Source organism: Anomaloglossus baeobatrachus, chromosome 1 (genome assembly GCF_048569485.1).
Source record: "Anomaloglossus baeobatrachus isolate aAnoBae1 chromosome 1, aAnoBae1.hap1, whole genome shotgun sequence".
NCBI classification, from domain to species: Eukaryota; Metazoa; Chordata; class Amphibia; order Anura; family Aromobatidae; genus Anomaloglossus; species Anomaloglossus baeobatrachus.
In genome coordinates this window covers 621749271-621821359 of record NC_134353.1, presented here as the reverse complement: position 1 = coordinate 621821359, position 72089 = coordinate 621749271, and positions in this window count along the sequence as shown.

Sequence of the window (72089 nt, the reverse complement as noted above, 5' to 3'; positions counted from 1 at the left end):
TGATTTTTCCTTCTTGTCCTGAAGAAGGAGACTGGATCTCTGAAACGCGTAGACCCATGAAATAAAGGAAGTTTATTAATAATCAACAGTATTTCATTTGGCAGCAGCCAACATTAAGCCTGTTTCTTCTCTTTAGCACTGAAGTTTGACCCACGTGAGGCTGCGGCAGCCGCCATTATCTTAAGCCTTAACAGGCGTTGTGACTATCACAACCCTAATAGGTGAGTGTAATATCGTGTACACTGCACTTTAATACCAGATCCGTATTTGCGCTCTTTTGTCCTCAGCTTTAAACTGTTTTTTTTAAGCAGAAGATGCTTCAGGAAACGCCAGAGTTTATTTTGCCTTAAGGTTATTTGCTGCATCTCTTTTGGTCATTTTTCTGAGACAGCTTTGCTGCTGTTATTTTTTTACATGTATTATATAAACAAGTGTACCGGAAGAATAGCAACTTGAAGAATGATCAGTTTATTTATTTTAACAGGTTTTTTTCTTTGGAAACTGGAAGCCATTAAAAAAGAAGATCCAAAGATTGTCATGTGCACAGCAAGTCATTTGAACATTGCAATAAGTATGCAAAAAATGGTGTGTGCACATGCCCTATCTTTTTTCTTTTATCTTTTATTTGAATTCCGGGCCTACAGACATTTCTGGCCAAATATTCAATTCACTGGGCCCTAAAGCTGGGTTTACACATAGCAACAGCGACAACAACGTCGCTGTTACGTCACCATTTTCTGTGACGCAACAGCGACCTAGTAAGTCGCTTTTATGATCGCTGCTTAGCTGTGAAACACAGCAGACGCAGCAGCGATCATAACGACACGCGTCACTGTGGAAGCCATGCTGCACTTGGTAACTAAGGTAAATATCGGGTAACCATTACCCGATATTTACCTTGGTTACCAGCGCACACTCAGCGCTGGCTCCCTGCTCTTCTAGCCAGGGTACACATCGGGTTAATTACCCGATGTGTACTCTGGCTCCAGCTACCTGAGCAGGGAGCCAATGCTAAGCGGTGTGCTCTCACGCTGCCAGTGCCGGCTCCCTGCTCACGTAGCTGGAGTACACATCGGGTAATTAACCCGACGTGTACTCTGGCTAGGGGTGCAGGGAGCAGGGAGCCAGCACTGGCAGCGTGAGAGCGGCGGTGCTAGTAACTAATGTAAATATTGGGTAACCAAGGAAAGGGCTTCTTGGTTACCCAATGTTTACCTTGGTTACAGCTTACCGCAGGCTGCCAGACACCGACTCCTGCTCCCTGCTCGCTTCAGTTCGTCGCTCTCTCACTGTCACACACAGCGATGTGTGCTTCACAGCGGGAGAGCGACGAGCAAAAAATGAAGCAGGACATTCAGCAACGAGCAGCGCCCTCACAGCAGGGGCCAGCTCGTTGCTGGATGTCACACACAGCGACAGCGACGGGACGTCGCTGTGCCACGTCACAGAAAATGGTGACGTAGCAGCGACGTCGTTGTCGCCATCGCTGTGTGTGACACCACCTTAAGTCATGATGTGGGGCACAATGCATGTCACATAATTGCATTACACAGCATGAGGTCACGTGACATCTGGAATGAGAATAGAGCATAGAAATTAAAAGAGAAAATGCGCTGAAGAGAAGTGAATTTAATTTTCATGCTTGACTGATGGATCCTTTGCCTAAAATCAAATAGTATATAGGTTGTCAGTCGTGCAGGAGGAGGTGGTGCTGGACGGGGAATAGAGCTGGAGTGGCAGATGCTTCATATCTTCCTTAACTCTTCAGCCTTGAGTTGCTAATTTTTGAGTAAAGGAGGAACAAACTGGCTATGTAATGTTTTAGCTGGACTTGCCTTAAAAAGAGCTTCATGTCTTTAGACCATATCAAAAAGTTTTAAAGTCTCTGCTCATACTTTGACTTATGAGAAAATACAATAAAACAACTTGATTAGTCAATGAATCAGCACATATTTAGTTAAAAAACTAGATTGGCATTTAAGGGTGGGCATTCACTTTAAGGAATTGCACTTTTAAGTGACATATTAGCAATTAGTTTGTACTTTTTATCATTATTTTGCAGGTATTCGTATTATAAGACAATGACATATTTTGTTCATATAAAATAATTAAAATTCATGGCGACTACAATAAGCAGCAAGTAATCTGTGTCCTTAGGGAAACTTTTTTTATTGGCAGTTCTTGTGGGGAGCTAAATATGATTGAATATTTGAACGGACTGCTTTGCCACAGTATTGTTTTTATTAAAAATGAAACAGAAGACCTTTTCGCAAAGTCAATTTTTGCTGTCATGAGCACATCAATTAAAGTTAAAGTTGAGCACAGCATTAACCTAATCCAATGTACCTTCCTGCAGTAACTTTTACCAAAATACAATTTCTAATCACTACATTTGCATATTCTGCATTCTGTGTTTGACTGACATTTTTCTTTTAGGAAATATATCCCTAATGGCTCCACTTGTCAACACACAGACAATCAATTAGCCATGTGAAAATAATTGGTTTTGGGGAATAAAATGTGACCTGAGCTCTTCAAAACAAACTACCTGTCATTTTATAAAGAGTGTAATGTATATTTCAGTATTCTATTCAGGTGTAAAACCACATCACTTTGTAATCATCCTATACATTTTAGATATTTTATTTTATATCTATGCATATGAGATACATCTAAGTCAAGTGTGCTGTGCACTTCTCTGCTGACATTCCTTAGCAACTGGATACTTGACGGTACTCTTATCATATTTAAAGATGATCCTTCTCAAAGCTTTATCCTGAATGAAATGGGCTTTTTTCTTAGTATCATTAATCTATGTGATACACTGTATAGCTGTGATAAACAATCTGGTAGCATTGAGCAGATCAGTTTTAACTATTGACTCAAAACCGACAAACTCAAAGGTCTGATTTCTTCTGAGTTTTCTACCCAAAAGGAGTACTTAAAGGGAACTTGTCATGTAAAAAAAGCTATTAACTTGCAGATATGAGGATTGTCTGCAGGCTTTTAGCATTCTGATGCCATGCGGCATCCACACTAAGAATGCTACTAGTATTCTGATGCCATGCGGCCTTTACACTTTGGCTATGTGCGCAAGTTGCGTTTTTTTCTGCGGAAACGCTGCGTTTTGAACTGCAGCGCTTTCAGTGCCATATTGCATGCGTTCAGCTTCCCCAGCAAAGTCTATGAGAAAGCTGAAAAATCAATGCACATGCTGCGTTTGTAAATGCAGCGTTTTGCATGTCCAAAATCGCTGCGGGGAAAAAAGCAGCATGTACCTTCTTTTGTGCGTTGTAGCTGCGTTCTCCACCCATTGAAATCAATGATGTGGGTCAAAACGCAACCAAAATGCACTTGGACTGCATTTTTGTTGCGTTCCGCACACTTTTTTGACAAGCAAAACACAGGTCTTTTTAGTCTCGCTCTGTCAATGTCGGTCAATCTCTGTCCGGTGTATGTCGGTGAATCTCCCTCTGTCTGTCGGTCGGTCTCTTTCTCTGTCAGTTGGTCGCTCTGTCTGTCTCTCTCTCTGTCTGTCTCTCTCTCTCTGTCTGTCCCTCTCTCTGTCTGTCGGTCAGTCTCTCCCCCTCTCTCATACTCACCGATCACCGACGCGGCGCTGCACGGCTGTCACACTGCTCCGGCGGCTTTCCTCTTTTGAAAATGGTGGCCGGTCATTATTCAATCTGGTATTCCCTACTTTCCCTGCCCACCGGCGCCTATGATTGGTTGCAGTCAGGCATGTCCCCACGCTGAGTGACAGCTGTCTCACTGCAACCAATCACAGCCGCAGGTGGACGGGTCCATATCGTGCAGTAAAATAACTAAATAAATAATTAAAAAAAACAACGTGCGGTCCCTCCCAAATTTGATACTAGCCAGGGTAAAGCCACATGGCTGGAGGCTGGTATTCTCAGGATGGGGAGCCTCACGTTATGGGGAGCCCCCCAGCCTAACAATATCAGCCAGCAGCTGCCCAGAATTGCCGCATCCTTTAGATGCCACAGTTCCGGGACTCTACCCGGCTCATCCCGAATTTCCCTGGTGCAGTGGCAATCAGGGCAAAAAGGAGATAATGGCAGCAGCCCATAGCTGCCACTAAGTTCTAGGTTAATCCTGGCAGGTGTCTCCCCGAGATACCTTCCATGATTAACCTGTAAGTTAAAGAAAATAAACACACACATCCAAAAAATCCTTTATTTGGAATAAAAGACAAAAAAAATACCCTCTTTCACCACTTTATTAATCCTCAAAAACCCCTCCAGGTCTGACGTAATCCACATGAGGTCTCACAAAACTTTCAGCTCTGCTACATGAAGCTGACAAGAGCGGTCACAGACCAGACCGCTCTCTGTCAGCTCCACGCAGCAACAGAAGTGAGCCGCGCGATCAGCGATGAAGTCACAGGTGAGTTGCGGTCTCGGGTGGAGGACTCCAGCTGGCCGCGGGTAACCTGAGTTATGGCAGCACTAATCGCGCTGCTCACTTCAGTCACTCAGGGGATTAGCGGTCACCGGTGAGTCCTTCACGGGTGACCGCTAATCAGGACGCCACACACAGACAGAGCCGTGGTATGACAATGAAGTTTATTTTCATTGCGCAACTCTGTCTGTGTGTGCTGTCAGTCGGCATGAAGCAGAGCTGAATTGCCGGGGGAACGCACTGTCAAAAATGCATCCAAAACGCATGCAAAATGCATGGAAAAAGCATCCAAAATGCATGCGTTGTGGATGCATTTTTTTTACAAACGCAGTGTCCAGTCTGCCAGAGGGTGTGTTCTTTTCTGCACTGCAGAGAACGCAATGTGCGCACATACTCTTATTCCGCTGCCGGGAGTAAGTTCATTTTATTCCTCCTGGTAGCCTCAACCTGTCAGTCATAGGGATGTGGCCAGCACAGCTTTTATCATTGCTTAGTGCATAATAAGTGGCAGCTGTAACCACGCCCCAAAACTGACTGACAGCAGGCTCAGCATTACATCAGTTACATCAGTACAGAGCCATCTGTCAGGTCTTGCTGGGGGCACTGTTAAAGTTGCTGTTCACTATACCCAGAGCGCTAGCTGTACCCCTATGATTGAAAGCCTGAAGCTGTCAGAGGAATTAAGTTAATTTCCTCTCATTAGAAGGGCTCTCAGTGCAGTGGATGCACAGCTTCAGAGTGTTATTAACCCCTACATGTCGTGTGACATACATTGACATACATGTACATCATATGTCATGTATTTGCTTTTGATTAGGGTTCTCACACCAAGGCTGCACCTTTCCACCTACATGATGACTTTAACAGTCACAGGCTGTTAATCTGATAAATTTTGCTGTGAATCTATGACAGCGGCATTTAAAATCCCTATTAATCATCTGTGTCAGAGGAGATTATGATTTCTGAAGCACTGCTCGGTATAGCACAGGTGATCATATGATAGCAGCTTCAAGTCCAATATGAGAACTATTAAATACAGTAAATAGTGGGAAAAAAGTTCTTAGAAATATGAACATAATAAAAAAACAAAGAATCAATTAATCTACCTTTTGTCACATTAATGCATGACAAAATTCTATATATATATATATATATATATACACACATATACATATTTGGTATAGCGTGGTTCATAAAAATCCGATCTATCAAAATAATAAGGAATTATTCTGATTGGTAAATGGCGTAACGAGAAAAATAATCAAAGCAACAAAATTACTTTTTATTTGCTGATGCAACATTGCAATAAAATTCGGTAAGAGGCAATGATGAAATGGTAATTTTATGTTTTACCACAGAAGTAGAAATCACTATTTAAATGAAGAAGTGTCAATTTTTTGGTGGGCCCACAGAAGTAAAATCACTATTTAGATAATGAAATGGCAATTTTTAGCTGGACCACATAATTAGCAATCACTATTTAGATACTGAAATGTCGATTTTGGCCAGGCCGCAGGATTACAGATTTAGCTATCAGAATTTAGATGCTGAAATTTAAATTGCTAGCAAGACCACAGAATTAGCAATCAGGATCATCTCAGTTCACTGCAGTGATTCTCACATACCACAGTATGTGATCCTGCAGTGACTGCTCTCCCTGCCAATGAGGAACTACCTGTTCTTCATTGGCTAGGACAGTAAGTCTTGGAACGCCATGGGACCCCCTTTGGATTATGTCGGCGTGTTAATTAGGGTTTTTGCAGGGAAATAAATTGGACAATGAGGGTGTCTTTTATCTTTATCTCTTTAATCATTTTCTTTTTTTATGTCGTTCGGGTTTGCTTTGGGGAATGTCGTGGAACATCGCTGGGATTACGGCAGACTTTTTTTTAAATAATCTTTTAATAAATTAGTGAATGAGAGCTGTAGTTCGATGGTGCTTGTTCAAATATTGTTTTTTTTTTCATATTTCTACTAGATTAGTAATAAGAGTGTCTTCTAAACTCCCACCCATTAATAATACAAAGGCTTGATGCCAGCTGGTAATTCAAAGTTTGCATCAACCTCATATATTACTATGTTTGCCACTGCACCAGGGTAATGGGAAGACCCCAGGACAGCGCCAGATTTGGAGCATCTAATAGATGTGTCACCTCTGGGGCGACTGTAGGCTGCTATTTTTAGGCTGGCAAGGGCCAGAATACCAGCCCCCAGTTGTCTGCTGTACCTTGGCTGGTTTTGAAAAATGGGGCAACTCCACACTGTTTTTTTAAATTATTTGTTCAAATAATTTTAAGAAATCAGAGAGGGAGAGGGATTCCCTCTATTTTTCAAAACTAGCTAAGGGACAGTTGACAGCTGAGTATTGCAGCCTGCAACTGCTGTTGTACCTGTGCTGGTTATGAAAATTGGGGGGAAGCCCACATCATTTTTATTCCATCATTAATTCTGCTAAATAGCTGTACAAGTTATCTATCTATCTATCTCTATACATCTATCTATATTATGTATGCTATCTATTCCATCTATTCTATCAATCTATTTATTAATCTATCATCTATCTATAGTTTTTCTAGCTTTCCACATCTTTGACAACCCATTTATTACAGTAATATCCATTTTTTTCTGGTATGTGTCACGCGGATGCCATTTGTGTGATGTCTGTATTTGACCTGTGCTAGCAGAGAAAAACTGGCTTGTCTCCATGTAACTCACCCCGACATGCAGATGCTTCACATGAACATAGGGGTGGAGTGAAAACATTGAGGTGTGAAGATCTCTATTGACTTTAATTTGTATGCGTGTGAATGTAGGTGGAAAAACAGACACTACACAGACCAGAGACATGGCGGTTTGAGGGAGGCCTAAGGATGAGTCCAGGAGCAACAATCCTAATTGCATAGCATTGGATGGGATATTTGGAAAGTTGATGAATTACCAATGGTGCACTTTCCAAAAATTTTTGGTAATTGTGAAGATTAATTTTTATTTAGCTATAGAACATAATAAGCCATTGATGAGCTTTAGTCAAAGTCCCTTTTGATATTAATTTCAAATAAAACAATCCATTGCTTTCAGTTTATTCTTCATATTGGTTTTCACCAGACCTGATTAGATTACCTAAGTTTACAATAAATAATGACTGTACATATCATAGACTGTTTGTACTTTGCACAGTGTTTATGGCCAATCTTTCTATAACTGTTGAATTTTGTTTATTGCTTTTGTTATGCTTTAAAATATTGTATTATTTTATTTGCAAAAAAAAGTTATTCAATATGAAATAATGAAAATAAAACTCCTGACAGTATACAAAAATAAATATTCTGCTTAAAAAAAAGTTTTTTTTCAAAATAGGGAAGAAAAGACAGTTTTGAATTTAACATTACAACATACAGAAATAGGTAAAAAGATTTGCTAAAAAAAAAAAAAAATTACCCCATCAGCACTCCGAGGAGGTAAGAAGGCATGGTTCTTTGACTTTTCATTCTCATCCTTAATGAAAATGTACTTGTGTCTCTGGGTTGCTCTCATCAGTAAAGATAACACCTAATTCTTCCTTTGTCCAGCCTGTTCCATCTGCTTATAACATTGTCTACTACCTCCTGCAAGTAGACTGTCAAGTTTCTCAAAGACCTTCATCCATCAATGTCCTTAATCTAACAGACTTTACAAGCACTTAGAGGCAGATGAAAATATTCTCTGCAGGTGCTGCCAGGAGTTTATCATCATGGCAAAAGAAACACTTTATACAGCAAAGTCCCCTGCAGGAGGGAAGACTGCTAATATGTTTAGTGCTGTGATGTGCTAAAAGTAAAGAATAAAATGGTGAATAAAGTATCAAAGCTGCTTGCAGTGGATTCACAAATTACATAGAAAATCAATAAATGATTATTGATTGATATAAAGCCAATCATCAAGCAAAAAAGAAGGAATCTCCATAATATGTGATTGATATATGGCATTTCTACTCATATTACCAAAGCTAGAATTACAGTCTTAATTTTTTTAGGTTTATTTAGCTGTATAAGGACATATGGCTTTTTAAATCGGCTTTTTGTAGTCAGATAATTTATTTTTTTACATGTTTTCCTTAGTTTTGAAACATGTACAAGATAATATGTCTTGAAGAGGGAAGAGAGGGGATCACAAAAAGGAAATTTGCCAATGTCTCCCATCTTTAATAATAACTAATGATAAAGGTATAGGTGGAGAAATAGTCTAAGCGGATATTCTAACTTGTTTGAATTAAAAGAACATATATGAAATTTTTTCATGACCTCTTAGTCTTAGATTAACGCCAAGTGCCCCATTGATTAAAATTGGCTAAAGAGTCCTTTAAAATTTAGTGTCTTTGTAACTCTTCAATCAATTTAAATTCAATATTTTTTTACATTTCTGCACTTGTTATATGGTGTCTAATGTTTGAATCTGCGGGTGGTAGGAGTAGTTAATAAAACCAATCAGACTTAAATGTTAAAAATGTGAAATGTCTTTCTCCTAGATCAGCAAAAAATGCCACTTTTAATGACTACTGAAGTCCATGCATTTTTCAATTCCTTTATGACATCAGTACTTTGTAGAGCATCCTTAGCTTTCATGACCTTCTGCAATCATGATTCATTGCCATATACCAGCTTCTGACAGCATTCCTAAAGAATCGTAGCCCGTTCCACATGATAGCATAGATTGCAATTGGAAGTATGGATGACAAGTTCTAACATGAAGGAACACTGGTTACATTTTCTGGACTTTGCAGAAAGAAGTTATAAGCAGCAGTCACTATATTTCCAAGGATGAATTCCCCCTAAGGCCAACCTAGACCATGGCGTAGGGTGCCGCAGTCAGGAGACCCTAGGCCATGGCCTAGGTTGGCCTTAGGGCGAATTCATCCTTAGAAATATGGTGACTGCTGCTTATAACTATATATGAAATAACCAAAATATTTACATATCTTTCAGTATTATTTAGAAAAGGCCATATAAAATGCTGTTTTTTTTAAATTTACAACCAATAAATAAATTGAGCGCTACATTTAAGTTGTCCATCTCTACAGCTTGCTCTGTCTTGCTCAGTCATAGAGGGCAGAGCTACTTACTACAATTTTGTGCATTGCTGCCTCCTCTGCAGATATTCTTCATCCTGGGTTAGAGACAATGTGGGAGTGAGAGATGTGAAGGCAATGCTAGCTTTCTGCTTTTATCTCCGCCACCACCATAGCTTCTAACTGTGAGAGAAGATGTTGTAAGAGTGTGGAGTTAGTTGCAGCAAAGGACACCAGCCCTGGGGGAGGCAGCATAGATTTATGTGATATGGACTAGGGCATAGAAATGTTTAAACACAGCTGACACAGGGTACTTCTCCCATATCACACAATCAACAGAGCGAGAGATGGCTGTACAATCCAAAGAGCATTTATTCCAAGCAAATCAAACGGTCCATAACATAATCCACAAAACAGAGGGTAAAATTAGTGAAAAAACACGAATATAGTCCAGAAATTGATAAATAAATGTCCATGTCTCTCTGAGAAGCCACAGCTTCCCTCAGAGGTTCAATATTCTTCCTTCTCTCTTCAAGTTCCCAACAGACTGATTAATTGTTCAGGTAAGCAGAGAGTTTGAGTGGATCTCACGCCCCCTCCCCCGACTTAGGAACAAAAGCCTGGCAGGGGAGGAATTAAACCTGCAAATGGGACAATGTACACACAAGGCACACAGTATGGACATTGAACCACACCCAAACATTAACCAACACAAAAAGGTACACAATCCACACCATCACAACCTCTCCCTCCTTTTGAATAAGTGAGTATGCCATGAGGTCTACACAGACCTCTGGCCACCTCACTTAAGTCCATGTTGCTCAGCTGTGAATAGTCTATGGTTCTTCTTGCTGGGACAGTTCATCAGCATTCTGGTCTTGACTTCCACGCTTGTATTGGATGGAGAAGTGTCGCGGGCGGGGAGGAGGGTGTCAGCACACCGCGCTCACCCCTTCTGCTCGGGTCCGGCAGCTGCTCCTGGTGGCTCGAGCTGTGGGCCGGATCCCGGGGTCTCTCGAGCGACACTCCTCGCCCGTGAGTGAAAGGGGGTGTTTGTTGGGTGTGGGGATTATTATAGTTCGTGACGCCACCCACGGTTGTGGTGATTGCACCACCGCTGCTCAGTAGGGAGGTCCCGGGGATGGTGATGCGGAGCAGCCAGGTGTTGTGTTGCCCCTCCGTGGGTAGGGGTTGGTGATCCCGGGGCCCAGTGATGAGATGTAAGGTGTAGGGCCTGGTGGGCGCAGGGACGCGGGGGCAGCGCTGTGCCTTGCGGCACTGTGGTACTCACTCAGCCTGAGACGTGGACACAGTTTGTACGGTAAACCAAACGGCTGGTAGGACGGTCCCACAGACGGCTGCACCTGCACTCCCGGTAGGTGACGGTGATGTCCCTCTTCCTTGCACCTTTGTTTGACTTGTGGTATCGGTGGATTCCCTCCGGTTACCCGCTCCCCGGCTGCAATCTGGGCCGGAGGAGGTCTACACTTTGCCCGCAGGCGCTGGCCCTGAGAAACTGGTGCCGTGGCGGTGGCGGTGTCTCTCCGGTTCAGGTTGGGCTGTTGCCTTCAATCGGGACTTGGTTGTTGGGGGATCTGCGTCCCCGTCACTGACGGATTCGGCAAATTTGGCGACTCCTAGCCTTGCCGGGGTCCGAGAGGCCCCTGCCCTGGTGCTGACTGTCCTTCGGAACACTGCTCCAGACCACCGGGCACACAGCCAACGGGGTCCTTCCAGGAACTTCCAAACGGTCCCCCTCCAGACAGTCACCGCCGTCGCTGACCTTGCTGATCTGGCCCTGCACAAAGCTGGACCCTTCAGGCTTCTTTCTCTTCTGTCACTTCACTCGCTTTCCTCCTTTACTACTTTCACTTTCACTTTCTTAACTCCTCTACTTAGCTCCTCACTCCTGCTCCTCCCTGAGCTATCTCTGTTCTTTACTCAAGCTCGTCCCTGAGCTGACTGCCTGGTTTTCCCGCCTCCAGAGTTGTGAGCTCCTCGGTGGGCGGAGCCAACCGCCTGGCCCACCCCCTGGTGTGCATCATCAGACTCCTGGAGGAAGGCAACAAGGATTTGTGGTTTAGCTGTGATGTGCCTACCTGGAGTGTGGGGTGTGGTGGTGTTGTGACCTGTGTCCCCTGGCTTGCCCAGGGCGACACATTCCCCCTTAGCAAAATGCAGACCGTCCGCGGGCTGCCGTCCTACACCGGTTTTATTTTTCTGTAAAAGGGGGTAACAGGGTTAAGAAAAACATAACTAACATTTTTAATCAAAACTCTTCCCAAGACGGGAGGCACATTTACTTAAACGTTGCAACGGTATACGGTCACGGTTTCCGCTCTCTCCCACCCAAGCAACCTGGCCCTGATGCTGCCCCTAAAACCCAGGCAGCACCCCTTGACCCACAGTCCAGCACAAGTTACCCGAGCGGGATCTGTCCTTCCCCTCCAGAGGGTGGCCACCGGTTCCTTTGGTGGCTGGGCCCTAGCCTGCTCTGCTCAGGGCCCTCCCTCCAACCTGCCTCTCCGGAGGCGGTATTGCGGAAACGGTAACGGTAACCAACATATTTACAAGCCACTTAACGTTTGTGGTGCCCTGCAAGTTCACGGGCTTGTCCATGGTTAGTTCCCATGCAAATAAACTTTAAACGGTCCCCACGGGGACAACGGTGCCGGCTCCTGCCGGTTCAATCACAAGGCAAATCAGATGAAAAACTCAGTAATTTTCATTTTCCTTATCATTCTTTTGCAAACTCTCAAACAAACAACAACTTCAGTGGTGGTCCCAACGGGGAAGGTGCAGCGGGCATCCGCTGCCCTTGAGGCGGCTACCACCGCAGGGTGTCGGCCCACTCTGAGACCAAGCGGTACATGGGATTTTCCTCCCACTGGCAGTTCAACCCCGCACCGCTGACAGCCGTTAGGAATGGCGGCGGAGGCGGCATACTTGGGACCTCTTCCTCCATCAACGACATCCCCTTCGAACCTCCAGCCGCGGTGCTGATGTCTGTCTCCCACTCAATCAGGGCCGGCTCTGGGGTTTGGGTGGACTGATCGCGACGCGGCACGGCCGCAGCGGCCCCTTGCTCACGGGCCCCTACTACGGCAACCATCCTTTGCATCTCTGCTTTCCAATCCATCAACTGCTGCAGGCTCTGCGCCCTCACCTTCACGCAGAATCGGCCCAACTCCCGCTCCAGCCACGCAGCGGTCCCGGCGGGGAGCTCACCCGGGCCGCAGTCCTCAAACGCTACTCCGCCTCGTTTCCCCCAGAGCTTGGGTACTCCGGTGGCGGGTATTCCCGCACTCCAATTCGAGGACGCTGCCATTTCTCCATTCGTGTCCCCGTCTTTCTTTAGCTGCGTTGTTACATGCAGCCAGCCGCCATCGCGTCCCCCTTAGCTCTTTTCGGCCCCTCCTCTCTCGGGGCGGGGTTTTGGCCTTCGCGCCTCTACTGCTCGAGAAGACGCTCGAGCAGGAACTTTTCGCGCCAAAGATGGCGGCCTCTGAAATTTTCCTGCCGGATACCTCCGGCGGTAACAAGGCGCACCTCTACCAGACGGCAGAGCGGTAAGATCCTGTTCGTGACGCCAAGTTCTCGCGGGTGGGGAGGAGGGTGTCAGCACACCGCGCTCACCCCTTCTGCTCGGGTCCGGCAGCTGCTCCTGGTGGCTCGAGCTGTGGGCCGGATCCCGGGGTCTCTCGAGCGACACTCCTTGCCCGTGAGTGAAAGGGGGTGTTTGTTGGGTGTGGGGATTGTTATAGTTCGTGACGCCACCCACGGTTGTGGTGATTGCACCACCGCTGCTCAGTAGGGGGGTCCCGGGGATGGTGATGCGGAGCAGCCAGGTGTTGTGTTGCCCCTCCGTGGGTAGGGGTTGGTGATCCCGGGGCCCAGTGATGAGATGTAAGGTGTAGGGCCTGGTGGGCGCAGGGACGCGGGAGCAGCGCTGTGCCTTGCGGCACTGTGGTACTCACTCAGCCTGAGACGTGGACACAGTTTGTACGGTAAACCAAACGGCTGGTAGGACGGTCCCACAGACGGCTGCACCTGCACTCCCGGTAGGTGACGGTGATGTCCCTCTTCCTTGCACCTTTGTTTGACTTGTGGTATCGGTGGATTCCCTCCGGTTACCCGCTCCCCGGCTGCAATCTGGGCCGGAGGAGGTCTACACTTTGCCCGCAGGCGCTGGCCCTGAGAAACTGGTGCCGTGGCGGTGGCGGTGTCTCTCCGGTTCAGGTTGGGCTGTTGCCTTCAATCGGGACTTGGTTGTTGGGGGATCTGCGTCCCCGTCACTGACGGATTCGGCAAATTTGGCGACTCCTAGCCTTGCCGGGGTCCGAAAGGCCCCTGCCCTGGTGCTGACTGTCCTTCGGAACACTGCTCCAGACCACCGGGCACACAGCCAACGGGGTCCTTCCAGGAACTTCCAAATGGTCCCCCTCCAGACAGTCACCGCCGTCGCTGACCTTGCTGATCTGGCCCTGCACAAAGCTGAACCCTTCAGGCTTCTTTCTCTTCTGTCACTTCACTCGCTTTCCTCCTTTACTACTTTCACTTTCACTTTCTTAACTCCTCTACTTAGCTCCTCACTCCTGCTCCTCCCTGAGCTATCTCTGTTCTTTACTCAAGCTCGTCCCTGAGCTGACTGTCTGGTTTTCCCGCCTCCAGAGTTGTGAGCTCCTCGGTGGGTGGAGCCAACCGCCTGGCCCACCCCCTGGTGTGCATCATCAGACTCCTGGAGGAAGGCAAGAAGGATTTGTGGTTTAGCTGTGATGTGCCTACCTGGAGTGTGGGGTGTGGCGGTGTTGTGACCTGTGTCCCCTGGCTTGCCCAGGGCGACACAGAAGCTGTAGGGTTGTAAAGACAAGCTCCACCGCAGTAATCGTCCATTGTCCCGAGTTGTCACGGGGTCCTTCTTCCATATCACACGATCAACAGAGCGAGCGATGGCTGTTCAATCCAATAAGCATTTATTCCAAGCAAAACAAAACGGTCCATAACATAATCCACAAAATAGAGGGTAAAATTAGTTCAGTAACACAAATTTAGTCCGGTAAGCAATAAGCCACAGTTTCTCCCAGAGGATCAATCCTTCTTCTTCAAGTTCTCCAAACAGACTCCCAATTCTTCAGGTAAGCAGAGAGTTTAGGTGGATCTCACGCCCCCACCCCCGACTTAGGAACAAAAGCCTGGCAGGGGAGGAGTTAAACCTGTAAATAGGACAATGTACACACAAGGGTCACAGAATGGATAGTGAACCACACCCAAACATTAACTCACACAAAATGGTACACAATCCATAATATTCCACCATCACAACAGCCCTACATATTCCTGATGATACAGGTTGTCAAAATCCCTTGAGTGACTTGAAAAGGCCAGCAGCAAGAATTGGTAACAACTGACCCTGAGGATTCAGTTTACTCAGTAAGGCTCACACTAAACATGGAAGGTTTCTTGCCCGAACTACAAGATGCTTAACCACTGATCTGACAACTAAAAATAATAATAATAATAATCTTTATTTCTATAGCGCCAACATATTCCGCAGCGCTTTACAATTCAGGAGGATCATACAGTTAGGTCCAGAAATATTTGGACAGTGACACAAGTTTTGTTATTTTAGCTGTTTACAAAAACATGTTCAGAAATACAATTATATATATAATATGGGCTGAAAGTGCACACTCCCAGCTGCAATATGAGAGTTTTCACATCCAAATCGGAGAAAGGGTTTAGGAATCATAGCTCTGTAATGCATAGCCTCCTCTTTTTCAAGGGACCAAAAGTAATTGGACAAGGGACTCTAAGGGCTGCAATTAACTCTGAAGGCGTCTCCCTCGTTAACCTGTAATCACTGAAGTAGTTAAAAGGTCTGGGGTTGATTACAGGTGTGTGGTTTTGCATTTGGAAGCTGTTGCTGTGACCAGACAACATGCGGTCTAAGGAACTCTCAATTGAGGTGAAGCAGAACATCCTGAGGCTGAAAAAAAATCAATCAGAGAGATAGCAGACATGCTTGGAGTAGCAAAATCAACAGTCGGGTACAATCTGAGAAAAAAGGAATTGACTGGTGAGCTTGGGAACTCAAAAAGGCCTGGGCGTCCACGAGTGACAACAGTGGTGGATGATCGCCGCATACTTTCTTTGGTGAAGAAGAACCCGCTCACAACATCAACTGAAGTCCAGAACACTCTCAGTGAAGTAGGTGTATCTGTCTCTAAGTCAACAGTAAAGAGAAGACTCCATGAAAGTAAATACAAAGGGTTCACATCTAGATGCAAACCATTCATCAATTCTAAAAATAGACAGGCCAGAGTTAAATTTGCTGAAAAACACCTCATGAAGCCAGCTCAGTTCTGGAAAAGTATTCTATGGACAGATGAGACCAAGATCAACCTGTACCAGAATGATGGGAAGAAAAAAGTTTGGAGAAGAAAGGGAACGGCACATGATCCAAAGCACACCACATCCTCTGTAAAACATGGTGGAGGCAACGTGATGGCATGGGCATGCATGGCTTTCAATGGCACTGGGTCACTTGTGTTTATTGATGACATAACAGCAGACAAGAGTAGCCGGATGAATTCTGAAGTGTACCGGGATATACTTTCAGCCCAGATTCAGCCAAATGCCGCAAAGTTGATCGGACGGCGCTTCATAGTACAGATGGACAATGACCCCAAGCATACAGCCAAAGCTACCCAGGAGTTCATGAGTGCAAAAAAGTGGAACATTCTGCAATGGCCAAGTCAATCACCAGATCTTAACCCAATTGAGCATGCATTTCACTTGCTCAAATCCAGACTTAAGACGGAAAGACCCACAAACAAGCAAGACCTGAAGGCTGCGGCTGTAAAGGCCTGGCAAAGCATTAAGAAGGAGGAAACCCAGCGTTTGGTGATGTCCATGGGTTCCAGACTTAAGGCAGTGATTGCCTCCAAAGGATTTGCAACAAAATATTGAAAATAAAAAATTTTTTTTGGGTTTGGTTTATTTGTCCAATTACTTTTGACCTCCTAAAATGTGGAGTGTTTGTAAAGAAATGTGTACAATTCCTACAATTTCTATCAGATTTTTTTGTTCAAACCTTCAAATTAAACGTTACAATCTGCACTTGAATTCTGTTGTAGAGGTTTCATTTCAAATCCAATGGGGTGGCATGCAGAGCCCAACTCGCGAAAATTGTGTCACTGTCCAAATATTTCTGGACCTAACTGTATACAAACAAGTAACAGTTATAGAAATACAATATTTAGAGGAAAAAAAGAAAAAACACAACCCTGCTCGTGAGAGCTTACAATCTACAATGAGATGGGGGGGAGAGGCAACGTTCAAGTGTTTATTTAAAATGACAATCCAGCCATCTCACGGAAATGGGGGATAGATAATAGTTTCCTGGACCAGTGGGCCAGAGCCTTGAGATGCCTTTGGGTGCCATGGAGTTTGATGTGGAGTTATGTTGTGAGAAGTTGTAGAGGGACTATGTGAATCGAATCTGATTAGGGAGTGTGATAGGCCGCCCTAAAAAGATGCGTCTTTAGGGTGCGTCTGAAGCTGAGAAAGTTGGGATTTGTCCTAACTTCTTGGGGTAGAGCGTTCCAGAGGGTTGGTGCAGCTCGGAAGAAGTCTTGGATCCGGGAGTGGGAGGTTTGAATTAGTGTGGATGTTAGTCAAAAGTCGCTTGCAGAGCGTAGAGAACGGGTGGGGTGATAGACAGAGAGGAGGGTGGAGATGTAGGGGGGTGCCGCACTGTGGAGAGCTTTGTGGGTTAGAACAAGCAGTTTGAATTGGATCCTGTGATATATGGGCAGCCAGTGCAATGACTGGCACAGAGCAGAGGCATCCGAGTAGCGGTTAGCCAGATAGGTGACCCTGGCTGCTGCATTAAGGATGGACTGTAGAGGAAAGAGTCTAGTTAGGGGGAGACTAATTAATAGCGAGTTACAGTAGTCAATATGTGTAAAACAATGTAAATAATAGACCTTAGTTTTGGGATTCTATCAGGGCCAGATTAAGGTTGGTAGGGGCCCCTGGGCCGAAATCTGGTGGGGGCCCAATAACGTTAACATTTTTAGCCATAACAGTAGAGCACGAACTGTAGCATTTAGATATAAATACTGCACCTCAGTCACACATTCCCCCTCCTCAGCATACTGAACCCTCACACTGGCCACCATGTTGCCCCTTCTCTATACTGCTTATCCCCCCCACTACCCAGTCTCTATACTATGCCCCTCACACTTTTCTTTCCCAATACTGTCCACTTATAATTTTCTCCCACCATACTACTGCCTCACATTTTCTAATGGTGCCCCCCTGATTGCTGTGCAGGGGCAAATATGCTGCATGCCCCCCAAAGGTACGCCCCTGTACAGTGTACAGGAGAATACATGACTGGTACATGCAGGGCCAGCTCCAGGTTTTTGTAGGCCTGGGCGAAAGAGTCTCAGTGGGTCCCATCCACACATAGACATGCACAGATACAGTACATACACATACAGGCATACGTACACATATACAGTTAGGTCCAGAAATATTTGGACAGTGACAGAGTTGGGCTCTGCATGCCACCACATTGGATTTGAAATGAAACCTCTACAACAGAATTCAAGTGCAGATTGTTATGTTTAATTTGAAGGTTTGAACAAAAATATCTGATAGAAATTGTAGGAATTGTACACTTTTCTTTACAAACACTCCACATTTTAGGAGGTCAAAAGTAATTGGACAAATAAACCAAACCCAAACAAAATATGTTTATTTTCAATATTTTGTTGCGAATCCTTTGGAGGCAATCACTGCCTTAAGTCTGGAACCCATGAACATCACCAAACGCTGGGTTTCCTCCTTCTTAATGCTTTGCCAGGCCTTTACAGCCGCAGCCTTCAGGTCTTGCTTGTTTGTGGGTCTTTCCGTCTTAAGTCTGGATTTGAGCAAGTGAAATGCATGCTCAATTGGGTTAAGATCTGGTGATTGACTTGGCCATTGCAAAATGTTCCACTTTTTAGCACTCATGAACTCCTGTGTAGCTTTGGCTGTATGCTTGGGGTCATTGTCCATCTGTACTATGAAGCACCGTCCGATCAACTTTGCGGCATTTGGCTGAATCTGGGCTGAAAGTATATCCCGGTACACTTCAGAATTCATCCGGCTACTTGTGTCTGCTGTTATGTCACCAATAAACATAAGTGACCCAGTGCCATTGAAAGCCATGCATGCCCATGCCATCACGTTGCCTCCACCATGTTTTACAGAGGATGTGGTGTGCCTTGGATCATGTGCCGTTCCCGTTCTTCTCCAAACTTTTTCTTCCCATCATTCTGGTACAGGTTGATCTTTGTCTCATCTGTCCATAGAATACTTTTCCAGAACTGAGCTGGCTTCATGAGGTATTTTTCAGCAAATTTAACTCTGGCCTGTCTATTTTTAGAATTGATGAATGGTTTGCATCTAGATGTGAACCCTTTGTATTTACTTTCATGGAGTCTTCTCTTTACTGTTGACTTAGAGACAGATACACCTACTTCACTGAGAGTGTTCTGGACTTCAGTTGATGTTGTGAACGGGTTCTTCTTCACCAAAGAAAGTATGCGGCGATCATCCACCACTGTTGTCATCCGTGGACGCCCAGGCCTTTTTGAGTTCCCAAGCTCACCAGTCAATTCCTTTTTTCTCAGAATGTACCCGACTGTTGATTTTGCTACTCCAAGCATGTCTGCTATCTCTCTGATGGATTTTTTCTTTTTTTTCAGCCTCAGGATGTTCTGCTTCACCTCAATTGAGAGTTCCTTAGACCGCATGTTGTCTGGTCACAGCAACAGCTTCCAAATGCAAAACCACACACCTGTAATCAACCCCAGACCTTTTAACTACTTCATTGATTACAGGTTAACGAGGGAGACACCTTCAGAGTTAATTGCAGCCCTTAGAGTCCCTTGTCTAATTACTTTTGGTCCCTTGAAAAAGAGGAGGTTATGCATTACAGAGCTATGATTCCTAAACCCTTTCTCCAATTTGTGGATGTGAAAACTCTCATATTGCAGCTGGGAGTGTGCACTTTCAGTCCATATTATATATATAATTGTATTTCTGAACATGTTTTTGTAAACAGCTAAAATAACAAAACTTGTGTCACTGTCCAAATATTTCTGGCCCTGACTGTATATTTAAAGAGAAATTCACAAAAACACATATAAATAGACATAAATCTAGACACAGTCATATACACTGACATACACAGATACACATCATACATGCACACACAGACACATTTTTATATTTTTATATATATTTTTAATATTGGGAAGCCGGCAACAGCCTCATTCACCTCCCCGCTTGTCTCCATCCAGCTCCTCCTGGGCATGTCTCTGTGCCACGCTGATTGGTGTCCGTCACTAACAGACATGGCCGCACATAGAGCACACTAACAACATTTAATTGCAATTCTGGCCTGTGGAACAGTGGAATATCTGGCGGAGGACAAATCAAGTACATGCTGAAGAGAACTGTCTATTTACAGTGAAGTGTGATGGAGGTTTGGTAATTCTTTAGAGCTGCATTGCTTCCTCTAGATCTGGAAACCTTCAGAATGCGAAGGGCAAGATGAATTCAATGAAGCATCAAAAAATCCTATGAAAAAATATCAGCGCTTCTGTCAGGAAACTGAAGCTTGGACCTTATTCAATTTTCCAACATGACAACATGACAATGATTCTAAACATACTTCAAAGTTCACCAAGATATGATTTAAGAAGTCTTGGAAAAGTTTAGATTGGCCATCAAAAAGCAGGATTCTGGCTACGTAAAATGCTTGCAGCAGGCAATAACATGAAATAAATGCTTTATGGCCCCTTATAAAATAAAAATACCCTATGCTCACCTCCTTCACTGGTGCCGTTCAAGCGATGTCAGCACCAAGGACCCTGAGACTTGTGTGACATTGTTATGCCACATAAGCCCTGCAGCAAATCAGTGGGCATTATTGAGCTGCTGTGTTTTTATTACTTCTGTCAGATGAACCATGAATATCTGATGGATGTGTAAGTGAAGAAGCCTATTAACTGCAGGGTTCATTTGCCATAACAATGTCAAGGAAGCCTCTGGAGACCTGGTGCCAACAGTGATGGAAACCTGTTGATACACAAGGTAAATAGGGGTGTTTTTATTTTACAAAGGAAAACATAATATTTAACTTGTCTGAATAGTGGACAACCTGTTGAAATACAAAAGATGCTTATTAAGAAGAGGTTGGATAATTCTGGAACTGCAGAAGTTTTAAAAGTGGAGTTTTGTCTTGATTTTGGAGAAACCACTTGTTCTGGTAATTATATTCAGATGTTTAAATTGTTCTAAATTAGTTTATTTCAAAAAGTGTAAAGTTTGTATATTTTGCTAATATACCTAATTTTCAATTTGGTTTGCTTGAAACTGAATTGTATCAGCATAAAGTACAACTGGCAACTTGTATGCTCCAGTAATACACTTGTGAATAGAAGCCGAAGCCGAAAGCTGTTGTTCAAGGATATTATGGCGCATGCTATCTTCCATATGTACTGCCCTGGTGTTGGTCGGGCTGCTCGGATCCGGGATCATGATCATGGTGGCTCAAGGGGGGCCCGGACCTGGGTTGGCGGACACTTTGATCCGTAAAAAGGGGGTAATTACAGGGGAGAAGTTCGTGATGCCACCTGTGGGTTGCGGTAATGGGAATACTGCAACTGCTGTAAGGGTTACCGAGGCAGATGGAGTTAAGCAGCCTGATGTTAGTCCCTCCACAGGTAGGGATGGCCTCGGGCTCAGGGGTATTGGTGGTTGTTTGGGAGATCAGGATGCAGGGGGATCAAAGTACTCACTGTGGGTAGTCATGGTGCTGGATGAGGATTGCTGGTGTCGACAGTCCTCCTAGACTATGTCCGTCGCACTTCTTTCCACTGGCAACGGTCCCCAACTCCTCTGGTCCCGGAACACCGTCTGTGACCGAACCATGGTCTAGCTTCCCGGGAGCTCACTCCCCCCAGCTCCTCTCTATTTGAGGGCTCTCACTACTCTCTTGCTTCCTTTCTCCCACCAGCCTGCTTGACCCCTAGGTGGGTGGCCCTTTTCGAGCTAGACCAACCCACTGGTGTGTCTGACAGGTCATGATGTGAGGTGTTGATTGGGATTTGTGGTGCTGATGGTAGTGACACGAATTTCTTAGTAACCTCCAAACCTTGGGGGTAGACCCTGCACCCTGGGTAAGTATGCAGTACCCTGTGGCACCCTGATGTACTCAGGGGCGCCACACATATGGATTCATTTATTTTATGAAATATTTCTGTTAATGAAAATAAAATAAAAGAAAGCAATGTCATAATGCTTAGTTATTTCGTATTTGGTAGTTTGGTAGTTATTTAAATGCTAGAGTTAGCTATAGCTGGAGTTGAAAAAGGTAAATAGTCAACCTATTGGGAAAAATCAATATGAATTAATATTTACATATGAATGGAATGCAATGTTTCTATTATATGATAAATCATAAAAGTACCATAGAATATTATATACAGTATTATAAAAATCACTTTTTCAAATACAATATTAGCATGTAGTAAAGGGGGCTTTACACGCTACGACATCGCTAATGCGAACTCGTTGGGGTCACGGAATTGGTGACGCACATCCGGCCGCATTAGCGATGCCGTTGCGTGTGACACCGATGAGCGATTTTGCATCATTGCAAAAACGTGCAAAATCGCTCATCGATGACATGGGGGTCCATTCTCAAAAATCGTTACTGCAGCAGTAACGATGTTGTTTCTCGTTCCTGCGGCAGCACATATCACTCCGTGTGACACCGCAGGAATGAGGAAGCTCTCCTTACCTGCCTCCCGGCCGCTATGCAGAAGGAAGGAGGTGGGCGGGATGTTACGTCCCGCTCATCTCCGCCCCTCCGCTGCTATTGGGCGGCCGCTCAGTGACGTCGCTGTGACGCCGCACGGACCGCCCCCTTAGAAAGGAGGCGGTTCGCCGGTCACAGCGACGTCGCCGGGCAGGTAAGTATGTGTGACGGGTCTGGGCGATGTTGTGCGGCACGGGCAGTGATTTGCCCGTGTCGCACAACAGATGGGGGCGGGTACCCACGCTAGCGATATCGGGACCGATATCGCAGCGTGTAAAGCCCGCTTAACTGTTAGAGATGGAAGAATCAACACAAGACTTAAATGCCTTGGTAAGGTCAGTAGTCTGTGACCATTAGATGAAAAGCCTACAAATCTCCTTATTTTGCTGCATTCCCAGCTCCTATTTTGATTGGCTGATTAGGCATGACATCATGTACGCATCACGCCCCAATGATGGCATGGTACTAGACTGGCTAATCAAAAAATGAGTCTGGAATGCTTGGAGGCAATGAGATTCTGATGTCCCTGTCCAGTGGTTACAGAGTCCCGCACAGGTTGTACTCTTGGCCAAAGTACTGTAAACTGCTTCTACTATCTCTAACTATATATCATATAAGATACGTATATATAATACAATACCAGACATATGCGTATGATAAACATTAACCTGTTTTATTGTTTTATTATTATGTCCTTATATTTTAAGGAATTTAAAAATAATTGCAATAATATATTGCTATAAAAATGCGTATTATATTAGTATACTAGATGTAGTACCTGGGCGTTGCCCAGGATAGTACCTATCTCTCTGTCTCTCTCCCAGTCTCTGTCTATGTGTCGCTGTCTGTCTGTCTCTCTGTCTGTATTTTTCCTTGTCTGTCTGTGTCTATGTCTCTGTCTGTCTGTTTCTATCTCTCTGTCTGTATTTGTATCAGTCTATCTGTCTCCATCTCTGTGTCTGTTTCTATGTTTCTGTCTGTCTCTTTGCCCGACTGTCTCTTTCCCCGTCTGTCTTTGTCTGTCTCTTTCCAGGTCTGTCTCTTTCCAGGTCTGTCTCTTTCCAGGTCTGTCTCTCTCCCGGTCTGTCTCGTTCTCGGTCTGTCTCCTTCCAGGTCTGTCTCTTTCCCAGTCTGTCTCTTTCCAGGACTGTCTCTTTGCCCGGGCTGTCTCTTTTGTTGGGCTGTCTTTGCCTGGACTGTCTTTGCCCGGGCTGTCTCTTTCCAGGTCTGTCTCTTTCCAGGGCTGTCTCTTTCCAGGGCTGTCTCTTTCCCCGTCTTTTACTTTCCCCGTCTGTCTCTTTCCAGGTCTGTCTCTTTCCAGGTCTGTCTCTTTCCAGGTCTGTCTCTTTGCCCGGCTGTCTCTTTCCAGGGCTGTCTCTTTCCAGGGCTGTCTCTTTGCCCGGCTGTCTCTTTGCCCATCTGTCTCTGTCTGTCTTTTTCCCCGTCTGTCTCTTTCTACGTCTGTCTCTGTCTGTGACTCTGTCTGCTTTTTCTGTCTCTCTCTATCAGTCTCCCCACCGACATCATATTACCTCACACATAAGCTTCTTATACTAACAGTTTATTTTGTTCCTATAGCAACCACTGACAGTTGCTATTAACTTGCAGCTCCCAGCGCCATTCAGTTTAATTGAGGCAGGATTTTAGAGCGTAACTGTAAAGCGCAGGGTTAAATTTTCCCATCAAAACATAGTCTATGACGTTCCCTGAGTCACATGGAGGATCTGTGCAAAATTTCGTGATTGTAAATGCGACGGTGCGGATTCCTTAACTCACACATACATACACACATACATACACACATACATAATACAAAGGACCGGCACTCCAAATCTTCTGAAATATTTTTGAAGTTTATTGCATCATATCATACAGGCATAAATTACACGTTTCGGCTAATAGTGAGCCTTTTTCACATCAGAGATGTGAAAAAGGCTCACTATTAGCCGAAACGCGTAATTTAAACTACAAAAATATTTCAGAAGATTTGGAGTGCCTAATACTCCTTTGTATTAATTATACTGTGGATGCCTTCTTTGGACACGTGCACCTTGAAGGATTGTGTGCCGCCTGGAACTTCTGTTTCTACACAGATACATACATACACTCAGCTTTATATATTAGATTTTGTGAAATTTGAATGGAAAAATCATAAAACATGTTATGATTAGTAGAAGTTTTGGAATATGTTATTATAGAAGCAGATACTTTAATATTCAATCACCCTGGCACTGAAATGTGGCTACAAATTTCTCATGTTTAGTCACACCACCTGGTGCCCTCTGTTTCCCATCCACTGCTTCTTCTGACCAGACTACAGTTTCTTTTGTCTTATTTCTAAAATGGCTTCCCATGTGACATGGGGAATGCAGTGGTAAATCTAAATTATGCCTCTCCTTTCTTTCCTAGCACACAGTACAGGAAAGCCAGAGAAAGCATGTGTTAGACGTATCACTCCACTCCACATGCCAATGTAGAGGCATCTTTAAATAAACAGAAGTAATGAACAATGATTGGTTTAGAGAAGATACAGCGGGTGAAATAAGAATTGAACGCGCCAACAAAAATTCGTAAATATATTTAAAAAGATTTTAATGACATAAAATTCTCAACAAACATCAGCAACAACCCATCCAATCCACACAGGCAAAGAGATAAAACCATACATGACCATAAATTATAAGTAATATTAGTTAGTCAGCCAAGAAACATGCAGTATTTGCCTGCCATACCTGGTATGCCATAGTCTTGTTGTCAGATGGCATCAAGCCCAGGAATTACTGCTATTCACAGTCAACAGAACTGCATTCGTGGATCATGGACTACGATGGACAAGCTTCTTTGGAACATTTTTTATAATAAATTGGTGAACAAGGGATAGTGTTGGGGAGTCTATTCAAATAAACTATTTTTGTGTGTTTCTTTTTTTTTACATACTTGGTTAGTAATGAGGGTGCCTGATAGATGATACATTCAAGTATCCACTTCTATAAAAACATATTCCAAAACTTCTATTACAAATAAAATATTTTATTTCGTAATTGTCCATTCAAAGTTCACAAAATGTACATATAACATGCATTTTTATAACAATATACTATTGCAATTGTTTTGAAATTTCCTAAAATATAAGTGTCACACTGTACAAAGGCTAGTAAGACGCAGTACAGCGTAATCCCCACTAGGTGCCAACAGAGTAGTGAAGGAGAGACAAAGAAACACTGAAACAGAGTAACTTCAGCAATGTTAACAGGCTAATCACCAGGGGGCAAAAGAGTAGTCAAACAGTCAGGGTCTAGCCAGGAAATAGAATCACTGCAAAGGGTGGATCTGTGACACCCCTGGACTATTAGGTCGTCACAGGGTACTGCACAAGCTGCCCTTCCATGTAGTATTCCGCCTCCCTCCTGGTTTTCGGGTCCCTACTTAAGTGGTGTTGCCTCCAACAGCAAATCATATCTTAGATACACCCTGCACCACACCCACCTGACACACCTGTGGACGGCTTGAGTGGAATAGAGTCGCCCACCTGGGGGGGTCAGGGAGGGGAGGTGAGGAGTGTAGAGAGTCGGTCTGTGAGTGGAGAGGGAGTTGGAAGTAGCCCTTGAGCTGAGAGGAACTCTGAGGAAGTCAGGAGTGGTGACTCCTGAAGTAACTGCCTAGGTTGCAGACGGTGGTCTGGGCCTAGAGGAGTCGGACTCCTGGTCGCAGGGGATTGTGGCGAGGTGCCCAGACCTGTCAAGGAGGATGGCTGGCAGCCTAGCCCTATCACCGGTCCGGAACCGAAGGCATGACGGGATACGTGGACCCAAGATCGGAGAGTAGCTTCAGGCAACCCGACAATTCACCTGGAGAGAACGGAGCCTTCACGATCCATTCCCACTCACTCCAGAATCAGTGCATTAGCGCAACGAGGGGGATAGGACTTTCCAATCAAAACGGTCCAAAAAATCCAACCCGGACGAGCTCCCTTGAGCGGCAGCGGTACCCAGATACTTGGTTTATCCAATTGTCAGTGTCTGCCTATGAACTGAGTGAGTACGAGAGTGACCCCTTCATCACCACAGCACTCCCCACACTGAGTCCCGGGGCACCCCCTAACCGTGGAGGGTTCAAACACCTTGCTTTCCCCGCTCCATCATCCTTGAGTACTCCCAACGGCAGCAGCAGCGGTGGTACTTCCAATTACCACACACCACGAATGGCGTCACGAACTATAACTCTCCTGTAAATACCCCCCTTTTCATTTGAGTGGCTGCACGACCCCCAGGTCCGGAGACCCTCGAGCTACAGTGAACCCGGATCCGAGCAGCTCGGCTGCTTCCACGGGGGCGGTACAGATCAATATCAAAGTCAGAAATCAGAACCGAGTCAGAAGCTGGGAGATCAGGTATGCAGAGGGAAACACAAACAACAGACAGGAGAGCGACGTCAGGGACCAGGACAGCCAGGCGAACGGGGAGGGTACAAGTCAGAACACAGTAGCAGGGAGACAGAACAGATCGGGAACACTCACCAGAACTAGTATACAACCTGCAAGGCAGAAATATCACTGGCACTGAGCCATAAGTAGAGAGGCAATATACTGTATAGCGTCCTGGGATCAAGAACGAGGCAACAGAAGTTAACATCAGAATAAGGAGCCAGCACAAATTCTAAACTGTACTTATTAATAAATGGAGATTTTGCCAATTTTGCAATATTTTGCCAAAAATCTCCATTTATTAATAAGTACAGTTTAGAATTTGTGCTGGCTCCTTATTCTGATTTTTTCATAGGCAGGTGGTTAGCCCCCACCAAGCCGTGCACCCTTTTTTGGTCATTCTAGCTGTCTGATTTTTGGCAAGTGGTGACTGTTCACACACAGCCATCAGCCCTGTCCACAGGCTATTTAATTCAAGCAGCACTTGCCTGGGCCTGTCCCGCCCACAGCTGTGATTCCAGTCACAGGTACGGGATTGCAAAGCATCAGTTAGGTGCTGTTTTAAATAGTCCTGCTTTTAATGTGTGAGGCCGCATGGCACCCTTCAGATAAATAAAATATTAGTGTAGGACTGCCCCTTGAGATTTGCCGTGGAGTGGCGGGGTAGCTCAAAATATTGCAATATTTTGCCAAAAATCTCCATTTATTAATAAGTACAGTTTAGAATTTGTGCTGGCTCCTTATTCTGAACAGAAGTTAACCCCTGACAAGACCAGGCCAGAACTGGGTGTAACCAGCAGCAGGGAAAAACTGGCCTGGATCATGACAATAAGGACATTATAATAAAACAGGTCTATCAGTGTCTATCAGACACCCCCATTACTAACTCAGTAAGGGAAAAAAGACACAAACAAAAATAGTTTATTTTAATAAATACTCCCCCACACTATCCCTTGTTCACAAATTTATTATCAAAAATGTTCCCATGGAGCTTGTCCATCATAGTCCACAATCCATGAATGCAGCTCCATTGACAGTGAACAGCAGTAAAGTGCAGTTATTCACAGGCACTGGGTAGTGATCACAACCCTTATCCGACCCGCCAACTCAATGCTGTGCTCAACAATAACAATTCCATTTCAGTGATTATCCTGCAACCCCCCAGTCCTTTTGTTGGGGTTTTATGGAAAAATTCTTGTGTTCCCCATTGAATTCCATTATACTCATTACTTGAATCGAGCCCATCCAGGTATCCGACCTGCTCGATTCGAGTAACTAGCACTTGAGCGTTTTAGTGGTCGCTCATCACTAATACTAATGGAGGAAAATGTAGGGCATCAGGAAAAATGTATCATACTTGCTTGCAGCTGAGTAGGAGACTAAAAAAGGGCAAGTTCAGATGCCCTTTGCAACAAGTAACAGTATTAACAGAGAACAGATAGAGATTGCTTTTGTTAAGGGCCATGAACAGGAGTCAAGTATAAGAATGAGCTGTTGCATAGAAAGTACTTAATTTCTTTGATGTTCTGTGTTGTATATAGATAACTAAACACTATGAGTCATAAAATAATTGTTGACCCTATCAACCTAATAATTGATGTTACAGCCAATGTAAATCCACTTGACTTTATGTAAAAGTACAAAAAAATTAATCAGATATTAACCCCTTCCCGACATTAGACGTAGCAGTATGTCCTATATTGCCGTGCGTTCACATAAATAGATGTACCAGTACATCCTAGTGTTCGTACGGGCACAGGAGCTGTGCACGAGCATTAGCCACCAGGAGCTCGGTTTAAGTGATAGTCACAGCAAGGGCCAGTGAATGCATAGCCCCTTGCTGTTTAAGCCCCTAATTGCCACAATCTTTGGTGAAAGCAGCACTTAGGAGGCTGGGAGAAGGAGGGTGTGATCTTGAGATCTCAATCATTGCCATAACAACCCATGGTCAAATGATGACCTCCAGGTTTGTTGGCTATGGTGGCCTGTTAGACCATGCCAGCAGCATGGTCTAAAAGGCAATCTATCAGTCTAAACCTTACAGATGTAATGCGTTGTCATGCTTGTACATGGCAATGCATTACACCACTGATCAGACTACTAAAAATTAATATCCTTTAGATGGACTAAACAAAAAAGTTAAAAAAAAGTTTAAAAAGTTCTAAAAATATATTGTTTAAATTCCCAAATAAATGAAAAAAAAACATATTACCAATAAACACATATTTATATAAAAATAAAAATTAACAAAAAAGTGCACATGTTTGGTATTGCCATGTCTGGAATGACCCAATGTCTAAATTTGTCACAGTAATTAATCCCTTTAGTGAACACTGGAAAAAATAACTGGCATAAAGTTGTTGTTTTTTTCATCAAACTGACGAATAAAAGTGGACTAAAATGAGATCAAAATATCAAATATAAATAAATAGGGTATCCCTGAAAAGTTAATCTTGTCTTGCAAAAAAAACCCAAGCTGCTATATAGTTAATCAGCAGAAAAATAAAAAAGCTATAGATTTCATCATATAGCAATACAAAATCAAATCATTTTCTTTCTACTTATTCCACAATAAACAAAATCTCACATGACTCTGTCTGCGGAAAAATGAAAAACGTATAGTTCTCAAAATATGGTGATGCTAAAAATTTTCCCTCTCTTTTTCATTGCAGCCATTTGGTAAATTCAAAAAAGTTAATTTTTTTCTCATTAATGTACATTCTGCTCCCCATCGTGACAGAAAAAAAACAGAAATGTAGAAATTTTTGCAAATTTATTAAAGGAAAACTGAAAAATATCACATGGTCATAAGTATGTAGACCCTCTGCTCAGACACTCATATTTAAGTCACATGCTGTCCATTTCCTTGTGATCCTCCTTGAGATGGTTCTACTCCTTCATTGCAGTCCAGCTGTGTTTAGTTAAACTGATAAGACTTGATTTGGAAAGGTCCACACCTGTCTATATAAGACCTCACAGCTCACAGTGCATATCAGACAAAATGAGAATCATTAGGTTAAGGGAACTGCTCAAGGAGGTCAGAGACAGAATTGTGACAAGGCACAGATCTGGCCAAGGTTACAAAAGAATTTCTGCAGTACTCAAGGTACTCAAGGTCCCTAAGAGCACAGGCCTCCATAAGCCTTAAATGGAAGAAGTTTGGGACCACCAGAACTCTTCCTAGACCTGGCTGTCCAGTCAAACTGAGCAATCATGGGAGAAGAGCTTTGGTGAGAGAGGTAAAGAAGACCCCCAAGATCTCTGTGGCTGACCTCCAGTGATGCACTAGGGAGATGGGAGAAAGTTTCACAAAGTCAACTATCACTGCAGCCCCCCACCAGTCAGGCCTTTATGGCAGAGTGGCCCAGCCTCTCCTCAGTACAAGACATATGAAACTCTGTATAGAGTTTGGAAAAAAAACAAACAAACACATGAAGGACTCCCAGTCTATGAGAAATAAGATTTTCTGGTCTGATGAAGATAGAACTTTTTGATGCTAATTCTAAGCAACATGTGTCGCCAAAACCAGGCACTGCTCATCACCTGCCCAATACAATCCCAACAGTGAAACATGGTGGTGGCAGCATCATGCTATGGGGGTGTTTTTCTGCTGCAAGGACACCTGAAAAACAATCGGTTGCAATTGAAGGAAAGATGAATGCTGCCAAGTACAGAGTTATCCTGGAAGAAAACCTCTTCCAGAGTGTTCTGGCCCTCAGACGTGGTCGAAGGTCCACCTTCAAACAAGACAATGACCCTAAAAAAAAAAGGAGTGGCTTCAGAACAACTCTGTGACCATTCTTGAATGGCCCAGCCAGAACCCTGACCTAAACCCAAGTGAGCATCTCTGGAGAGACCTCAAAATGGCTGTCCACCAACGTTCACCATCCAACGTGACAGAAATGGAGAGGATCTGCAAGGAAGAATGGCAGAGGATCCCCAAATCCAGGTGTGAAAAACTTGTTGCATCATTTCCAAGAAGACTCATGGCTGTACTAGCTCAAAAGGGTGCTTCTACTCAATACTGAGGAAAGGGTCTGAATACTTATGATCCTGTGATATTTCAGTTTTTCTTGTTTAATAAATTAGCAAAAATGTCTACATTTCTGTTTTTTTCTGTCAAGATTGGGTGCAGAGTGTACATTATTTAGAAAACAAATGAACTTTTTTGAATTTACCAAATGGCTGCAATGAAACAAAGAGTGAAAAACTTAAAGTGGTATGAATACTTTCCGTACCCACTACTGTATATTTTATGTTATGTATACCGTAATTTTCATTTTATAAAGTGCACTGGATTATAAGACACACCCCAAATTTGGTGAAAAAAAAGGTAAAAAAAAATATGGGATCTGTTTTATAATCTGCTGGTGCCTTACCAGGGAGATGGGGCAGCAGTGGAGCGGGGTTCACAGAAAGCATGGGAGGTACTGGTGTACTGCGATGCTGCAAGTGGTACAGAGGGGGGCCCAGATACTCACTGAGGGTGCTGCTCTGTGCCGTGGCTGGTGACGCCGCTCTGCTCTGTGCGGGGCTTGTGGCGCAGCTCTGCTCTTTGCTGGGCTGCTGTGTGTGGTGCTGCTCTGCCCTATGCAGGAGGCAGTGAGGCACCGGTCATTCTGAAGTTGTCAGTGCAGAGCAGAGCAGCCCCGCACAGAGCAGAGCAGCCCCACACAGAGCAGAGCCCTACTGTACTGAGCAGAGCAGAGCCGTGCCACCTGATGCACACAACAGCACTGCACAGAGCAGCGCTGGCATCACACTGCATAGAATTACCCCTGCCTCCTTTGACCCCTCTTTACCCTCCCCCTTCCCAGTAAGTTACTTTTGGATTTTAAGATGCATCTCTCATTTTTCTCCCAAATGTTTGGGAGGAAAAGTGCATTTTATACTTCTGAAAAATAACGTAAGTGGTTTCCTCATTCCTTATTCCAATGTTGGACTCTTTCAAGCATTTCACTGTGGGGGCAGCAGTTTTATATGAGGACCATGCTAACCATATGGAGTGCTGTAATATATATTGCTGTGAGTCTTTTCTCTTTTCATTTTTCCATCTTTTTCCACATCACCCTTAATAAAAGCATCTTGGCCTAGCAATCAAAGCATATGCAAAAGGGATGGGAACTGGCAGCAATATTACAGGGGCCTATGGACACTTAGGGTCAGGCTTTTCAAGAAAGATCAGTGAAAGTTTCTCATAAGGTTTTCAGCACTGATGTACTTGCTGACATTCACAATCTTTCCTCTAGTCGATAGCTTTTCCAATGAACAAGGTACTGCAAAGATTGCCTTAATATCCTAAAATTAAGGATTTTTCCCACTTCATACTCAAGGCTGTTTTCAACCAACACAGATGGAGAGAGGTTATTAATGGAGTGCATCGGCAAATGATTTATCTTTAGCAAGGATTTGTGAAAAACAATGGGAATATATATCTTTTTTCAACCTAGATAACTATGTAACTATATAATAGTTTATGAATGCATGATAAGAGGATAGGCTCAAAAGTTTATAGTAGAATACAATGTAACCTGAAAACCAGCATGGTTTTCAAACAGACAAGTAGTGTCTAACCAATATGCTGAGTTTCCATGAAGAAGTAAATGTAAATCTTGATGTTGGCCATGAGGAGAAATGCTTGCTAAGGCCCCCTTCACAAGTCAGTGAAAAACACACACGTTTTTTCACTGACGTGTTTAAAAGGCAGCAGTGGCTGAAGACAGTGTCACTGGAGACGGGTGCATTTAAAAAGCTTTTTATTTTAAATGTACGCATTTTTTCTGGTACGTGTTTCACAGATCACACCACTTTGTGGTCCATGTGACATCAGTGATGCCGGAGATTGTCTCTATACAGAACACATGGACACTCGTGTGCACCGCATGAAAACATGGTCAGTGAAAATTTACTGATGTGTGCGCAGACCCATTGATTATAATGGGTCTGCATATGTTTGTGATTCTGGTACGTATAAAAACTGTCACATACGTACCAGAACCACTGACGTGTGAAGGAGGCCTAACACAGATTTAGGGGTACTTTGCATGCTGGGACATCGGAAGCCGATGCTGCGATGTCGAGCGTGATAGTCCCCACCCCCGTCGCAGCTGCGATATCATTGTGATAGCTGGCGTAGAAAACATTATCGCTACGGCAGCTTCACATGCACTCACCTGTCCTGCGACGTCGGTCTGGCCGGCGGTCCGCCTCCTTATTAAGGGGGCGGGTCATGCGGCATCATAGCGACGTCACACGACAGGCGGCCAATAGCAGCGGAGGGGCAGAGATGAGCAGGATGTAAACATCCCGCCCACCTCCTTCCTTCCGCATTGACGGCCGGAACGCAGGTAGGAGATGTTCCTCGCTCCTGCGACTTCACATACAGTGATGTGTGCTGCCGCAGGAACGAGGAACAACATCGGACCATCACAGCAAGGTAATTATGGTTTTCGCCGACGCAACACCGATGATACGATTACGACGCTTTTGCGCTCGTTAATCGTATCATCTAGGCTTTACACACTACGATGTCGAGAGCGACGCCGGAAGTGCATTACTTTCGACATGACCCCACCGACATCGCACTTGCGATGTCGTAGTGTGCAAAGCCCGCCTAAGACAAATTTGTGAGCAATATTTGAGATAAAAAGACATTTTGTGTACATAGGAAAAGTCTTAGATCTTTGATTTCAGTTCATAAACAATGGGAGCAAAAACAAAAGTGTTGTGCTTATCTTTTTGTTCGGTATATATCACATCAACTTCATGACCAACATCTAGATTCACATTTACTTCTTCAAAAAAAAACAACAAATTAAACAGAGCTCCTGAATTGTTATCTTATGTTACCTGCAATGAAAGTACGGCACCAACTGGCAACATAAACAGAAGCAGCACAAGTGAGCACAGACATGGATGTAGCAACGGGATTTACATATTGTTGTACAGGGAGTGCGCTGTTCCAAGTGTGCCTCGGCCCCTCACAAAGTGACATAAGGCTGCAGTGGCAGCCAGAAGCATGACATAAAAGCGCTAATTTGAGGATTAACCGATGGCTGGACTTCACAAGGGTCTGATTTTAGTATATACTGCAATCTTGTGGTATTGTAATATATAATATAAGCAATCAGATGATTGCAGGTTAAAGTCCAATAAGATTTTAAAAATGTAAAAAAATAATTGTATAGAAATTCAGATTGCTCCCATTTCCCTTCATTAAAAATAACATTTTTTTTAAACTAACAGGTGGTATCACAACATGAGAATAGTTTAAACATTTAAAATAGCTCTCGCTCTCTCTCTATCTATGGGCTGGGGATTCTGGAAAATTGACAGACAAAGATTATGCTGCCCCAGTAAATTGAGCATGTTGAGTACATGCACAATATTTGTGTTCAGTACCGAGCTTCTCAAGCACTCTGATAACACCGGTCAACGCAATTTGTCTGGCAAAAGGTTTTAAAACATATTTTAAGTCAATTTTGCCTGCTGATTACGAATATGAACTCCGTTTTTGGCTATCACATCAGGATTTCGAGAGATTTTAAATTTTTGATGAAAATTACTCATATTGAATGTTTTATGATAAAAACCAATGATTTTAGGTACTACCTTTTGTATATTTTTAATCAAGGAATAACAAAGATTACAAAGTCTATGTACTGCAAATCAAATATACTTAAAGAATTAAACAACAAAATATAAAAACACACACATATATATATATATATATATATATATATATATATATATATATATATATATATATGTATATTTGGCACACAGAGGAATGGAGAATGGCAGTTATTTGAACTTTCTTTTTTTGGCTGATCTGTGATGTACAGCTTCTGGGTTGTCTCTCATCAAGCTACAGCAATAGTCAGCCATCATATGTGAGTCCCACCGGCCTTGATACCGTTCTTCCATTGTTTTAATGTGCCGATGAAAACGCTCCCCTTGTTCCTCACTCACATCCCCAAGGTTCTCTGGAAAAAAGTCCAAATGGCTGTGTAAATAGTGAATCTTGATACTCATTCTACATCCAAGATTTCGCAGACTCATTAGTAGCTCTTCTACAATCTCTTCATAGTTGTCTGCTTTCTTATTCCCTAGAAAATTCTGCACCACATTATAAAATGCATTCCAAGCTCTTTCTTCTGTCTCATTCATTGATGTGAGAAAATTTGGGTCTCTCATAAGTGTTCTTAATTGAGGTCCATCAAATATTCCAGCCTTTTTCTTCTCTTCACTAAGACCAAGAAAAGATGAACATATATAGTTAAAGCATTCTCCACTGTGATTGAGAGCTTTGATGAACTGCTTCATCAATCCAAGTTTTATGTGCAAGGGAGGAAAGACAATGTTCTTCCTATCCACTAGAGGATCATGGATGACATTCTTATAAACAGATGCCAAACTCTGTCGCTGAGGCCATTCAGTTTTCACCCAATACTCTGCTGTAGCTCTACTGTCGCAGTAGCACAGAAAACAAGGGTGTTTTGTGTACCCTCCTTGCAGACCCAAAAGAAAGTTAACCATTTTCAAATCAATACAAATTAACCACCCATGAACATTATATTGTAACCTCTCTAGAACAATCTTGATGTTCTTATATTCTTCTTTAAGTTTTACAGAATGACCTATTGGTACAGAGCCATACTTATTTCCATTGTGTAACAGAACACATTTTAAACTTCTTTTGGAACTATCAATACAAAGTCTCCAATCCCTTGAATCATATACTGGAAGTCCCATAAAGAAAGGTAGCCCTTCAACATCAGTACAATAGACAAGCTGGCCATCTGAATGGAAGTACTTACGCAGTTCTGCTTCCCTATTACGATAAAATGAGACACTTGTTCCGGGTTTCAACATTCGATTCTCTTGTAATCTTCAAGTCAATAGTTCAGCAGACTCTTTTGGTAGATAAAGATCTCTAACCAGATCATTCAAAGTAGACTGAGTAAACAGAATTGGTTTGTCACAATCTTCATCACATGGATGAAAAATATCTGGACTGTCTTCTTCATCAGTATAACAATGTGAGGAGAGATCTGTGTCAATGTTTTCTGGAAGCACAGTATATTTTGGAACAGGTATGTCTTCACTATGGGCAACTGGTCGAATAGCTAAAGGGATACTCAGGTATTGCAAATATTACTTGTTTTTCTTAATAAAACCTTTTGCATCAACAAGGCAGAAATAGCAGTCTTCTAAATGATTGCTTGGATCCATCCAAACCATAGGAACTGCAAACTGAAGTTTAGCATTCTTTCCTTGAGACCATAATCTCAACCTCTCAATACAGGTTTTGCACACTTTGTGAGGAGCCCAATACTTGTCTCCAAGTTTTACTTTGAAGTACGCAAAATACACCCACTTAACAAAGTCAGTAATGTTGCGCCTCTCAGTCTTCACAGTAAAGTTTCCACAGATGTAACAAAAAATATTTGGATCATTTGAGCACTGTCTTCTGCGAGATCAAGAGGTCATTGTTAGATCAGCAAAACATCCTGCAGAGAAATACAAGATAAAAGTTGTTAGCTACATGGGCTGTTCATTGAAATTCTTTCCCCGCCCACTCCTTAGGTATTGATTCACAAACAAAAAAACGAAAAACAGCAGGATAAAAACAATAAAAATCAAAATTCATTGAAAATTTCAATAAATAAAACAGTACCTGCACATGACTGTTGTGTATGTTGAAAACTGTTTATTTACTTTCTTATCATAACAAATGGGAATTATGCATGTTCAATGAAAACAAAGATATTCTCACATTTATTGGGAGACTAAATGAAAACTAAATTTACCTTAGTGAACCGTATAAACCGGCACTTTTGATACACTACTTATATTTTTCATGGAATTCATGAAAATTTGATATATACCTATAGCGCAAAAACGTGATTTGATAGAGAAATTATAAGATCAGATTTGAATTCAGCACCCTCAAATTAGTCTAAAACTGTTCTTAAAGTCAATGCCAGAATTGGCAGTTTAATGGCAGTTGTTCAGGGTACTTATTTCTCAGCGCCACTTTTTACCGACCCTGAGGAAAAAATGAATAGCTCTGCCCCATGGATGAAATTCCCACGGGTGACAGCTGTTTATGAATGTTAACACCCGCAGTCATCAACCCTGGCAGGTTTTGGAACCGATCGCGGCAGATTAACTCCTTAAATAATAAATAATAATAATAATAATAAATACCTCTGTCATTCATGACAGCTGTATCTAAGTGGTTAAATGGGAGTTAAATGACCCACTTTGTCAGGATCGTGCCTCCGCAACTGAAACTGTTGGTACTGATCATTGACATGGTACCCTGAGGTCATCTGATGACCTCATGGTATGGTGGCGTGTAAAATCCAGCTACAGTGCCTACAAGTAGTATTCAACCCCCTGCAGATTTAGCAGGTTTGATAAGATGCAAATAAGTTAAAGCCTGCAAACTTCAAACAAGAGCAGGATTTATTAACAGATGCATAAATCTTACAAACCAACAAGTTATGTTGCTCAGTTAAATTTTAATAAATTTTCAACATAAAAGTGTGGGTCAATTATTATTCAACCCCTAGGTTTAATATTTTGTGGAATAACCCTTGTTTGCAATTACAGCTAATAATCGTCTTTTATAAGACCTGATCAGGCCGGCACAGGTCTCTGGAGTTATCTTGGCCCACTCCTCCATGCAGATCTTCTCCAAGTTATCTAGGTTCTTTGGGTGTCTCATGTGGACTTTAATCTTGAGCTCCTTCCACAAGTTTTCAATTGGGTTAAGGTCAGGAGACTGACTAGGCCACTGCAACACCTTGATTGTTTCCCTCTTGAACCAGGCCTTGGTTTTCTTGGCTGTGTGCTTTGGGTCGTTGTCTTGTTGGAAGATGAAATGACGACCCATCTTAAGATCCTTGATGGAGGAGCGGAGGTTCTTGGCCAAAATCTCCAGGTAGGCCGTGCTATCCATCTTCCCATGGATGCGGACCAGATGGCCAGGCCCCTTGGCTGAGAAACAGCCCCACAACATGATGCTACCACCACCATGCTTGACTGTAGGGATGGTATTCTTGGGGTCGTATGCACTGCCATCCAGTCTCCAAACGTCATGTGTGTGGTTGGCACCAAATATCTCGATCTTGGTCTCATCAGACCAGAGAACCTTGAACCAGTCTGTTTCAGAGTCCTCCAAGTGATCATGAGCAAACTGTAGACGAGCCTTGACATGACACTTTGAAAGTAAAGGTACCTTACGGGCTCGTCTGGAACGGAGACCATTGTGGTGGAGTACGTTACTTATGGTATCGACTGAAACCAATGTCCCCACTGCCATGAGATCTTCCCGGAAATCCTTCCATGTTGTCCTTGGGTTAGCCTTGACTCTTCGGACAAGCCTGGCCTCGGCACGGGTGGAAACTTTCAAAGGCTGTCCAGGCCGTGGAAGGCTAACAGTAGTTCCATAAGCCTTCCACTTCCGGATGATGCTCCCAACAGTGGAGACAGGTAAGCTCAACTCCTTGGAAAGGGTTTTGTACCCCTTGACAACCTTGTAACCCTCCACGATCTTGTCTCTGATGGCCTTGGAATGCTCCTTTGTCTTTCCCATGTTGACCAAGTATGAGTGCTGTTCACAAGTTTGGGGAGGGTCTTAATTAGTCAGAAAAGGCTGGAAAAAGAGATAATTAATCCAAACATGTGAAGCTCATTGTTCTTTGTGCCTGAAATACTTCTTAATACTTTAGGGGAACCAAACAGAATTCTTGTGGTTTGAGGGGTTGAATAATAAATGACCCTCTGAATAAACTTTTCACAATTTAAAAATAAAATAAAAAAAGAAATAACATTCTTTTTTGCTGCAGTGCATTTCACACTTCCAGGCTGATCTACAGTCCAAATGTCACAATGCCAAGTTAATTCCGAATGTGTAAACCTGCTAAATCTGCAGGGGGTTGAATACTACTTGTAGGCACTGTATACAAAGGGTCTTACAGGCACAGTCAGTGAATTAATGACAGGTCTCATGTCACTAAAAAGTATTCAAGTTGCACAATGGAACTAAGTGAAACATTCAAAAAGTAAAAAAAGTAATACAAAGTGTTTAAAAAATTAAAATAAACACAAAAAGCGCCAAAAAATCACAAAAACCTGTTTTGCCACTAAGAATTTTTAATTTTTTAAAACAGAGGTCACCCCGTGCTGTTGCTTTAAATTATTTATTTAAAATTAAATAAATAATTTTAAGCAAAAGCATGGGGTACCCCAAATTGGAACACCAGCCAAGGTAAAGTGGACAGCTGGGGCTTGGTATTATGAGGCTGGGGAGGCCCATGGTTATTGGGACCTCCTCAGCCTAAAAACAGCAGGCTGCAGTCGACCCAATACTGGCACTTTGCCTCAGCTCATCCCATTGCCCTGGTGCAGTGGTCACTGGGGTAATAAACGGGGTTCATGCCAGCTGTGAAATGCCAGCTGGCATCAAAGCCATGGTATTGGTAATAGGTAGCATCTAGCAGACACCCCAGTAATTGAAAAAAGAAAACTAAATTTTATTTGGACAAACACCCCCGACTACAGCCGTCTTTCACCAATTTATTGAAAAAAGTTCAAAAATATTGTCCACCGTAATCCATAGCAATGTCTCATGACGTTCCACAAGAGTGAACCTGAAAGACATAACAAGAGAAAGTTAGCAAAAAAAGAAAGACAAGAGACACCCTAATTAACCAATTTATTTCCCAGGCAAATCCCTAATCCAAGTCCATCATAATCCAATAAGGATTACACAATGACCCCATATTTACTGTCCTAGTCAATAAAGAATAGGACATTCCCCATTAGCTGGGAGAGCAGTCACTCCAGCCTCATACACTGATTTGTGAGAAACATTGCAGTGATCTGAAATAAACTCATGAGGTCACCTCAGTTAACCGCAGCAGCTCACACATGGGTAGCAGCAAGGAACTCATGACATCACTGCTTGCTTGTCACTGAGTTCCATGCCCGCAGCCGTTCTCACACAAAGTATCACGAGAGCCCGCAAGGTCACTCCAAGTCACAGCTATGGGCTCTCATGAAACTTGGTGCGAGAATGGCTGCGGGAATTGAACTGAACTAACCTAATGATGTCACCACTCATCACACCTGCTGCCGCTCACACACTGCTGTGTGAGCCACTGCGGTGACCTGGGGTGACCTCAAAAGTGGGAGTAGTGTGGGCCATGATTTTTGCAGCGGGATGTACAACTGTTAGCCAGCTGTGCTGGATCATTTTTTTAGGGACCACATCACATTTGAAGTGACTGTGGGAGGTCTATGTGACAAAAAACACCCAAAAGTACAGCATTCTAAAAACTGCTCAAAATCATATCCAACAAGTTTAATAACTCTTCAAGTGCTTCACAGAAACCAAAGCAATTGGGAAGGAAAAAATGAACATTTTACTTTTTCCATTAGTGGCCACTGAGACCCAATAATGAGAAAGATAAGAGGTTTAAACTAACATTGCATGTAAATAAAAGAAGACTATGTGATAAGACAGGCAGGGCTGAAATTTCTGTTTTAGCTCTTGCAGCATGCTGTCTTCAGATTACATTGCAGAAACCTGCTGTCAGAGTCCCTTTAAGATCATAATTGGCTCCATTACTAAGAGGTTAACCAAACACCCTTTCTTATTTACATGTATTATTACTATTTACTTACTATCTGGTATATACTCATTTTGTGTTTTCACCTTAGGTTTTGTAGGTTATGGATTAGTAAAGCGCAATATATTAAAAGTCAAATGATTTACAGAGCTAAAAATACCTAAGTCCCAAGGTATACATATACTAATTAAGAGAGCACATGTAAATATACACTAGAAAAAGCAATGGTCCATAATGTAACAACATTAAAATTGGCAAATGCCAAATATGTGAACCGAATCTGAATTAAATTTGTTAACTTTGGGACTACTGCTTTTATTGAAGAAATTCTAATGTGCTCTCTAATCTGTATTGCGGTTAACTAATATTGAACCCTGTTGTTCTCTGCAAATAATCCTGTATGCTTTACTTTTTTGTCTCTTCTGTGAACTTTTTTGGCTTTAATCATATTTAAAAAAAATTATGTTATTAAATTAATAAAGTTTATATATGGGCAAAATAGTAAAATATTTGAGTTCTGATTATTAGAGCCAAATAATTTCTATGATTTGTGTATTCGGCACGAATAATGAACAAAATGCATGTCAAAGGGAAACTTGAATAATTTTCAGCAGGACCTTGAACATAGAGGGCTTTAAAATGCTGAAATTGATGGAAAAGTGTTGAAAATGAATGGGAACAGCATGAGGAACATGACTGGATAAATTTCTAACTCATATTTGGTTTCTGGTTATAATATTTTTGGAGTATTAAGGGGATTAAAGCAGAACAGTTTGACTTACCAATATTTCCTGAGGCTGTCACACTACTTCCGGGTCCACTCATTAGATCTCATACATTTGTACAGCTTCCCCCACCCACCTGTCGGCATGTTTGATTGGCTGCAGTCAGACTGCTGGCGTGTCGGCATCTCTGACTGGCTGTCCTCACAGTAGCTTTCTGGGTCCCCTAATGGAGTGTAAAAATAAATATATAAGTAAAAAAGTTGCAGGGTCACCCATATACAGCCACCCAGATAGATAGATAAAGCATATGGCTTCAGGCTGCAGCCTCCAGCTGTGCACTATATCTGTGTATCAAAATAAAAGTGACCCCATGTAGCTTTTTTAAATTACTTAAATAACTTTTTTAAAAAAACATGCCTTCCCCCCAAATTTGATATTTAGCCAAGGTTAAGCTGACAGCTAGGGGCTGGTACTCTCAGGCTAGGGAGGCTGATGGTTATTGCACCCCTAGCTTAAAAATAGCAGGCTGCAGCAACCAAGAAGTATTGCATCCATTAGATGTGAAAATCCTGGCACTTTACCTGGCTCATTCTGATTGCCTTGATTCGGTGGAAGTCTCGGTAACATAAGGGGTAAGTGACAGCTCATAGGTATTACTCTGCCCTAGATAAGTAAAGGGGAGGGATCTATGAGACCCCCCATTACTAATCCTGTAGGTAAAAAGAAATAAAACACAGAAAATTCTTTATTTAAAAAACGCTCTTGCTCCACGTTTTAACCTCAAAACACCCAGGTCTGACATAGACCACACCACGATGTCCCACAACAATCCTGCTCTGCTATATACTAAAGTTGCAGTGCGTGGGCACATTAGAAAACATGACCGTCTGCTGCAGCTCAGGCAGACAGTGACTAAACTGCAGCTTTGAGCAGTGATATCACTATGACCACAGGTAAAGTCACCTCAGGTGAGTTCAATGAGACCTGCATCTTCTGAAAGAAAACCGCACTTTTTTTGCCAAGAGATACAGATTTGGTGCTGGAATTTATACACAATGCCAAGCAGCAGCTGCAAAGCAAACAATATTTTTGAGTGAATGGAAAGGGATAAAATCTTTTGATACTAATGTATTACTACTGAGTTAACTGTTAAGATGAGAGGATCGATCTGCAGGGAATTGGGTTTAAGTAAAATTTTCTTAAATCTTAAATTTTCTTAAATCAACAGTTTCATATGAGTTTGAACAATCTGCAATTCAAATGTTGTGGCTTGCTGTTTAAAAAAGGAAACAGCTTATTTCACACATGCTGCACACACAGTTATTAGTCTAACAGCATGTGGTATGGCACCAAGGGTTCCTCATAATGCCTTGAAGCAATCTGATTCCATGGTGTAGCCCAGCCAATCAGAGGGGCTATCACAGGATAAAACATAGGGCTGGCAAAAGAATGCCATTGTACTCATGTACTGTGTAGGGATAGGAGCTCTCAGAGCACACAGAATAATGGTTAGTAAAGGCCTAATGATTTCGATGGCCAACTTCAGTGCTGGCGTACCATATTGAAAATGAATGTGTTAGTTTCTGAGCCCGATTTATTACTCTAATATTATTGTCTAATATTAGCCTCATACACATATCCCCTGAGTACAGTGTTCCAGTTATACATGCTTACTATTTGGATGTGATTCTATCTAGATTTCATCATTTCATGCTATTTGGTAATGGCAAGTAGACTTTTGATTAAATTTCCTTTATGTTATTTTTAAAGAGAAAATAATTGTAATACTAAAACTCAAACATGTGTTCACCTACTAAAGTGTAACTTTTTTGGCTCCACTGATGAGTCCTATTGTTGCTGTCCAATGCACACAAAACGCATGGGTACTTTATCTATCATTCTTGCTACCTAAGGAGCAAAGAGAGAGCATCACCACATCTTGACCATCCTTGATCCTCGTAGTTAATTTCCTTCAGAAAAAAGTCTAAATTCTCATAGGTGTTCTTCAAGTGCACAGAATGCCCTACAGGCACTGAAGCATACTTACTGCCATTGTGAAGAACAGTGCTTTTTTATCAGCTCACCCCGTCTTCTTTCGTGTGCTTCTCTGAGTCCATATAAGCGGTGCAAGGAAGGATACCAGGCAATCCAAAGGACATACTTGCTGCCATTGTGCAGTAGCACAGCTTTCAACCTTGTTTTTTAACGAGTCTCCACTCGCTGACATGTTTCTCAATGTTACATTTTTCCATCAGCCCAGGAATATTACTGCAATACACCAGAGAAAAGTATGGAAGTAATTCCATTTCTCTGCTTCTGTACCATAAAAACAAGAGCTAGCAGGTTGTTGGGCACCACCACATTGTTATTAACTGTGACTATAATATTTATTCTTTACTGCCCGTAACAACAAATGACAGAGCAGCTTTCCTTGCTTATATGATTGGACGCTGTGAACACCACCATACTTTTTGGCATCTGAGTTAAGAAAATCTTCTCTGCCCACACCAGCCAATCACAGCACAGCATCCATTAATTTCTAACCAATCTAATGACACCAAAATTATCCAAAGGACACTCAAAGGAGTCAAAGTATGGTGCAAGAAAAAGCCTATGGACTCCATGTTTGTGAAAAAACTGTACATGATGGAATATTTCTGATATTTTTACTGAGTTCAGAGATCAAAAGCATGCAAAACTCACCTCTTACTTTTTAAACAATTTTATCCTTGCAGACCTGTGTAATTTGTCATATAATTTATGTTCTTTGTTTTGCTTTTTCTATGTTCATATATTTTTTTTTACTTTTTTAAACTTTTTTACTTAGTCTTTCTATGACATTTGAATGTTTTATAGTCTAATTGATGGTCTAATACTTAAGTATTCCAGGGTGTAAGACAAAACATGATTATGGTTGGCTCACACTGGCGATGATTCTTTCATGCGAGAGGATCCGATGCACTATTCAAATGACACTTAGCTCAAACTCTGCTGGGAGTATGAGCTGAGTGTCATTCACTGTGCTCTAATCCTAAAATATGCAAAAATCGGATCACAGGTGCGAAAATATGGAGAACTTAACTTTTCTATCTTTTCCATTGTCTGCGTCAGCTGTAATCGGACTGCATTCAGATCATATCCGAGTGCAGTCCAATGATTTGCACATACCCATAGACTTATATGGGTGCACGCTGTTCGGTATATGCTGCCAATTACAGCATGTTGACTCAGCAAGAGAAAAAAAAACGCTGGTCAACACTGTCCAATAGTATAACACTGATAAAACATCAGATTGCATTCTGCCATGTCATACGGCAGTGTAAGCGAGCCCTTAAACTAACAGGAGGCATTTTGGACCCTACTTAGTTAAGGCCTAATAGGCTACTGTACTTGGCAGATCCAGAGGTCTGTGTTTGTCCTCCAGTTGACAAGAAACCAAGGGAACCTCATGGTTGCTTCAGGGGAAAGGGGTTGGAAAAGGTGCCCCTTGCCTCTCACAACCCACCCTCTGGATGCTGTGGTCATTATTGACCAGGCATCTAAAGGATTAAGCAGCCAGGGATAGTCCTGCTACTGACCCCGCCTGTTTTTGCAGGAACGTAGTTATCACCTGAGCGAACTGCTGCAGTGATTGCGTGAGTCACAGATCCTGTGCTGCGCAGTCTCCTGGACATCCTCATGATATGACCATTTGCTGCAACAGTTTGGAAAATAAGTTGTACTAGTAAACAAAATGTCGAGAAGGAATAAAACAGATGTCCATAAACAAAATTTATGACAACGTAATGTGGGCTTTACACGAGATGAGTTATCATGCGATGCATCGTCGGGGTCACGGTTTTCGTGACACACATCCGGCATCGTTCAAGACGTCATCTTCTGTGACACCTCCGAGTGACACAGAATCACTCACAAATCGTGAGTCGTGTACTCGTCGCTAAGATTTAAAAAATTGTTCATTTAACATGGCGCCGGTTGTTCATCGTACCCGGGGTAGCACACATTGCTCTATGTGACACCCCGGGAACGATGAACACAGCTTACCTGCGTCCCCTGCACCCGCCGGCTATGCGGAAGGACGGAGGTGGGCGGGATGTTTACGTCCCGCTCATCTCTGCCCCTCCGCTTCTATTGGCCGGCGGCTGTGTGACGTCGCTGTGACACCGAACATCCCTCCCCCTTCAGGAAGAGGATGTTCGCCGGCCACAGCGAGGTCGCTCAGCAGGTAAATACATGTGATGGCGGTTTAACAACTTTGTGCGACACGGGCAGCGATTTGCCTGTAACAAACAAACAACGGTGGCGGGTACGATCGCTCGTGCAATCGCACGATAGATCGTAATGTGTAAAGCCCGCATTAGACTCAAGTCTCCTGTATAAATAAAGTGGTAGTGAGCATGTGTGACCATTTTCCAATAACTGTTTTGGTATCAGTTAATGGACAATTGATGAAGCAGTGGTCAATGACTAACACTGTTCACACAACGATCTGAATGAATTACCTATTTTGCTTCAGTCCATCTTCACTTCTTCACTTATGGGTTATCATCCAATAGTGTACAGAATCTTGTGGCTATTAAGTTGGAAGCAGCTAGTACACATATTGTTGTTTCTATTTACCGGTATTAGTCCTGTAGCTATTTCGTCAACCATCAGGCTGTTACTGAAAAGAATCTTTCCAGAATTAATAGCAAGACAGTGTAAACTGAGAACAACTCCAATTGGTAGAAATATTTATAAAAATATATCTGCTTTAGTGTTGTAGAGAACAATTGCATATAAAAAGGTGTTAAAAGTAATGATAAAAATAAAAAAAAACACAGTATTTCATAATAACATTATGTTTGGCTTTGTTGCCTAGTTTTTGACTTTGTGGCACACTATTGCCATACATTCTGGTTCTATTGGAGAATGGACATAAAATGAAATTGTAAATTCCCATGCATCACTTTTTTTATTCTTTATTTACTCATTAATGACTTACTAAGTTATCACTGATTAATCACTGACTAGCTAAAATCCTTAAGGTCCAGTCACACTAAACAACTTACCAGCGATCCCAACAACGATACAACCTGATAGGGACCGCTGGTAAGTTGCTAGGAGGTCATTGGTGAGATGTCAGACTAAGGGGCCCTTTGCATGCTGCGACATCGCAGGCCGATGCTGCGATGCCGAGCGCGATATTCCACGTCCCCATCGCAGCGGCGATATCCTTGTGATAACTGCCGTAGCGAACATTATCGCTACGGCAGCTTCACATGGACTCACCTGTCCTGCGACCGTCGCTCTGGCCGGCGACCCGCCTCCTTATGAAGGGGGCGGGTCGTATGGCATCACTGCGACGTCACACGGCAGGCAGCCAATAGGAGCGGAGGGGCGGAGATGAGCGGGATGTAAACATCCCGCCCACCTCCTTCCTTCCGCATATCCTACGAAAGCCGCAGTGACGCCGGTGGGAGATGTTCCTCGCTCCTGCAGCTTCAAACACAGCGATGGGTGCTGCCGCAGGAACGAGGAACAACATCGGACCGTCGCGTCAGCGTAATCATGGATTACGCCGACGCTGCACCGATGATACGATTACGACGCTTTTGCGCTCGTTAATCGTATCATCGAGCCTTTACACACTACGATGTCGCATGCGATGCCGGAAATACGTCATTTTCAATTTGACCCCACCGACATCGCACCTGCGATGTCGTAGTGTGCAAAGTGCCCCTAAGCGACGCTCCAGCGATCCCACCAGCAACCTGACCCACCGGCTCCTGTTCTCTGCACTCCTAGCCACAGTACACATCGGGTTAATTACCCCATGTGTACTCCAGCTACGTGTGCAGAGAGCGGGAGCTAGCACTAACAGCTGAGAGCGGCGGATGCTGGTAACGAAGGTAAACATCGGGTAACCAAGGTAAGGGCTTTTTGGTTACCCGATGTTTACTGTGGTTACCAGCGTTCGCAGAAGCCGGCTCCTGTTGCCTGCACATTTAGTTGTTGCTCTGTCACTGTCACACACAGCGATGTGTGCTTCACAGCGGGAGAGCAACAACTAAAAAATGGCCCAAGACATTCAGCAACAACCAACAACCTCACAGCAGGGGCCAGGTTGTTGCTGGATGTCCTTAGCAGCGATGTTGCTAGCGATGTTGCTTAGTGTGACGTGGCCTTTACACCAATGCAGAACTCCCAACTTGGAAAGATACGAGAGGCACATAATGCATAGTGCATTGCAGCAATTCTATTTTATCCTAATTAATTACCTTAATATGCTCCAACACAGAAATATTGCTTGTTGTGAAGCCCACACACATATGAAGCCCCCATAATACATTCCCCCACAGACATTACTATGTCCCCACAGCATATTCCCCCTCACATAGTATAATTCACAGTTCATTCTTCAGACACACCCCCACACACACACACACACCCACATACACACACACCCACACACACACACACCCACACACACACACACACACATACACACACACACACACACACACACACACACACACACACACACACACACTATGTCTCCACAGTATGTCAGTATGTGGCCCACAAACAGGATGATAGCCTAATAGCACATTCCTACTGACAAATAGAATCATTTCCCATACACAGTATGATGCACCCATAGTACTGTCCACCACACACACTATGATTTTTCCTTACACTATAAGGCTACCACAATACATTTCACCTACAGTCTTATACCCCCACAGATGTACTACAATAGTCCCTCCACACAGTATAATGTCCCCTGTACACAGCTCTGCAACATCACCATACTTAACTATGCTACATCAGCTACACAACTCTACTACATCAACATAAGTACAATACATATGGGAGAGGAAAGGGTTAATACTCCACGCTGCTGTAAAAATAAGAGATCCAAATAAGAAGAATTACTTATTTGTCAATGCAAATATTATGTTATTATTTGTCCTGAGGAAGAAGTCTTAAGGCTTTGAAATGCGTTGACAAATACATCATTCTTTTTATTTGTATTTTCTATTTTTAAGGCAGCGCAGAGTATTAACCCTTTTCTCTACCATATGTATTGTACTTCCATGTGGGTTCTGCAGCAGGTGTTGTTTATGCCATTATGGTGGCTGTGACTCTCACAACCTTGCCAGGTAAGTCTATCCCTACCAGCTTTGTGCTGACAAATTTATGAGATAAGAACCTATTTGTGCTTACTTTTTCCAGCAAGTATTGATTGACATGAAACATAAGTCTCTACTACACCAACATACATATGTGCTGCTCCTGTCCCAGCAGACGACACTGCTTGGGTCCGGGCCTTCAGGGGAGGTGACTCGAGGGTCTCCGGACCCGGGGTCTCGCGGACATGCCGAATAAATGAGGGGACGTAGATGTACAGGCTAGTCCGTAATAATTTTGTGACGCCACCCGCGGTGTGTGGTGAGGTGGGACACCACCGCTGCAGTTATGGGGCATCCGGGGGAGATGTTGTGCAGCAAGTTGTTAACCCCTCCGTGGGCAGGGATGGTGGCCCCGGGACCCAGTGGCTTGGTGCAGGGGATAGCGACCACAGGGGGTGCTGGTGTACTCACTGTTAGTAAAACACACAAGTCTCTGGTAAACCAAGGTGGTGGTGGCCGGTGCCGCGGCCGGCTGCATTCAGGGTCCCCCACCCAGCTGATGGTCTCTATCTCTTTTCCTGCACCTTTTTGTGTAAGGTGGACTTTCCTGTCGTGAAATACAGGAGTCCGCTCCCGGCTGGATGTGTCCTAAGGAGCTGTGCCCGCAGACGCTGGCCTGTGGGATCTATGGGCCCTGGCGGTGACCTCTTATCCCTAATCGGTGAGCTGTTGTCTTCTATGAGGGACTTTGGGTGGGATAGGACCTCTAGTCCTGGCCTCAATCGGTTAATTAACCAGTCCGCTTGTTTCTGGTTTCTAACTTCAGGGTCCGAGTACCCCCCTTTGTGCTACGGTTTCCGAGTCGGCTCTCCGTGTCGGAATCGGCGGGCTACAACCCTGTCCCGGTCCATCTCAATTCCACCGAACTGTCTTCCTGTCTCCTGCTGACGGAGACCACCGTCTGCCTCCTAGTCAGTGGCACCAGGGCTCCTACCCTGGTACCGTTCAACTTGAACTTTCTCTCCTGCTGGGACTACACCTAGCCCCAGCTCACTCCTCTCCAAACTGAACTTCAGACTCTTACTGACTGTTTTCCCGCCCCGGGCTCTCTAGACCCCTGGGTGGGCGTGTCCCAACCACCTGGTCACGCCCACTGGTGTGTCTATCTTTCCCTAAGGGGGGGTGACTAGGGTTTTCTGGTTGGCTGTTGTCACGCTCCCCGTGTCCCTGCACCGCTCCTTACCCACTGATCCAGTCCATGTGTTCACCAGTCATGGCTGCCGCTCCCGCTCTTGCTCCCCTGAGTCCTGTTCCTGGTCTCAGGAGTCTGACTCTGAGTCTTGGCCTCATGGTTCTGTATAGGACCAGGCCGCGCCCACTCTCCTGGTCTTATAGGCCCAGCACACCTGAAGCAGGAAATGACATAGGGTTGTGCTGGGTATATAAGACTTGCCTTTCCATGTGGGCGGGGCCTGATCAACCTGTCTTGTAGCTAGTCTTATGAGCTAGGTGCTCAGGTCCCCTGGTACCGTGTCCTACTGACTTCTTGTCCTTGCACTCTGGTACCTGTGCCTGTTTACATTATTGTCCTAAAGAACTCTGTGACTCTGGTGACCTGCTTATACTTGTCCCTGCCACGTCAGTGCTCCGGCTGCCGTGTGCCCTGCCCTCCGGTGGGGTGCAAGGTCCAGTGGATCCACCTCCTGGGCCCACCAGTCCTCCCGGCCCTGACAGATTGATCAGGCCATGGATCCCGCTGGAGCACAAACATCGGAGCTGGCTGAGCTGCGCCAGGAGCTGGCACAACAGCGGGAAACCCTGAACCGGATGCTGAAATTCATGACGTCCGTGGACCACCGGTTGTATACGCTGCAGACTGCCGTCTCGTCCACGCAGCAACCAGTCTCCAGGTCCGAACCAGTTTCTTCCACGGCCTCGCAACTTCGCCTCGCTGCTCCGCCTCGCTATGCAGGGGATCCCAAGTCCTGCCGCGGTTTCCTGAACCAGTGCTCCTTGCACTTTCAGTTGCTCCCGCACTTGTTTGCCTCAGACCAGGCCAAGGTGGCGTTCCTGATGTCACACCTGGAAGGCGAAGCCCTGGCCTGGATTAACCCCCTGTGGGAAAACGAGGATCCAATGATCACCGACATCCAGGAGTTCCTGCGAGCCTTCAGAGGCACCTTCGACGAACCCGGACGAACTACCGCAGTGACCTCTACTCTCCTCCGGCTACGGCAAGGGACCCAAACAGTCGGCCAGTACGCCATCCAGGTCCGCACGCTTGCCTCCGAGCTAGGCTGGAACAATGAGGCATTGACTGCCGCCTTCTGGGAGGGGCTCTCCGGTCGCATCAAGGACGAATTAGCCGGCCATGATGTCCCTCACACCCTGGACGCTTTGATTTCCCTGGCCACCCGGATTGATCTCCGCTTTCAGGAGCGTACCAAAGAGAGAGTCCGGGAGAAGCGACCACCTTGCTATGCCTTGCCCTCGCAGAGACCTACTGTTCCCTCGTCCCTGCCTTTCCGTGACTTATCGCCAGAACCCATGCAGGTGGACCGTCTGACCCAGGCCAAGCAACGCCGTGCAGAACGGCTCACCCGGGGCCTGTGCTTCTATTGCGGAGACGGGTCACATATGCTACGTTCTTGCCCGGAGAAACCTGGTAGACCCCAGGTCCAAGGGAAGGTGGGAACCGCCACCCTTGACAACGGAATCCCCTCCGTTCCAGTTACGCAGACTGTCCAGGTGACGATGGAGAAGATCAGGTTCACAGCAGAGGCCCACATTGATTCTGGGGCAGCGGGTAATTTCATACATCAGTCTGCAGTGAACCAATACCAGATACCTGTGATCCCGCTTGCCAAGCCCCTCTGGTTCGCCTCCGTGGATGGTAAACCACTATACCAACCTGTCCGGTATACCACTGAACCCGTGAGACTCCAGGTTGGCACTTTGCATACTGAGACCATTGCCTTCTATGTCATCCCAAGAATGGCTCCTGAGCTCCTGCTGGGTCTGCCCTGGCTTCAACTCCATGACCCTGCCATTAGTTGGCGCTCTGGTGCTATTACTCGCTGGGGGCCCTTGTGTCATGACCACTGCCTACAGCCCGTTCCTCGGCCCCTGTCACCTGAACCTGTTATGCCGCAGGAAGAGGAAGAGGTGACGACTCAGCCCAGTGGCGTGCCAAAACTCTTGTCACTTGTACCTGTGGTGCCACCGAAACCAGAGGAGACAACGCACTCCAGCGACGTTCCACCATCCTTGACAATTGAGACTGTGGTGCTACCGGAACCAGAGGAGACGACGCACTCCAGCGACGTTCCACCGTCCTTGACAATTGAGACTGTGATGCCACCGGCTACCGAGGATGAGACACTGTCCTGTACCCAGTCCGAGACGCCCGATCCGGCCGTCCAAGACTCCAGTCCTGTTTCTGACAATCCTCCCCTTTCAGTTGCCTCCCTTGCCGCTGACATGGGTTCCCCGATACGGGACATAGTGGCCATGAAAACGGTCCGGGGTAAGCAGTCCTTCCTGGTCAATTGGGTGGATTGCGGTCCTGAGGCCCGGTCCTGGTTGTCCCGGAAGTACGTTGCTGTCCCTCTTCGGCGCGCCTACATGTCCCGGCCGCGGGGAGGGGGGCATAGAGGGGGTGTACTGTCACGCTCCCCGTGTCCCTGCACCGCTCCTTACCCACTGATCCAGTCCATGTGTTCACCAGTCATGGCTGCCGCTCCCGCTCTTGCTCCCCTGAGTCCTGTTCCTGGTCTCAGGAGTCTGACTCTGAGTCTTGGCCTCATGGTTCTGTATAGGACCAGGCCGCGCCCACTCTCCTGGTCTTATAGGCCCAGCACACCTGAAGCAGGAAATGACATAGGGTTGTGCTGGGTATATAAGACTTGCCTTTCCATGTGGGCGGGGCCTGATCAACGTGTCTTGTAGCTAGTCTTATGAGCAAGGTGCTCAGGTCCCCTGGTACCGTGTCCTACTGACTTCTTGTCCTTGCACTCTGGTACCTGTGCCTGTTTACATTATTGTCCTAAAGAACTCTGTGACTCTGGTGACCTGCTTATACTTGTCCCTGCCACGTCAGTGCTCCGGCTGCCGTGTGCCCTGCCCTCCGGTGGGGTGCAAGGTCCAGTGGATCCACCTCCTGGGCCCACCAGTCCTCCCGGCCCTGACAGCTGTGTGTTTCCTAATGAGGGAAGGTGTTATGCAGGGGCCTAACTGTGACTACCCGGTTTTGCCAGGGCGTCACACATACCTCTCTAATACATCAACACTATTACAACATATACAACACCGCTAACTCAACAAACATACAACTCTACTACATTGATGCCCTCAGAACTCTTCATTAGCATATATATATATATATATATATATATATATATATATATATATATATTTATATTTATTTATTTATTTATACACATACACACTGTATATATAAACAGCTCTGCTATATAACACACACAAACCTTACTTGTGTTCTGCCTAGTCATGTCAATTGATCCAAAGGTCCTGGCAGGGCCTTCAGTTTTTACATAGACTGAGTGGTGGAATATCAGCTAGATCCAGAGTTACCACTGAAGATGGGACATACACCGACCTTCCAGGACAGCATGACAGATCACCAAATTCGGGAACGTAGAGCTGTATATTGGGAAGATTGGGAGATATGCACCATGTCGCTGAACTCCACTATTTCAAAGTGATGTTATTTCTAAGGTACTGTGCAAATAGTGATAACAGTAGAGTAAATGAAAGGAATGAAAAGTTGTTTGGGTATATTCCATTATTGCTATTAAAGATGTAGATATACATGGTATTTTATATAGAAGCTGTGGATGCACTGATTAATGGCAGACAGCAAGGATGGCATCTGCTATAGTTAGCTTCCTGATAGAAGCAAAATGTGCTTTTATGCTTTAGCTAAAAAAATGTAGCCGCAGAATGAAAGTGAGTATCCTGCTACAAAGATCAATAATTACCTGTAAATAATGGCCTTGTGTGACTAGAGAGCTTGGATCATTATCCACAAATATGTTTTGGTAGGCAAAAAAACAGATGTTAAAGGAAAATGACAGCCAGTTTTCAAACTACAGTACAAGGACCAACAACAAAGCAATCAGTTTTATAGTAAACTAGGTCTCTCACACAGAGTAAAGAATGTTAGAAAAAAAAACAGTAAAGGTTATAAAGATAAAACAAACCTTCAAAGCAAAAATGAGGGGCTATATATTGAGGAGAGAAGAGAATTAGAAATGCTTACTGCCAATCATTTGTTGATGTTCAGGAAGTCAAACAACTCCATACATCTTGGATTCCGAATCTAAAATTAGGAGAATTGGCAACTTTGTATTTATCAAGTTTAAAACAAAACAAAACATTGAAATACATTGCTATCTAATAGTGTGGAGCGAGTATGCTTGTCACTACTCGGTACTCGCACGAGTATTACTGTACTCGGGCTACTCGGCGGGGACCGAGTAATCTCGCGATATTCGTGCTGTACTCGTGGTCTTCATCCCTGCATCTTGGCGCTCTTTTGAGAGCCAGCCCTCATGCAGTGATTGGCTGGCAGACCACTGCAATGCCACAGCCCTGTTAGTTGTGGAATTGCAGTGATTGGCCGGCCTGCACAGCGTGACTGAGCCTTTATACCGGCGGGCGCGCTGTGCTCTGCACACAGCCATCCAGACAGTCAGTGCAGGGAGAGTGTTGCTGCTTTAGGGAAAGGTTTGCGGCCCTTTATAATTATTTCCGTAGCAGGGCTGCAAACAGTGTGACCAGAAGTCCTTCTCAGGACTATTGTAGTTGTACACAGGCAGGCAGGGTATAGCCAGGTCGGAGTACAGTAGCAGAGTCCTTCTCAGGACTATTGTTGCTGTATACAGGCAGGGCAGGCAGGGTATAGCCAGGTCGGAATACCGGCTAGTGACCAGAAGAGTCCTTCTCAGGACTATTGTAGCTGTATACAGGCAGGCAGGCAGGGTATATAGCCATTCCTAGTGGTTACCGTATACCAGCCTTCATCACCATATCTGGGGCTGGTGTACACAGTCTAAAACAGTCCTGATAGTGTCAAACTTCTCAGTAATTGTCGCTCCTAAAAAGCTGTTAGGTTCTTAGTGCGTCCATGCGTGCATTTAAAAACCGCACGTGTGTGCCTGTCGGTGGCAGCGTACAGGTGCACTTGTGTGCATTTTGCACAAACTAGTATATAACTCACAAGTCTAGTGAATAATACACATCAGTCAGCAGTGTCTGATAGTGTCAGACTTCTCAGTAATTGTCGCTCCTAAAAACCTGTTAGGTTCTTAGTGCGTCCGTGCTTGCATTTAAAAAACGCACGTGTGTGCCTGTCGGTGGCAGCGTACAGGTGCACGTTTTGAACAAACTAGTATATAACGCACAAGTCTAGTGAATAATACATGTCAGTCAGCGGTGTCTGATAGTGTCAAACTTCTCAGTAATTGTCGCTCCTAAAAACCTGTTGGGTTCTTATTGCGTCCGTGCTTGCATTTAAAAACTGCACGTGTGTGGCTGTCGGTGACAGCGTACAGGTGCACTTGTGTGCGTTTTGCACAAACTTGGATATAACGCACAAGTCTAGTGAATAATACACGTCAGTCAGCGGTCTCTGATAGTGTCAAACTTCTCAGTAATTGTCGCTCCTAAAAACCTGTTAGGTTCTTATTGCGTCCGTGCTTGCATTTAAAAATCGCACGTGTGTGGCTGTCGGTGGCAGCGTACAGGTGCACTTGTGTGCGTTATTCACAAACTAGTATATAACGCACAAGTCTAGTGAATATTACCCGTCAGCAGTGTCTGATAGTGTCAAACTTCTCAGTAATTGTCGCTCCTAAAAACCTGTTAGGTTCTTAGTGCGTCCGTGCTTGCATTTAAAAACTGCACGTGTGTGCCTGTCGGTGGCACCGTACAGGTGCACGTTTTGCACAAACTAGTATATAACGCACAAGTCTAGTGAATAATACACGTCAGTCAGCAGTGTCTGATAGTGTCAAACTTCTCAGTAATTGTCGCTCCTAAAAACCTGTTAGGTTCTTAGTGCGTCCGTGCTTGCATTTAAAAACCGCATGTGTGTGCCTGTCGGTGGCAGCGTACAGGTGCACGGTTTGCACAAACTAGTATATAACGCACAAGTCTAGTGAATAATACACGTCAGTCAGCAGTGTCTGACAGTGTCAAACTTCTCAGTAATTGTCGCTCATAAAAACCTGTTAGGTTCTTAGTGCGCCCGTGCTTGCATTTAAAAACCGCACGTGTGTGCATGTCGGTGGCAGCGTACAGGTGCACTTGTGTGCGTTTTGCACAAACTTGGATATAACGCACAAGTCTAGTGAATACACGTCAGCACAGCATTGCAAAATGCGCAAGGGCGTTGGCAACGAACAAGGAAGTGGACGTGATGGTGGTGCAGGCAGAGGCCGAGGTCGTGGGCAAGCTCTAATTTCGCCACAACAAAGGGCCACATCTACTCGCTCGCACGTCCTGTCCCAAATTCTTGGGGACCGCAGCAGTACACCGCTCTTGAACCAAGACCAGTGTCAACAGGTTGTTAGTTGGATAGCGGATAATGCTTCCAGTCAGATTGGCACCACCACAAACACTCTGTCTTCCACACGGTCAAGTGTCAGTAGCCGTGATACTGCACCGCACATTTCAGATCCTGATCCTCCTTCCTACCACAAGGCTGAGTACACATCCTCGGACATTACTGATCCCACACTTGGACACTCGGAAGAGCTGTTCACGTTTCCATTCGCACATTCTGGCCTCTCGCCAGCTCCTGTTGAAGTGGGTCATGAGGAGATCGTATGTACAGATGCCCAAATATTTGAGCAGCCACGTTCTCACAAAGTTGGCAACGTGTCTCAACAAGGGGTGGACGATGATGAGACACAATTGTCAGGAAGTTAGGAGGAGGAGCAGGGTGCGGAAGAGGAAGACGACGTGGTGGATGATCCAGTAACTGACCCAACCTGGCAGGAGGATATGCAGAGCGAGGACAGCAGTGCACAGGGGGAGGGAGGCGTAGCATCCCAACAGGCAGTAAGAAGCAGGGTGGTGGCTCCAGGCAGAAGTCAGGCAACCGTTCCCCGGAACAACAACACGACACAAGTTGCCTATACAAATGTTAGGTCTTCCCGAGTCTGGCAGTTTTTTAAGTTGGCTCCAGATGATTCTAAAAAGGCCATTTGCAACACCTGCCATGCCAGCATCAGCAGGGGTACCAAAACTAGCAGCCTGAAAACCACCAGCATGATCAGGCACATGTCAGCCAAGCACCCGACTTTGTGGGAAGTACAACAGAGTCAAGGAGCAGTGCTTGCTGATGTCACTGCTACGTCTTCGCTTGTTGTGCATGCGAGCCAATCCCCTGTCCATGCTGCCTGTGAACAAGCCTCCTCCGGCCCTGCACCTGCAGTTGCCTACACAGAAATAACACCATCATCAAGCATGTCCTTGTCCCAGCGCAGCGTTCAGTTATCCATTCAGCAAACCTTTGAACGCAGGCGCAAATACACTGCCAACGCCCCACATGCCACAGTTCTAAATGCTAACATTTCGCGACTGCTTGCGCTGGAAATGTTGCCTTTTAGGCTGGTGGAGACAGAAGCATTCCGCAACCTGATGGCGGCAGCTGTCCCACGTTACTCGGTCCCCAGCCGCCACTATTTCTCCCGGTGTGCCGTCCCCGCATTGCATAACCACGTGTCACAAAACATCACACGTGCCCTGAACAACGCTGTTTCAGCCAAAGTCCACCTAACCACAGACACGTGGACAAGTTCTTGTGGGCAAGGCCGCTACATCTCGTTGACGGCACACTGGGTTAATATTGTGGAAGCTGGGACCCAGTCTGAGCGAGGGACGGAACACGTCCTTCCCACACCAAGGTTTGCAGGCCCTACCTCAGTCAGTGTTTCACCCACACTCTACAGCTCCGGAATGTCATGCTCTTCAGCCTCCTCCTCCTCCTGTGCATCCTCATCTACTTTACCCTCCACACCAGTCCCAAGCTGGAAGCACTGCAGCACTGCCTTGGCGAAGCGGCAACAGGCTGTGCTGAAGCTAATCTGCATAGGTGACAAACCCCACAATGCAGAAGAGGTGTGGACAGCTCTGAAACAGCAGGCAGATCACTGGCTCACACCTCTGAACCTCAAGCCAGGAAAGGTCGTGTGTGAAAATGGCCGGAACCTGGTGGCGGCTTTGAGGCGAGGCCAGCTGACACATGTTCCATGCATGGCCCATGTGCTCAACCTCGTGGTTCAGCGGTTTCTAAAGTCATACCCAGAGCTGTCTGATCTGCTGGTAAAAGTTTGCCGCCTGTCTGCACATTTTCGAAAGTCACCTACTGCTTCAGCCGGCCTTGCCGGCTTTCAGCGCCGTTTGCATCTTCCGGCTCACAGACTGGTGTGTGATGTCCCCACGCGTTGGAATTCAACTCTGCACATGTTGGTCAGGATATGTGAGCAAAAGAGGGCAGTTGTTGGCAAACTCCACACATAACACCTGAGGAGTGGAGATGGATGTCCGACCTATGTACCATCCTCCAAAACTTTGAGGACTCCACCAAGATGGTGAGTGGTGATGACGCCATTATTAGCGTCACCATACCGCTTCTCTGCCTTCTAAAATGGTCTCTGCTCAAAAACAAACATGATGCATTGTAGGCGGAGCGCGATGAGTTGGAGCAAGAAACAGTAGTGGGTGTGGGTGATAACACACAGCCGAGCCTCGTCTCATCACAACGTGCAGTGGAGGACTATGACGAGGAGGAGGATGAAGACATGGAGCAACTCTCCGGCCAAATTGAGGATATGACATGCACACCAGTCATATCCTCGGTTCAGCGTGGCTGGCCAGAGGACAGGGTAGATGAGGAGGAGGAGGAGGAGGAGGAGGTGGACAGCATGTTCAGTCATCGTGTTGGTCAGGATACTGAAGTACTGGCTGTTAAGAGTCTGGCGCACATGGCTGACTTTATGGTAAGCTGCCTGTCTCGTGACCCTCGTGTTAAGAACATCTTGGCCGACAATCATTACTGGTTGGTAACACTGTTAGACCCACGCTACAAGGAGAACTTTATGTCTCTTATTCCCGAGGCGGAGAGGTCAGACAAAATGCAGCAGTTCCGGAAGGCCATAGTCACGGAAGTAGGCAAAGCATTCCCCTCACAAAACGCTAGCGGCATAGGTCAGGAATCAGTGGACAACCAAGGCGTACAGCCGAGAGGGGCACAAGTCCAATCCGCCAGAGGTAGGGGAACAGTCTTTAAGATGTGGGACAGTTTTCTCAGCCCATCACGTACCACAGCCCCTGAGGTGCGGGGTAGTGCCACAAGAAATCCTAAGTTTGCCCAGATGCTCAAGGAGTACCTTGCAGATCGAACAACTGTACTCCGACATTCCTCTGTGCCTTACAATTATTGGGTATCCAAGCTGGACACGTGGCATGAATTGGCTCTCTACGCCTTGGAAGTCCTGGCCTGCCCTGCCGCTAGCGTTTTGTCAGAGCGTGTTTTTGGTGCCGCAGGTGGAATCATTACAGATAAACGCACCCGCCTGTCAACTGAAAATGCTGACAGGCTGACTCTGATCAAGATGAACAAGGGTTGGATTGGGCCAGACTTCACCACACCACCAGCAAATGAGAGCGGAATTTAAAGTTTGTAACGGGAATTTGCCATGTACCTCCACTCACCCATGGGTACACACTTCTGGACTTTGGATAATCGCTGGACTGGTCCTCCTTCTCCTCATGCGCCACCATGATGACCGTTTCAATAGTTAGGCCATTGTTTCAGTTATACCCCCAGTGGTAAATTTTTTTGCCCATTCTTTCAGAATGTACATTACAACGACAGGAGACCCGCTCCTTTGCAATGGGAACAATGTTTTGAGGCCCTCATGCACATCTCTATCCAGGGACAATGTGGAGCCTCACAATTTTTGGCTGCCCTGCCTAAGAGCTATACTACAATAGACCCACTTCCTTACAATGGGCACTTCTGGTTTACAGGCCCTCATGCACGTCTCTATCCAGGGACAATGTGGAGCCTCCCAATTTTTGGCTGCCCTGCCTAAGGGCTATACTACAATAGACCCACTTCCTTACAATGGGCACTTCTGGTTTACAGGCCATCATGCACGTCTCTATCCAGGGACAATGTGGAGCCTCCCAATTTTTGGCTGTCCTGCCAAAGGGCTATACTACAATAGACCCACTTCCTTACAATGGGCACTTCTGGTTTACAGGCCCTCATGCACGTCTCTATCCAGGGACAATGTGGAGCCTCACAATTTATGGCTGCCCTGCCTAAGAGCTATACTACAATAGACCCACTTCCTTACAATGGGCACTTCTGGTTTACAGGCCCTCATGCACGTCTCTATCCAGGGACAATGTGGAGCCTCCCAATTTTTGGCTGCCCTGCCTAAGAGCTATACTACAATAGACCCACTTCCTTACAATGGGCACTTCTGGTTTACAGGCCCTCATGCACGTCTCTATCCAGGGACAATGTGGAGCCTCCCAATTTTTGGCTGCCCTGCCTAAGGGCTATACTACAATAGACCCACTTCCTTACAATGGGCACTTCAGGTTTACAGGCCATCATGCACGTCTCTATCCAGGGACAATGTGGAGCCTCCCAATTTTTGGCTGTCCTGCCAAAGGGCTATACTACAATAGACCCACTTCCCTACAATGGGCACTTCAGGTTTACAGGCCCTCATGCACGTCTCTATCCAGGGACAACGTGGAGCCTCCCAATTTTTAGCTGTCCTGCCTAAGGGCTATACTACAATAGACCCACTGCCTTACAATGGGCACTTCAGGTTTACAGGCCCTCATGCACGTCTCTATCCAGGGACAACGTGGAGCCTCTCAATTTTTGGCTGTCCTGCCTAAGGGCTATACTACAATAGACCCACTTCCTTACAATGGGCACTTCAGGTTTACAGGCCCTCATGCACGTCTGTATGCAGGGGCATTGGTGAACCTCACAATTTTGGACTGCCCTGGCAAAGGAAAATACTACAAAGACTCACTTCCTCAAAATGGGCACATTGGACTCAAGAGGCCTTCATGTACGTCTCTTCTCAGGGACATCGGAGTGCCACACAATGTTTTCACGTAAAATCTTTCATGTAATCTCCAAAAGTAACATGCACCAGCTCTATCTCACTATTGGGTATGTGCCCTTAACATTTCCGCCATGAAAATTCATTTTGGTGTCATTTTTCAAGGTTTTCTGGTGAGTCCGTAAAAATGGCGTAAAACGCGGACAAAATTGTTCACAGCTGTGACTTTTGAGTGATAAATGCTTCAAGGGGTCTTCCCCATGCTGTTGCCATGTCATTTGAGCACTCTTCTGAGACTTTTGTGACATTTTTAGGGTTTCTACATGCTGCCGGGGGTCATTTCATAAAAATACTCGGGTCTCCCATAGGATAACATTGGGCTCGGTGCTCGGGCCGAGTACACGAGTATCTTGGGATGCTCGGCCCGAGCCTCGAGCACCCGAGCTTTTTAGTACTCGCTCATCACTACTATCTAATTCTAATGAGGGAATGAGAAAAAAATAATAAAGCAAGCTGTGCACTTATCTTGGCTGTGTATTAAAACAAGAGGAACCACATGTTTTTTTTTTTTGTTTTGTTTTTAATATTTAAATATATAATTAAAAAAAAAACAGCTTGCGGTCCGCCCCCAATTTTGATACTCAGCCATGTTAAAGCCAAACAGCTGGGGGCTGGTATTCTCAGGCTGGGGAGACCCATGCTAATTGGGAGCCCCCAGCCTAAAAATAGCAGCCTGCAGTGGCCAAGGATTGTTTCATCCATTAGATGCAACAATCCCAGGACTTTACCTAGCTCTTCCTGATTGCACTGGTGCAGTGGTAAACATGGTAATAAGCTGTTAATAGCAGCCCACAGCTGCCACAAAACTCTAGATTAGTAATGAGATGCGTCTATGAGACCCCCATTACTAATCTGTAAGTGAAAAGAAATAAACATAAACACCAAAATAATCCTTTATTTGTAGTAAAAAACAAAAAACATCCTATTTCACTACTTTATTAACCCTCAAAACACGCCTGCAAATTCGACATAAGCCACATGCGGTCTCACGACGATTAAACTCTACTACATCTAAAATTACAGAGCGTGATAATGGAACATTTGCAAACACCATCAGCAATGTTGTCCAATTCTTTGTTCCAGGGCAACATTCAGCTGTCCCTAGCCAAGGCCTTGGAACACAAAGCATATACCCAGCCATCCACCCGTTCACAAGCATAAAACTAAACTGGGAACAATTGCAGACTGCTTGACCTGCAATTTTAGCAGTTTAGGCTTGTAGACGCTAACACTTTTTTCAACCTCATGGAGGTCAGAAATTCCCATCTCTGGCGGCAGAGGTCATAGTTCCTTGGGTAACCTAGGAGGAGAGATGAAAGAATTACACACCAGGTCCAACAGAGATTTGGGAACACTATCAAAGGTCTGGGACAGTTGTATTAGACCCTACCAGTGCCCAGGCCCTGATGTCCGAGATAGTCTCACAAGGAGGAAAAGATTATGAAGATGGTAAAGGTGTACCTAGCTGATTGTACTAGCTTCCTTCATGATTTCTGTGTGCCGTACAAGAATTGGGTTTCCAAGATGGACACATGGCATGATCTGTCCCACTATACCTTGGAGGTGCTGGACTTTCCTGTCACTAGTGTTTTGTCAGAGTGGGATTTTAGTGCCCAAGGGAGGACGACAACTGATCAATTGAAAATACTAACTGTTCTGAAAACGAAAAATGCCTGGACTGGTCCCAACTTTTCAACCCCAGTGGATGACAGCAGTGGAACATAAAGGCAAATAATGATTCCTTTTTTTCTGGTGTATTTCTATGCCCTAGTTCACACTCTCACAACAGTATATGGCTCATATTTGTCTTGTCCTCCTCCTCCTACAACATCCTATCAACATGTTTATCATGCAGCCCTCACTCCAAATTTTTTGAGGGCCATCAGATGGCCCTCAGGTATTTATTTTGGAGGGCATGTAGAAGGTGGGAAAATGATCATTGTCATTAACCCCTTGCTGAAAAGCGGCCAAGACAGATGCAGGGCAGGGATTCCACAATGGCGCCCAAAAACAAGTATATTCAGTCGAGTACCAAGTGTCTCAAGTACCTCAATGTCCGATCGAGTACCAACTGGGCAGTACCAAGTATGCTTCTTATCACTTATTAAAAGCAAACAAGGTAGCACATTTTATTTTTAAATGAAACAGTTTGAAATACTAAGCTTTTTCATATATATTTGTAAAATACTGTAGATTATAACTTGCTATAGCAATAAGTTGACATAACAGTTAATATATGGTGCTGAATATCAATATATTCAACTGTCAAGAGCAGGAAATTCTTTGAAGTTGATATCTTGCCTTCTCATCAACCCTCAAGTCATCTATCTTAATTTAATGGTTACTTAATAATTAATAACTATATTTCACTATTTAAACGTTTATAATATTCTTGCAACCTTTTTTATTATTACTATATTGAGCCCTCTTCTCAGATCTAAAATGAATATACTTCTTACGCTTCTCTTTTTAGCCTTCTTAGCCATTTTTATTAGTATTAATTTCCTTTCCTTGTTGAAATTCAATACTGTGCTATTATTCAGAAAGGATGATATTTGATTAATATGTAGGCCTATGGGTATAAAAATTTATTTGAACACCTTCCCCAAAGAGTAGAGATGGTATCAATGCTGCAGTTAAAATTCTAATATTTCTAAAGCTTATTGAAGACATAACTGCTTGGATAAATTCAGAAATAAAGTGATATATGATGAAGAATGTAATAAGTAAAAGTTGTATGTGTGTTTTATATAAACAAAAATTAAAACTAAAAGCAATATCAGCATTTAGCATTTTTTATAATGGAAGTTGAACTATTTTCCAATATACTAGACTACCTATTGCACGATTTTTACTTGTGATTCAGTGGGAACCTTAATTTCTTACTTCCAGCTATCTGATCATGTGATGATTCCACAGGTGAATAATTAATAAGATTTACTATATAAATATTAGAACTTGTTTTGTAGCATGACATACAGTACGGATCAAAAGTTTGGACACACCTTCTCATTCAAAGAGTTTTCTTTATTTTCATGACTCTGAAAATTGTAGATTCAAATTGAAGGCATCAAAACTATGAATTAACACATGTGGAATGAAATACTTAACAAAAAAAGTGTGAAACAACTGAAAATATGTCTTATATTCTAGGTTATTCAAAGAAGCCACCTTTTGCTTTGATTACTGCTTTGCACACTCTTGGCATTCTCTTGATGAGCTTCAAGAGGTACTCACCGGAAATGGTCTTCCAACAGTCTTGAAGGAGTTCCCAGAGATGCTTAGCACTTGTTGGCCCTTTTGCCTTCACTCTGCGGTCCAGCTCACCCCAAACCATCTCGATTGGGTTCAGGTCTGGTGACTGTGGAGGCCAGGTCATTTGGCGTAGCACTCCATCACTCTCCTTCTTAGTCAAATAGCCCTTACACAGTCTGGAGGTGTGTTTGGGGTCATTGTCCTGTTGAAAAATAAATGATGGTCCAACTAAATGCAAACCGGATGGAATAGCATGCCGCTGCAAGATGCTGTAGTAGCCATGCTGGTTCAGTATGCCTTCAATTTTGAATAAATCCCCAACAGTGTCACCAGCAAAGCACCCCCACACCATCACACCTCCTCCTCCATGCTTCATGGTGCAAACCAGGCATGTAGAGTCCATCCGTTCACCTTTTCTGCGTCGCACAAAGACACGGTGGTTGGATCCAAAGATCTCAAATTTGGACTCATCAGACCAAAGCACAGATTTCCACTGGTCTAATGTCCATTTCTTGTGTTCTTTAGCCCAAACAAGTCTCTTCTGCTTGTTGCCTGTCCTTAGAAGTGGTTTCCTAGCAGCTATTTTACCATGAAGGCCTGCTGCACAAAGTCTCCTCTTAACAGTTGTTCTAGAGATATATCTGCTGCTAGAACTCTGTGTGGCATTGACCTGGTCTCTAATCTGAGCTGCTGTTAACCTGCGATTTCTGAGGCTGGTGACTCGGATAAACTTATCCTCCGCAGCAGAGGTGACTCTTGGTCTTCCTTTCCTCATGTGAGCCAGTTTCTTTGTAGCTTTTGATGGTTTTTGCCACTGCACTTGGGGACACTTTCAAAGTTTTCCCAATTTTTCGGACTGACTAACCTTTATTTCTTAAAGTAATGATGGCCACTCATTTTTCTTTACTTAGCTGTGTTTTTCTTGCCAATAATACAAATTCTAACAGTCTATTCAGTAGGACTAACAGCTGTGTATCCACCAGACGTCTGCACAATACAACTGATTGTCCCAACCCCGTTTATAAGGCAAGAAATCCCACGTATTAAACCTGACAGGGCACACCTGTGAAGTGAAAACCATTTACGGTGACTACCTCTTAAGCTCATCAAGAGAGTGCCAAGAGTGTGCAAAGCAGTAATCAAAGCAAAAGGTGGCTACTTTGCAGAACCTAGAATATAAGACATATTTTCAGTTGTTTCACACTTTTTTGTTAAGTATTTCATTCCACATGTGTTAATTCATAGTTTTGATGCCTTCAATGTAAATCTACAATTTTCAGAGTCATGAAAATAAAGAAAACTTTTTGAATGAGAAGGTGTGTCCAAACCTTTGATCTGTACTGTATATTAACCTCTTAACAACCACCAACCACCATGAGTGGAAATCCTGCAGATGTCAGCTGTACATATCATCTGATAGCCATGGACATTAGCCCCGATCAGTTTTGGAACCAATAAGGATTGATTAACCCTTTAAAAACCACTGTCAGTCACAACAGCAGTATTTAAGAGGTTAAACAAAGGTTTGAAGCCCCCCTATGGCAGGATCGATACCCCCCCCACAATTATAATCACTGGTGTCAATCATTGCCATGGTACCCTGGGGTCATCGAATGACCCCAGGGTATGGTGGTGTGTAAGATCCAGCTATAGGCTGGGCCTTACAGGCAGTTAGTTTAACACTGACACAAATCTCATGTGCTGCTGTACACAAGTACAGCAGCACATGAGATCATGTACAGCTGACACCCACAGGATTTCCACATGCGGCACTATTTACTAATTCTTCAGTTTCTTAAAAATGCAGAATAAGTACCCTGAACAATGTTAAAATGCATGTTAGCGGTCTTTATGGTGTTATATAATATTTAACTCCTTCTGGGGTTTTTTTCGCCATTCTTCTTCCGAGAGACGTAACTTTTTTATTTTTTCAGTCAATATGATCATGTGAGGGCTTGATTTTTGTGGAACGAGCTGTACTTTTAAATGAAAGCAAGATTTTTACCATATAGTGTACTGGAAAACTGCAAAATAATTCCAAATGCGGAAAAATGGCAAAAAAAAAAGTGCGATTGCACTATTGTTTTTGAGAAATTTTATTCACAGTGTTCACTATATGGTAAAACTGATGTGTCACTGTGATGCCTCAGGTCGGTGCAAGTTCATATACACCAAACATGAACAGGTTTACTTTTATCCATGGGGTTAAAAAAAAATCAGAAATTTGTCCGAAAAAAGTAGCCTACGTTTTGCCTAATTTTCCATGATCCGTAGCGTTCTTATTTTTTGGGATCTATGGCTCAGTGATGGCTTATTTTTTGCATTTCGAGCTGACGTTTTTAACCGTACCACTTTTGCGCAGATACTACATTTTGATCCCCTGTTATTGCATTTTGCGCAAAATTTGTGGCGACCAAAAAACGTAATTTTGGTGTTTGGAATTATTACCGATCAGATTAATTGATTTTATATTTTGATAGATCGGGCGTTTCTGAATGCAGCGATACCCAATATGTCACATGACTTCCAATATCGGCCTGTAAGTAAATTTTCAGCGCGATCATGGTTATAATGGCGCTGTTACTTATTGACAGCGCCATTTAAGGGGTTAAAAGGCATGGCGTATAATGATTCCGCTCGTGTCTGCAGGCACACATGTCAGCTTAGATGTGTGCCGACCTCCCCCTGTTGGCGGGCAGCAACAGGGGAAGATTAACACTATGACCGCTAGGATGTAAAATTACCATTACATTTATGTAGCTTCTTCTGTAGACATACATTCAGTTAAACAAGTGGCCATGCAAAGACAATTCAGTAGGCTCCCTGATCTCCTCAGCTTGTCAATGTGTACATGGTGCCTAATAGGGATGTAGCTTTAGGCTAGCAGAAATGTTTGTCACATCACAAGTTGTTTGGGGGGCCCACTGGCTCTTATGATACATAAGAAGGCATATTGTTTCCTGGAAACCCTATCACTGGCTTTGCTCAAGAGCTGAAAGTCACACCGATGACCACATTTCACCTCCAATAGCTGCATTATACCCTAATAATAAGAGTGTAGTAATTAAATCTACCCATATGCCCAGGGCCGGCGTCAACACCCGGCATACCAGGGCCCTGGAGAGCCGGGGGGGCCCACTCGGCCTCGTCAGTTCTGGTGCACCTTGGCCGGGGCCCACTCTCCTTAGTTCTGCGGCCCCCGGGCTGAGTTCCGGGGACCGCAGTCCTCGGCAGGATTCTGCGGCGCCGTCCCTTTAAGGCGCGCAGACTTCCTGGTTTGAACTTCATCTGTGGGCGGAGCTACCGACCGGTGTCCTGCTCAGTCCCACAGATGAAGGAGTTGCAGTGCCAGCCAGCGACCCCCAGCACAGCGCGTCCCTCCGGCGCTGTGTGGGCCCCCTCTCCTCCGTGACCTGAGCGGTATGTGCCCTCCCAACCCCCGATTTATGCCCCCCGGAGCCGCGCGCGTGGGCCCCCCCGGAGCCTGTCTGTCTGTATGTAGCAGAGCTATGTGTGTATGTAGCAGAGCTATGTGTGTATGTAGCAGAGCTATGTGTGTATGTATATAGCAGAGCTATGTGTGTGTAGCAGAGCTATGTGTGTATGTATATAGCAGAGCTATGTGTGTATGTATATAGCAGAGCTATGTGTGTATGTAGCAGAGTTATGTGTGTATGTATGTAGCAGGGCTATGTGTGTATGTATGTAGCAGGGCTATGTGTGTATGTATATAGCAGGGCTATGTGTGTATGTATGTAGCAGAGCTATGTGTGTTTGTATGTAGCAGTGCTATGTATGTATGTAGCAGAGCTATGTGTGTATGTATATAGCAGAGCTATGTGTGTATGTATATAGCAGAGCTATGTATATAGCAGAGCTATGTGTGTATGTATGTAGCAGAGCTATTTGTGTATGTATGTAGCAGAGCTATGTGTGTATGTATGTAGCAGGGCTATGTGTGTATGTATGTAGCAGGGCTATGTGTGTATGTATGTAGCAGGGCTATGTGTGTATGTATGTAGCAGAGCTATGTGTGTATGTATGTAGCAGTGCTATGTATGTATGTAGCAGAGCTATGTGTGTATGTATATAGCAGAGCTATGTGTGTATGTATGTAGCAGAGCTATGTGTGTATGTAGCAGAGCTATGTATGTAGCAGAGCTATGTGTGTATGTAGCAGAGCTATGTGTGTAGCAGAGCTATGTGTATATAGCAGAGCTATGTGTGTATGTAGCAGAGCTATGTGTGTATGTATATAGCAGAGCTATGTGTGTATGTAGCAGAGCTATGTGTGTATGTATATAGCACAGCTATGTGTGTATGTAGCAGAGCTATGTATGTAGCAGAGCTATGTGTGTATGTAGCAGAGCTATGTGTGTAGCAGAGCTATGTGTATATAGCAGAGCTATGTGTGTATGTAGCAGAGCTATGTGTGTATGTATATAGCAGAGCTATGTGTGTATGTAGCAGAGCTATGTATGTAGCAGAGCTATGTGTGTATGTATGTAGCAGGGCTATGTGTGTATGTATATAGCAGAGCTATGTGTGTATGTATATAGCAGAGCTATGTGTGTATGTAGCAGAGCTATGTGTGTATGTAGCAGAGCTATGTGTGTATGTATATAGCAGAGCTATGTGTGTATGTAGCAGAGCTATGTATATAGCAGAGCTATGTGTGTATGTATGTAGCAGAGCTATGTGTGTATGTATGTAGCAGGGCTATGTGTGTATGTATGTAGCAGGGCTATGTGTGTATGTATGTAGCAGAGCTATGTGTGTATGTATGTAGCAGAGCTATGTGTGTATGTATGTAGCAGTGCTATGTATGTATGTAGCAGTGCTATGTATGTATGTAGCAGGGCTATGTGTGTATGTATGTAGCAGGGCTATGTGTGTATGTATGTAGCAGAGCTATGTGTGTATGTATGTAGCAGAGCTATGTGTGTATGTAGTAGAGCTATGTGTGTATGTAGCAGAGCTATGTGTGTATGTATATAGCAGAGCTATGTGTGTGTAGCAGAGCTATGTGTGTATGTATATAGCAGAGCTATGTGTGTATGTATATAGCAGAGCTATGTGTGTATGTAGCAGTTATGTGTGTATGTATGTAGCAGGGCTATGTGTGTATGTATGTAGCAGGGCTATGTGTGTATGTATATAGCAGGGCTATGTGTGTATGTATGTAGCAGAGCTATGTGTGTTTGTATGTAGCAGTGCTATGTATGTATGTAGCAGAGCTATGTGTGTATGTATATAGCAGAGCTATGTGTTTATGTATATAGCAGAGCTATGTATATAGCAGAGCTATGTGTGTATGTATGTAGCAGAGCTATTTGTGTATGTATGTAGCAGAGCTATGTGTGTATGTATGTAGCAGGGCTATGTGTGTATGTATGTAGCAGGGCTATGTGTGTATGTATGTAGCAGGGCTATGTGTGTATGTATGTAGCAGAGCTATGTGTGTATGTATGTAGCAGTGCTATGTATGTATGTAGCAGAGCTATGTGTGTATGTATATAGCAGAGCTATGTGTGTATGTATGTAGCAGAGCTATGTGTGTATGCAGCAGAGCTATGTATGTAGCAGAGCTATGTGTGTATGTAGCAGAGCTATGTGTGTAGCAGAGCTATGTGTATATAGCAGAGCTATGTGTGTATGTAGCAGAGCTATGTGTGTATGTATATAGCAGAGCTATGTGTGTATGTAGCAGAGCTATGTGTGTATGTATATAGCAGAGCTATGTGTGTATGTAGCAGAGCTATGTATGTAGCAGAGCTATGTGTGTATGTAGCAGAGCTATGTGTGTAGCAGAGCTATGTGTATATAGCAGAGCTATGTGTGTATGTAGCAGAGCTATGTGTGTATGTATATAGCAGAGCTATGTGTGTATGTAGCAGAGCTATGTATGTAGCAGAGCTATGTGTGTATGTATGTAGCAGGGCTATGTGTGTATGTATGTAGCAGGGCTATGTGTGTATGTATATAGCAGAGCTATGTGTGTATGTATATAGCAGAGCTATGTGTGTATGTAGCAGAGCTATGTGTGTATGTAGCAGAGCTATGTGTGTATGTATATAGCAGAGCTATGTGTGTATGTAGCAGAGCTATGTATATAGCAGAGCTATGTGTGTATGTATGTAGCAGAGCTATGTGTGTATGTATGTAGCAGGGCTATGTGTGTATGTATGTAGCAGGGCTATGTGTGTATGTATGTAGCAGAGCTATGTGTGTATGTATGTAGCAGAGCTATGTGTGTATGTATGTAGCAGTGCTATGTATGTATGTAGCAGTGCTATGTATGTATGTAGCAGGGCTATGTGTGTATGTATGTAGCAGGGCTATGTGTGTATGTATGTAGCAGAGCTATGTGTGTATGTATGTAGCAGAGCTATGTGTGTATGTATGTAGCAGTGCTATGTATGTATGTAGCAGTGCTATGTATGTATGTAGCAGGGCTATGTGTGTATGTATGTAGCAGAGCTATGTGTGTATGTATGTAGCAGTGCTATGTATGTATGTAGCAGTGCTATGTATGTATGTAGCAGGGCTATGTGTGTATGTATGTAGCAGGGCTATGTGTGCATGTATGTAGCAGAGCTATGTGTGTATGTAGCAGAGTTATGTGTGTATGTATGTAGCAGGGCTATGTGTGTATGTATGTAGCAGGGCTATGTGTGTATGTATATAGCAGGGCTATGTGTGTATGTATGTAGCAGAGCTATGTGTGTTTGTATGTAGCAGTGCTATGTATGTATGTAGCAGAGCTATGTGTGTATGTATATAGCAGAGCTATGTGTTTATGTATATAGCAGAGCTATGTATATAGCAGAGCTATGTGTGTATGTATGTAGCAGAGCTATTTGTGTATGTATGTAGCAGAGCTATGTGTGTATGTATGTAGCAGGGCTATGTGTGTATGTATGTAGCAGGGCTATGTGTGTATGTATGTAGCAGGGCTATGTGTGTATGTATGTAGCAGAGCTATGTGTGTATGTATGTAGCAGTGCTATGTATGTATGTAGCAGAGCTATGTGTGTATGTATATAGCAGAGCTATGTGTGTATGTATGTAGCAGAGCTATGTGTGTATGCAGCAGAGCTATGTATGTAGCAGAGCTATGTGTGTATGTAGCAGAGCTATGTGTGTAGCAGAGCTATGTGTATATAGCAGAGCTATGTGTGTATGTAGCAGAGCTATGTGTGTATGTATATAGCAGAGCTATGTGTGTATGTAGCAGAGCTATGTGTGTATGTATATAGCAGAGCTATGTGTGTATGTAGCAGAGCTATGTATGTAGCAGAGCTATGTGTGTATGTAGCAGAGCTATGTGTGTAGCAGAGCTATGTGTATATAGCAGAGCTATGTGTGTATGTAGCAGAGCTATGTGTGTATGTATATAGCAGAGCTATGTGTGTATGTAGCAGAGCTATGTATGTAGCAGAGCTATGTGTGTATGTATGTAGCAGGGCTATGTGTGTATGTATGTAGCAGGGCTATGTGTGTATGTATATAGCAGAGCTATGTGTGTATGTATATAGCAGAGCTATGTGTGTATGTAGCAGAGCTATGTGTGTATGTAGCAGAGCTATGTGTGTATGTATATAGCAGAGCTATGTGTGTATGTAGCAGAGCTATGTATATAGCAGAGCTATGTGTGTATGTATGTAGCAGAGCTATGTGTGTATGTATGTAGCAGGGCTATGTGTGTATGTATGTAGCAGGGCTATGTGTGTATGTATGTAGCAGAGCTATGTGTGTATGTATGTAGCAGAGCTATGTGTGTATGTATGTAGCAGTGCTATGTATGTATGTAGCAGTGCTATGTATGTATGTAGCAGGGCTATGTGTGTATGTATGTAGCAGGGCTATGTGTGTATGTATGTAGCAGAGCTATGTGTGTATGTATGTAGCAGAGCTATGTGTGTATGTATGTAGCAGTGCTATGTATGTATGTAGCAGTGCTATGTATGTATGTAGCAGGGCTATGTGTGTATGTATGTAGCAGAGCTATGTGTGTATGTATGTAGCAGTGCTATGTATGTATGTAGCAGTGCTATGTATGTATGTAGCAGGGCTATGTGTGTATGTATGTAGCAGGGCTATGTGTGCATGTATGTAGCAGAGCTATGTGTGTATGTATATAGCAGAGCTATGTGTGTATGTATGTTGGAGAGCTATGTGTGTATGTAGCAGAGCTATGTGTGTATGTAGCAGAGCTATGTGTGTATGTAGCAGAGCTATGTGTGTATGTATGTAGCAGCGCTGTGTCTGTATGTATGTATCCAGCAGAGCTGTGTGTGTTTAGCTGTATGCATGCATGATGTGTATCTATGTATGTCAGTGTATATGACTGTATAGATGTGTCAGTTCTATATGTATTTTTTGTGAGTTTGTCGT